The sequence below is a fragment of the Rattus rattus genome, chromosome 14 (assembly GCF_011064425.1).
Source record: "Rattus rattus isolate New Zealand chromosome 14, Rrattus_CSIRO_v1, whole genome shotgun sequence".
Taxonomy (NCBI): domain Eukaryota; kingdom Metazoa; phylum Chordata; class Mammalia; order Rodentia; family Muridae; genus Rattus; species Rattus rattus.
The window spans coordinates 74,091,919-74,162,128 of NC_046167.1; the positions used below are offsets into that span (position 1 = coordinate 74,091,919).

Genomic DNA, 70,210 nt, shown 5'->3' on the forward strand with positions numbered 1-70,210 from the left:
CCCCTTTCAGGTCTCCAAGGATTCCGGGGATAGAACTTCCAGGCTCACAAGGCAAGAGCCAGCCCACAGGCCTGTCTCTAAGATCTCTCTCTCTCTCTCTCTCTCTCTCTCTCTCTCTCTCTCTCTCTCTCTCTCTCCTTCCCTCCCTCCCTCCCTCTCCCTTTCCCTTCCTTCCTTCCTTCCTTTCAAGATTTATTTATTTATTTATTATATGAGTACACTGTAGCTGTCCTCAGACACACCAGAAGAGGGCATCGGATCCCATTACAGATGGTTGTGAGCCACCATGTGGTTGCTGGGAATTGAACTCAGGACCTCTGGAAGAGCAGTCGGTGCTCTTAACCCCTGAGCCACCGCTCCAGCTTGTTGGCTTTTATTCACTGCCCCTTCCTTAGTCAACCTGGGTTGTTAGGGAGTTTGTTCTGTTTCCAGCTTTGTTGGATGGAACGATTTTAGAAAGCCTACACTTTTTTTTTATTCAAAGATTTTTTTATTTTTATTATTATTTTATTTATTCACTTTACATCCTGCTCACTGTCCCCTTCTCTGTCACACCCCCTCCAACTCTTCCCCTACTCCCATCCCCTTCTCTGGGCGGGTAGGGGTCCCTCTGGGCGTCTCCTCACCCTGGCACAGAGAGTCTCCGCAGGACTAGGTGTATCCTCTCCCACTGAGGACAGACGAAGCAGCTCAGCTAGAAGAACAGGCAATAACTTTTGGGACAGCCCCTGCCTCAGTTGTTCAGCACCCACATGAAGACCAAGCTGCACATCTGCTACATATGTGTGGCAGCCCCCGTGTATGTGCTTTGGTTGGCGGTTCAGTGTCTGAGAGCCCCAAGGGTCTGGGTTCGTTGGCTCTGTTGGCCTTCCTGTGGAGTTCCTAGCCTCCTAGGGGCCACAATCCTTCCTCCTACTCTTCTATAAGAATCCCCAAGCTCCATCCACCGTTTGGCTGTGGGTCTCTGCATCTGTCTGAGTCAGCTGCTGGGCGGAGCCTCTCAGAGGGCAGCCATGCTAGACTCCTATCTGCAAGCACAATAGAGTATCATTAACAGTGTCAGGACTGGTGCTTGCCCGTGGGATGGGTCTCAAGTCGGGCTGGTTATCGGTTGGCTGTTCCCTTAGTCTCTGCTCCATCCCTCATCCCTGCGCTTCTTGTAGACAGGTAGAAATTTTGGATCAAAAGTTATGTGGATGTTGGTGTCTCTATTGTTCCACTGGCATTCCTGTCTGGCTACAGGAGGTGGCCTCTTCAGGTTCCACATCCCCAGTGCAGTGAGTCACAGCTAAGGTCACCCCCTTTGATTCCTGGTGGCCTCCCTTGTCCCAGGTCTCTGTCTCATCCTGGAGATTCCTGCCTCCCACCTCCCATCTCCATCAGTTGCAGATCTCGACTCATTCTCATGGCCATCTGGCCATCTCTCCTGTCCTCCCCACACCTGATCCTGACCCCTCCCATTGCCCTCCCCATCCCTCTCCCACCCACTCTCCCTCCCTCCATCTGCCTCTTAGGTCTGTTTTATTTCCCCTTCTAAGTGAGATTCAAGCTTCTTTGGGTCTGTGGAGTGGAGTGTGGGTGGCTCATATCCATTTATCAGTGAGAACACACCATGCATGTCCTCTCGGGACTGGGTTACCTCACTCAGGATGATAGTCTCAAGTTCCATCCATTTGCCTGCAGAACTCATGATGTCTTTGTGTTAAATAACCGAATAGTATTCCATTGTGTAGATGTACCACATTTTCTTGTGACTGGTTCTACCTCAGTTCTACCAGCTATTCTACTCCCGGGCACATACCCAAAAGATGCTCCACACAGACATACGCTCAACTATGTTCACAGCAGCCTTGTTTGAAATAGCCAGAAACTGGAAGCAACCTAGCTGTCCCTCAACTGAGGAACCGATAAGGAAAATGTGGCCTACACTCTTAATACCCCAAGGTCATTAGATCCCCGCTGGAGCCTTGCTAAAGCTAGGGTGAGAGAACTCTTGAAAGAGGACGGTCGCCTGTGCTTGCCGCTAACTAACATGGCCGTTTGGTTCCTTCAGCATCCTCCGCATAACCACAGCCCTCCACCCTCCTCTCCTGCTCTCCTCTCAGCCAGACTCCTGCAGGTAGAGCTTATGACTTGGGTGTGATTGTCGTGGGCGTTCTAAGTGTGTAAGCTCTGAACTATATGATCTGCTGTGTGGAAGGAGGCGGATGGGGTTTCTTTTTTGCCCTCTGAGCCAATTGTGGGATCATTAGACTTTGTGATGTTTTCTCTACTAAATTAAATTTCTATCATCTTCATCTTAGTCGTCATCACCATTTGTGTGTGTGTGTGTGTGTGTGTGTGTGTGTGTGTGTGTGTGTGTGCACGCGCCATGGTCCACATGGAGGTCAAAGGACAACTTTTGGGAGTTGGTTCTTCATTCTAGTGTAGGTAGGTTCTGAGGGGTCGAGCTCAAGTAGTCCAGCTTATGTGGCAAGTGCTTTTACCTGCCAAGCCATCTCACTGCCCTGTGATGTCATCTGTCTGTTTGTCTGTCTAATCCTCCCCGAGGCAGGGTCTCATTCTATAGTTCTGTCTGGCCTGGAACTCTTTGTGTAGATGAAACTGGCCTCAAACTCATAGAAATCTGCAGACCTTTGCCTCCTGTAATACTTTCTCAAATCTGAATCTTGAGGGACAGCAAGGTGACTCAGTGGGTAGAGGTCACACCAAGCCTGGTGCCCTGAGTTCAGTGTGGCTCTGTACAACCACTGCGGTCGTTAGCTCACGTAGTTACCTGCCCCAGGAGAACTGCTGATCCGTATAGATTTTGGCGGAGGAAATCTCTGTCTTTAGCCGTGTCCCTACTGCTGAGCCTGTAGACTCTAATGGTAGTTCCAAACGCATGCTCACACAGATGGCCCCGGCTAATCTCGGTGGGTCACAGAACAAAGGGAGGAGCCATGAACGTGTGGGAGACAGACCCGTGGAGGGCTGGGGAGAGGCAGTAGGCTGGTGGGGGTCAGAATGGTCAGTATTATGTATATATGTGAGAATGTCTGAGAATGAATTAAATTAAAAAAAAAAAAGGTTGGATGGACACCTGGATGGCCAGTGATTTAGAGTATGCGGTGCCCTGCATAGGACCAGAGTTTGGTTCCCCGTGTGGGTAGCATGCGACCACCTTTGACCCAGCTCTTGGGTGTACATACCTACATGCAAGCACACACACACATATATACATCATTTAAAAATAAAATCTTAAAAAATAACAGAGGGGGGGAGCTGAGCTTCGAACTGTTTATGGAAGCACACATCTACACATCTAGACTGAACAGTAAGTTTGAGATCAGCCCGTGCTACATGGGAGAGAAAGAAAAAGAAAAGGAAAATGGAGTCTAGGATCACATGACCATGATGTCATAGTATCAGAATTTGAATCCAGAGTTCCCAGGTTCAAAAGGCCAGGAGGCCCTTTAACCACATCACTGTCTGTCACCGCTGGCCCCTTTCAGATGTCCTCTACTTCTGCCCATGCTGAATAAAATCCCACCCCTCTAGACGGAAGTTCTGTGTCTGAATACCTGAAGCAGACATCCCTACGCTACTCATAGCTTCCGTGGGCTCCAGGGGATCAGATTTGGAATGAAAAGGGGCAGGAGAGTAAACGTGGTTTGCTCTGGGGTAAGTCCCTTTGTAGCTAAATGGATTTTCCCCTCCCCTTCCTTTTAAAATGTATTACCCATGACTGACAGTTCACAGGACCAATCATGCGTGTGCCCAGTGCAGGTAATCAGCATGGTGATCACAGGGCATGTGCTGAGTCCAGACGGCAGTCAGAAACTTCGTCCTGTCTTCAGCTTCTTACGGACTTTGTGGTCCCCTTCCACAGAGGTCCCTGAGACTTAGAGGGGGGCTGTGTGAAGTAGGATTATTATTTGAAGTCACCTTCATAAAAGTGTGAAGAAAAGCAAAAAAGAAGCCACGGCCTTCTACGTGGCATCTCTGTTTGCCCTGTGGTGTGAGCCCGGCTGTCCGTGTTGTTGGGCGGGGTCCTTGTCTTGTTTCCACGCTTGTCTTCCGCTGAGGCACACTGTCACCTCAGCTTGGTGGGGCTGTAGCTGTGTAGGAAGGTGGTGAAGGGTGGGCTGGGACGCGTCCGCCTCTCTTTACAGCTGATGGCCGAAGTACCCCATTCACTAAAAACAGAAGGAACAGCTAAGGAGCAAATTGCCTCCCCCGGTTGGGGCAGGTAGACCCAGGGCGCTGGGTTGAAGGGAAATTATTCTAGTGCCGTCGTCGTCGGGAGTCCTAGGACAATTAGGCCGTCCAGACAGGTCACTAGGTGATACTCATTTCCTGGTTTGTTTATTTGAGCCAGATTGTTTCCCCACCTAGCAGTCTGCTGCCCCGGTGCCCTGGCTTGCCCAGAGCAGCCCTTCCCCTGTGATTTCTCAGGCTTCCCCAGCAGGGCAGCCAGCCTTTATCTGGTTGGGCGGCTCTGGGGTCTCCCAGCGACAGAGCGCAGGGCGGGGCAGGTAACTAACCACTCGGGCCGTGCTGTTTTGCAGGCGTTTGGCTTTATGTCCAGGGTTGCCCTGCAAGCAGAGAAGATGAATCACCACCCGGAATGGTTCAACGTGTACAACAAGGTAAGTGAGCCTCTTCAGTTTTGGATCACTTTAACTTTGGAACTGAAGAAACTTATGAATCCACAGAAAGATTCTCTAAGGAACCCTGTGTGTCCTTGTTAATTAGTAACACGGTCAGGGCGCTCCTGGGAGAAGAGCTTGTCTTTCAGAAGTTCAGGCTCGATTAGGCTCCTGAGTTGATCTTGGATATCAGCCATGAAGATACAATTTGACGTATATTTTTGTGGAGGGGGATTTCTTTGGAGGAATGTATTATTTAAGTCAGTCTCCCTGTGTAGCCCTGGCTGGCCTGGAACTCACTATAAATACCAGGCGTGAGGGAGATCCTCCTGCCTCTGCTTCACGCTTTGTGAGCTTACAAGCATACACCTCCATGCCCAGCTCAGTTACCTGAGACCTCAGAGTTTTGATTTGGAAATAACTTATTAAAAGGAATGGTAGCAAACCAGATAGCGTGGCCTTACATGTCTCTCAGAAATCTCAGAAGACATTTCTCTGTAGTAAATGTTTATTAAAGTTTTGACCTCCAGAGGGCAGACTGGAATGTTTTAAGGGGTGCAGCGAGAACAGCCCCCCACCAAGAGGGCCCTGCCCTTAGGGTCTCAGCACGGTCTACCCAGATTTCTCTGAAGGGTTGTAAGTCGTCTTTGAGAAATGAGAATCCCGGGGTTGGGATTTAGCTCAGTGGTAGGCGCTTGCCTGGGAAGCGCAAGGCCCGGGGTTCGGCCCCCACCCCCAAAAAAAAAAAAAAAAAAAAAAAAAAAAAAAAAAAAAAAAAAAGAAATGAGAATCCCACTTTGAAATTTTTTTTTAAAAGGAAGCAAGTCCTAACTGCCCAGTTCCAGGCTGAACTCCACCCCTCCCCCGCCCCCATGCTTCTGTTTGCTTTTCAATCTTGTGGCTGAGACATGCCCGTCTCCTCAGTTGGCAGCCTGCCCGCTTTTGTAGCTCACTCAGTGACTGCCTGATAGGTCTGTGTGCCTGCTCTTTCCTGGTGGCCTGAACAGAGCTGGTGTAAGTAAAGTCCTGGAGTTAAAACGGAGCATCTGTCTCCTTTCCTCCAGGAAGGCAGGCTCTCCATGCTGGCAGCTGACGCCCCTCAGCCTCTGGGAGCCTTTACTCTTAGGCGGCTGCTGCGAAGCTCGATGGTTTGGGAGACTGTGTTTATCCATTAGGTGTGCTCTCCGTCAGCTAACCCCCAGTTCTCAGATGGGAATGTTGGGAAGTCGACTGATATCGACATCCGGGGGGACGCCCCGCACGGGTCCCTGCTCAGGTCTCAAAGTCTGCTTGTCCCTTCATAGGTCCAGATTACCCTCACCTCGCATGACTGTGGAGGCCTGAGCAAGCGAGACGTGAAGCTGGCCCAGTTCATTGACAAAGCTGCTGCTTCTCGGTGATCGCCTTCGAAACGCACGTAAAGGCCTAATGCCTGCCTCGTTTGCAGTTTTCTGAAAGCCATTTGTGTTAATAAATTACGTCACAAATTAGTTCATATTCGCCTGAATACATTGTTTTGTATGATTGATACAGAATGATTTGAAGCCAAGACTCGGTTACTTGTCATTACACCTGGTCAAAGACGATGATAAACCAACCTGAATTATTTAAAAATTAAAAATGTGTGTGTGTGTGTGTGTGTGTGTGTGTGAATCTTTGCATGTAAATGCAGCCGTTTATGGAGGAGCAGTTGTGAGCGGTCTGACATGGATTCTGGGAACTGAACTCACAGCCTCTGAGAGAGCAGTATGACCTCTTAACTGCCAAGCCATCGCTCTGCCCCCGACCTGGGCTGCTCTATGAATAATAGTTTCAAAGAAATACAACCTTAAGAAATTCTTTTTCTAGATAGGTTCTCATGGTGTAGCTAGGGTGGCTTTGTATTGTCTATATAGTCCAGACTGGCCCAGAAAAAACCGGAGTTCTGTTTTTAGATTTATTTTATGTGTATGATGTTTCACTTGCATCTATGTCTGTGTACCGTGCGTGTGCCTATCGAGGTCAGAAGAGGGCATCCCGGCCCCTGGCACTGGAGTTAGGGATATTCGGGAGCTGCTGTGTGGGAGCCGGACTTGAACCTGGGTCTTCTGCGAGAACAGAGTGTGCTAACTGCTGAGCCATCTCTCCAGCCCTCAAACGGCCAGGATGGGGAGAGGAGAATAGTCACCTTTTGTCACCTAGGCACTGCAGGGCGGGACTCTGTTGCCCAGTGTTGGAGAACCGTAGGAAGGGATTCCTCATTCTGAAGACGAGTTTACAGAACACTTCTCACGAAGCTCAAGTTGTTTTGGGTTAGGCAGTTTTACTGCCACTCCTGCGGACAACCTGTGTGCTCATGTGATAAGGGGCCCAGATCCCAAAGCCAGTTCCTGGCTGGTTCAGTTAGCCAGGGCCTTTGTCACTGTCTCACTGTGAGCAGATGTCTGAGAGAAAGCAGCTGGGGGAGGGATGTGTGCACGGGTGGGGGGAGTGGGGGGGCGGGGGGGGGGGGAGGGGCGCTTGTTCCGGCTCAGAGGGGTCGGGGTTGGGACATTTGTTCCGGCTCAGGCTTCAAGGATGTGGGCCATCATGGCACAGAGGAGAGACCGCAGGTGGTGAACTGGTCTGTGGTCAGGAAGCCTACGGGATGGTGCTGCCTACACATAGGGCGGGCCTCCTCAGCTAAAACCTCTGTAAAAACCCCATGGACCCATCCAGAGGTGTCTCCTAAGTGATTCTAAATCTAACCAACCTGATACCACCCCTCCCGTTTTATTTATTTATTTAATTTTTTAAAGATTTATTTATTTATCATTTATTTATTTACCTTCTGCCTGCATGTATGCCTTGCAGGCCATAAGATCTCATTATAGATGGTCGTGAGCCACCATGTGGTTGCTGGGATTTGAACTCAGGACCTCTGGAAGAGCAGTCAGTGCTCTTAACCACTGAGCCATCTCTCCAGTCCCCCCCTCCCGTTTTAAGTTATTAGCATGCAGTGTGGTGTTTATTGTTTGCTGGGTTTTGTTTGTATTTTTAAGGCAGGATCTCCTGTATCTCAGGTTCACCTCCTTCTCTCTCTCTCTCTTTTTTAAAATTATTATATATACAATATGCCACATGCATGCAGGCACCCAAGGAGGCAGGAGGATGTAGGATCCTCTGAAGCTGGAGTTACGGGTGGTTGTGAGCCACCAAACATGGATTCTGGGAGCCCTACCTGGGTCCTCCGCAAGAACGGTAAGTACCCTAATCACTGAGCCATCTCTCCAGCCCCCAAGGAGTGGATCTCTGTCAGGCCTGTCTCCGCACTCCTGTACTTGGTGGCAATGTGGAATTTTGCGCAACCTAAGTCTGTGTTCCTGGGTCGTGGTCACACAGAATGGCACCAGATAAACTACCTCTTATTTGAGCTCTGTGTGTGTTTGTTTTTGCATTGACAGTGTTTATAATTAAGGAGTAAAAAGACGGGGATCGGGGAAGGGCCAGAGAAGGGAGGAGGAGCAGGAGGAGGAGCCTACGCTGGGCAGTGGTGGCACAGGACTTCAAGTCCTGGCTGGAGGCGCAGTAGTTGGATCTGTGAGTTGGAGGCCAGCCTGGTCTACAGAGGGAGTTCTAGGACAGGCAGGGCTACACAGAGAAACCCTGAAAGCAAACTGGAGGGAAAAGAAATCAGCACAAGCCTAAAACCTAACCCGGCAATGCACAGAGACCGTTGTGAGACGTATAGGCAAAACCAGAAATAGAATATTCGGAACCGAGAGGAAGCATACGAGGAGGGCTGATTGTTGGCACAGCTGGGCCGAGACAGAAGCTGCAGTTCTCAGATCCTTTTGGCTCTGGTCCAGCAGTTCTCCCCTTTCCCGACACTTCGACCCTTTAATACAGCTCCTCGTGTTATGGTGACCCTGGCTATAAAATTATTTTCGTTGCTACTTCGTAATTGTAATTTTGCTACTGTTCTGTACCGTAATGTAAATCTGTGTTTACCGAGGGTCCTAGGTGACCCCTGTGAAAGGATTGGTTGACCCTCAAAGGGGCCGAGACCCCCAGGTTGAGAACCTCTGCTCTAGCTGCTTCCACATAGTGCTCTGTGGGTGAGCGGGGTGTGTGCGTTAGTGTTCCTGGGTTTGTGGTATCCAGTGCGGGAGGTCATAAGTCCTTTCCTGGGAGTTCCCTTGACCCCTGCACTCCATCTTGACATCTTCTGGTCCTGCAGAGGTCTGTCATGTGAGGACCATTGCTTCACTTGAAGTTACCAAATGCTTTTTTAAAGCTCTGTTGTTGTTTTTAATCCACAGATAACTGGATGGAGCCAGGCATGGTGGTACACACCTGTAGTCCCAGCCCACGGCACCGAGGAGGAGGAGGGGTAGAGGAGAGGAGGAGGAAGGGGTGGGGTGAAGGAGAGGGGGAAGGGAGGGAAGTGGAGGAAGAGGGGGAGGGGAGGGAAGGGAAGGGGGAAGGAGGGAGGGGGAAGAAGGGGGAAGGAGGGAGGGGGAAGGAGGGAGGGGGAGGGAAGGGGAGGAGGCTGCAGCAGGATAGGAGTTCAAGGTCAATCTCTACTACACAGGAAGCTTGAGACCAGCCTGAGCAATCACAGACTCCGTCAGAAAACCAATTTTAAAAATTGTATAACTTTAGAAGATCTAGGACACTATTGCCTTCTGGTTATCACCTGTGACCAGATGGCTTGAAGTCCCCTCTCCTGTTTTTACTCTATGTCATAGTAGTATTGATTATAATTGCCAAGAACCTATTTCTCCACTGGGCAGGGTGTAAATGTGATTCTTCAATATGCTGTCCTAGCTGCTTACACGATTTTCCAGCAGTGGAGATGGACACATGGGTTAGAATACCAAAAGACTGGCTGGGGCAGAGTTCTTGACTAACACATGACGTATGGGTTCCACCCTTAACACTGCAAAAAAAAAAAAAAAAAAAAAAAAAAAAGGAAAAAAAAAAAAAATAGAAAAGAAAGATTAGGGACGGCACAAGCTCATGAACTTGTGTTTCCAGGAAATTGACTAAGCCAGTGACTTAATATCACACAGCAATCTAGATCTCTGGATTTTGCCTTGGTTTGAAAGAATCTAGCCAGAAGGGGGTCGGGGGACAATACTACTTTTGAAGGTTGAACAGAACTAAATTTCTATAGCTCTTGTGCTTAAAAACATGTCTAGAGCTTGGGCTCTTTCCTCGCACTCTGGTTTCAACGTCGTTCGTGACTAGCCTCTGACCTCTGAGCCAAGCATCTTTGGGAGTCCAGCTGTGTTGGCTTGCAAGACCAGCCCAGCTGGCTTTATTGACTGTTGACATCCCCCACCCCCATAGAAGGAAGGATGAGGAGGGGGGCACAGGACCTTACCTGAGTATCTAGCCATTTCATACCACATGTTGTGTGCAGTTCTGCCCCAAACTGCTGTGCAGAACAGGGCTAGAATATATGGGTGGTGAGGGTGAGGAGAGGTCTCCATTATGCAACTATGGAAAGGAATGACTCCTGTTGGGTAAACACTTTCCAGTGGGAGCTTTGGGAGCACCCACACTCCTGCCCGTAACCCCCTCTCGGTGCTCTGTAAGTAAGACCAACAGACTTGTCAATTCCCTGGGGTGAACTTTGGTGCCATCTTTCCTGGATGTCTTCTAGGGACCTTAGACATTGTTTATATTTTCCTCAGGAGAGGAATTTTGGTAGCCATAGTCCAAGCCTCCTAACAGCAAGATCTGCCATGCCCCTCTGCCTTCTGTGGGTTTCGTGTCCATTGCCTAACCCACTGCACACTTCCTTTCCTTCTGGATATCTCTGGTGCGAGCTCTGGGTGTGTTCTGTCCCTCAGAAAATCAGACGACTTAATTTTCCTCCTCCATGACTCTCAGTTTCATTTTACCATCTTATAAAAGGCTTTGGTTTGCCAAAGCGGGCACATCACGAAGGAAGCCCCCCAACCCCCACCCCAGCTACTCACCCTCTCTGGGGCACTCCCTACCTCAGGAAGAGGTGGGCCTTAACCAGACTTCCCTCTCTAGCTCTACTAGCAACAGCTAGAATGCCCAGGAGCAACCTCACAAAGCAGAGAATCTTTCCAGGGTTCCTCTCTGCCTCCTCTTGGAATTTAGATCTCAAGTGCCTTAGGCAGAGGTATTTAGCTGTGAGATAAAAGTGAGGAATTAAGACAGAAAATTTGGAAAATGTCTCAATATTTTCGCCACAACCCCGTAAGAGTCAAGTCCAGTTCACTGTTTGGTACAGCGTCGGTCGCACTGCATGCAAAGCTCAGCCAATATAGGTAAGTACCCTTTACCTCCGGTTAGGACATGAGCGAAGGGTAGCCTTGGTTCAGGACACCCAAACTCTTCCGGGCTCTTCCACAGGTGCCTGTCTGCACCCCAAGATAGAAGGGCTTGTCTCAGACACACCGGTCTCTCTGGAGGCTGAGGTCAGCACATTTGCTGTTCACCTGGGGTGCAACTTCTCTATCAAAATATCAGATAACTTGAAGGCTTTTTGCTTTCTTTTGCTACAGGACCCATTTCAAATCCCATAGTGAAGCATGTTGTTATAGATCACAGACTGTATGTGATTGGTGGGGTTTGTTATTGTTTTTAACGAGGTGTGTGTTAGCGTGTGCCCTGCCTGCATCTGTGTTGCCACGGAGGCCAGAAGGTGCCTCAGCTCCTCGTGTGTTGTGTCTTCAGACGAAGGCCTCACTAGGTCACAGGTTCAAGCAAGTGATCTTCCATCCTCAACTTCCGGAGTAGGTTTAGGACTGCGGATGCAGGCTGCCATTCGCAGTTAAACTGTGTGTGCGTGTGCACATAGATGTAAGAGAATGCATTAATTTGTTGCACATAGGGAATATATATTACTCTTTAAGAAGACTTTCAAGGCATAGATACATGTAGATAAACAGGAAAAGGAAGGCCCGTGGCCCCGCCCTCATCGCAGGCACTATCAACACGCTACAGTTGCTCTGGCTGGGCTTTCCCCACTTGTTTGTACACAGATGAAATCTTAGCTTGAGGTGAGAATGTTACGTCTTCGTGCTTCGTCCTTCACCAGATCATAATCAATTCTCTAAGCCATGGGGAAATGCGTGGACATGATATTGCATAGCTCACTTAACTAGGATTTTAAAATTGAAAAAAAAATTGTGTTTTTTATGTAGGGGCGTGGGTGTGTCTTGACACCTATGTGGAGGTCAGAGAACAACTTTTGGGATCTACTATGTGGGTAACTGGTACTCTCTGTTAGATTTCAAAAGTGTTTTCAAGTTCTCATCATTGTAAATACTCGTGGGATATGATGTGGAGCCAAAGCGCTCCCGTTCATTTCAGCTGGTAGTCTTCCGACTGGAGTCCAGACGAGAGGGCGGAGTCCAGACGAGAGGGCGGAGTCCAGACGAGAGGGCGGAGTCCAGACGAGAGGGCGGAGTCCAGACGAGAGGGCATGGGCTGTTCTGGTCTTCTGTTTTAGTTTTGTTATCAATCAAAACTGACCAGTGTAGGTTTCCCTGTTCCTTCAGAAGAAGGAACTTACTACATTCACTTGCGAGCATGAACTGTCATCCCGTGGGACTTGTAACTGATTTTATAAGCAGAAAACAAAGTTGCTACTTTGTATCTCCCTCGTACCATCCAAACTGCCATGCATGTGTGTTCCTCTTCTCTTAGGGTGTTTGGAGGTTTTAATCAAGGCTTGTGAGCATATATATTTGTGCATATGTATGTATACATATATATACATATATACATATACATATGATTGTAAATCAGTGATATATGTCATTTGATGTGTGCGTGTTTATTCATTAATATGCTTTTCCTACGTGTTTAAGGAAACATTATCAGAGAAGTAGTGACCACTCTTTTTCAGGAGTCCAGGGGGAGGCCTGGTGGGGACAGGTCACTCTTATCACCGTGCCTCAGGGGTCACTGTGCCTCAGTCCTAAGAGGGGCGCAGTTGAATGAGAATGGAGCTGTTCTCTGTAACCGCGCCTCCCGTTCCTCCTTTCGACAGGAGAAGGGATAAGCATTGCCAGGCTTTCTTCAGGAAGGTTACGAAGAGCACTTTGTTCCAGATCCTGATGATCACCACGGTCACCGCCAACTCCTTCCTATTGGTCTTGGGGACGAACTATAACATCCACTTCCGGATGTTTAGAGTCTTTGAGGTGAGCAAGAAGCAGCTTTTACCCCACTGCTTTGCCTGTATTAATTTCTGAAAATGTTAAAATATTTCAAAGGCATTTTCGTTGCAAGACATTTTCTATAGAAACACCTTTAAAGACCTTGGACCCCTGCGGTAGCATCAGCTACTGGCAGAAGCAGTAGCGATGACGTGGCTGGTAAATCTCCCAGAACTCTCTCTTAACTCATAAACAGACACTGGACAGCACGGGCAGCGTTTCCAACGAAGTTAGGGCCACTCTCTGCAGGGAGGAAGCAGAGGGGCACCAGGGGGTGCTGGGCTGATGTGGGGCCAGCTATTAACAGCAAGAATTGCAATGTCCACACCAGTAGTGAGTAGTGAGTAGTGAGTAGTGAGTAGTGAGTAGTGAGTAGTGAGTAGTGAGTAGTGAGTACAGAATGTTCTCCGTCATCTCTGAAGGGGCTGGAGCTCGCAGAACTGGCCAGGTAGCGCTACCTCTAAAGGGCTTTACACTTAGAGGAATCAGAGGAAGATTTAGCAGGTTGGGAGCACACACACACACAAAAAGTATTTAAAGCAAAAGGAAACAGAACTACACAGGTCCCCAAACAGCCCCCAAATGAAGCTGCTGCTTTTATTTGTTTGCTTGCTTGAGACAGGGCTTCTTTGTGTCGCCCCGGCTGCCTTTGAACCCACTGTGTAGCCAGACTGTCCTTGAACAGAGATCTGCCTGCTTCTGTGCCACCCCTGCTTGGCAAAGCTGCTTCATCTTCATCAAGCGCTTGGTGGGGTTGGACGCAGACTTTCTCAGGCTAGGAAAAGGAACTTAGAATGAAGGACACAGTAAAGGGGACGGAGGCAAAATCCCACACATGGCAACAGCACAGAGCAGGCTGGAATCTGCTCCATACCTGTAACACATCCCTACCTCAAAGAGAGGACTGCAGAATCTGATAAACGCCGTACCATCCGGCTCTAGAGCACAGGCGACGTTCGTGGAGACGGTCCTAGGTTAAGAAGGGACAGAAGCAAAGTGACAAAGCCCAGGAAACAGCTGGTCATCAAATATGACCATTTAAAAATGAAGGCTGGGCTGGAGAGATAGCTCAGGGGTTAAGAGCACCGACTGCTCTTCCAGAGGTCCTGAGTTCAATTCCCAGCAATCACATGGTGGCTCACAACCATCTGTAATGGGATCTGACACCCTCTTCTGTGTCTGAAGACAGCGGCTTTTTTTAAAAAAGTCTAAAAAATGAAGGCTACTGTAGAGTAAGCAGTTACATACAGAGATGGTGGCTTGAATTAAATGGAGGAATTAAAAAACCTCATTTAAGATATAATTGATAGCGCGGCCGCGCCGGCGCGTCGAGCCAGAAGCAGCCGCCGGGATGGACGTGTTTCTCATGATCCGGCGCCAAAAGACCACCATCTTCACGGACGCCAAGGAGTCAAGCACGGTGTTCGAACTGAAGCGCATCGTCGAGGGCATCCTCAAGCGGCCGCCAGAGGAGCAGCGGCTGTACAAGGACGACCAGCTCCTCTATGATGGAAAAACTCTGGGCAATGTGGCTTCACCAGTCAGACAGCAAGGCCACAGGCCCCAGCCACAGTGGGCCTGGCCTTTCGAGCAGATGACACCGTTGAAGCGCTGCGTATTGAACCCTTCTCCAGTCCTCGGAGCTTCCAGATGTGATGAAGCCACAGGATTCTGGAGGCAGTGCCAATGAACAAGCTGTGCAGTGAGGGCCCCAGGCCTACCCCTAGAAACCCATTCCCCCAATAAAAAAAGATTTGGCTGTCTTAAAAAAAAAAGATATAATTGATAAAAACAAAAACAAAAAACAAAAAAAAAACAAAAACAAAAACAAAAACAAAAAAAACACTGAGAAAATACGGAGTGCTGGTGACGAGGAATAGACCCTGGATACGGATGAGAGGAACTCTTGGGTTTCAAATAGCCACGGACCAGAATGCTGAAAATCTAAACCCAAGAAAAACCACCCCCAAGTGTGTACATTGCGAGAGTACACACTGTATACCCAAGAATATGAACTTAACCCACGGAGCGAAGCGGTTTGGCTTCAGAGCGTTTGGGAAACACGCGACTTCTCTGTGGCACTTTGCCCAAAGACAGTGCAGTGACAGGCTCTGGGGAAGGAAGTGTGAGCCATGAATGTCGGGCGAACAGAAGGGACTCCGCTGTAGAGAGGGCACAGTCTCCCGATGTTCGGAAACTGGTGTGCAGCAGCCCGAGTGGCTGGGGACGTCTCACATCGGTGCTTTTGGTGATGAGCTCAGGAGTGTATAACGGTCTGTAGAATTAGTTCTGGTTGCCAATCCCCTGGAAAACATACTCAGCACACAATGGATGTGTTAGCATCTTTGACCCTAAGACAGAAAGTCAAGGAAAACTGGGAGAACCAGATACTACAATTTCAAAACACTTTTTTTAATTTTAAAATTGTCTTTATTTTTTTCTGAGAACTCCATATATATATATATATAATTATATACCCATATATAATTATATATACATTAGAATAAGATCACATATATCTTCCTTTTCCCCCCTCTAATTCCCTCCATATCCCTCCTGCAATGCATGCACTAGAATTGCATTATCTTTAAACTTTTTTTGATGACCCAGCTGGCCAGCAGGGAGAGTGGTTCCTGGCTGGCCTCAGGCGATTTCTCTATGTCCCATGTCTTCTCTGTGGTCAGCTTTCTGCTGAAAGAAAGCGTGTGCTGTCACCAGCAGCAGGGTCTGGTCTTACCGCGTGATCTTACCGTTTGACAGTCACCTTAGGAGTGTCGTTCTGAGTCACTGTGGAGTCTGTGAGGAAGCAATGGATAGTAATGAAGATTTTTCTCTTCCATTTATTTTTTTCAGCGGGAGGGTAGGCTCATATACACTAGGCAAGCACTCGACCACCGACTTGCATCCTCCGCTCAAGATAGCTCACTTCTCCCCTTCCATCTTCCATGTTTGCTTGTGGTATTTGTCTGTTTGTTTATCATAGATCTGAGTTTATGATCTTTTTGCATCAGCTTCCCAAATTCTGGGAAATTCTTGAAAGTGAGGATGTCGTGGAGGGAGGAGATAGGAGATGTGGAGATGACGTTAATTTAAAAGTCGGAGTTTGCATTGTTTATGCCTTTGTTCCCAGCACTCGGGAGGCAGGCTGAGGCAGGCAGATCTCTATGAGCTAGAGGCTAGCCTGGGCTACAGAGAAGGTCTGTGTTTGGATTGGCAATGTCAGCACGAACTGCTCTGTGTTCTCTGAGGAGAGCTGGAACATTGGCCAGCTCGGTGGTTCTGCTTTCTTTGCGCCTATGATGTCAACACTGCAACTGGAGCTGCTTAGAGGAATAGCAGAGTCAGGATCTGTGCCGAAGGCAAGACTATCTTGTCGTGTGCCCTGTGAGGAAGCTGGCAGGGTTTATGGTACTCATGGATGCAGGAGATAATTGGAGACACTTCTGCTGCCTGGAGATGAGCCAATGTGAAGCCCAGGGATGGTAAACACTGTGGTCAGAAATCCTCAAAGATTGAGGTGAGTAAGGCCTGAAATGTAAGCTGCAGGGAAGAGTCAAGCTTTCCTGGTTCTTCCGCTGTGAACCCTGACTGTGATGACTCACGCCGTGTGGCCGATCACTACCGTGCCTAACATTTTGGCTGGTTTATCTTTGCTTGTTCATGCTCTGCAGCCCAGGTTGGCTCCAAACTCACGATCCTTCTGCCTCAGTCTCCCAAGTCTTTGGATTCATACCATGCATTTATTTCTATAAAGTGTTCCCGTTGACATGTTAGGAAGAAAGGACAACTCTGGTGAAGCAATGGATCTGGGCCCTGAGTATCAAGAAGAAATCAGCAATGCCTTGTGTCCTCTGTGGAAGGATAGCATCTGTCGCCTTGCTTGGTGTAAACTTGAATCGTTCCATCTTTTGGAACCAGCTGCCTATCGCCAAGAAACATGGAGGAGAGGAGGGATGTTCGTCAGGCACACTACTTGGGTTTAAAGAAAAAAGATTTGGTTATTTATTTATGTGTCTATCTCCATGTGTGTTTGTGCACACATGTGGTGATGCCCATGAAGGCCAGAAGAGGGCGTCAGATCCCCTGGAGCTGGAGGGACAGGCAGTTCTGAGCCACCTGAAGTGGCTGCTGGGAAATGAATGAACTTGGGTCCTCAGCAAATGCTCTTGACCGCTGCTCCGTCTCACAGTGCTTAGAGTCCTTACCACAAAGAATTTTTACGGGGTTGGGGATTTAGCTCAGTGGTAGAGCTCTTGCCTAGCAAGCAGAAGGCCCTGGGTTCAGTCCTCAGCTCTAAGGGGGTGGGGTGGGGGGGAAGAAAGCCAAACAAAGAATTAAAAAAAAAATGTGTGGAGGATTTAAATAGTGAATGGTAAATACCAAAGTACCCTGGAGATACAGGCATAGGTTTCTGCTATTGAGGACAAAGTCTTATTAAACATAGGAAGGCTGGAATGACCCCTATATCTCATCTCAGCACAATGGGAGCAAAGCTGCAAAGCATGAGAGAGAGAAAGCCACAGTGACAAACAGCCCGCTCTTGAATAGCCAATGGGCCCCTACAATCTAGTGAAAATGGAAACGCACCACAGCGAACCTATAAAATAAATGAAAGAAGTCCTAAGAGGGAAAGTCTTGGCTGTAAGTGCCTGCATTACACACTTAGATGGGCCAGCATGATGGCCCCCAGGTACAGGTGCTTGTCCCGTGAGCTTGGAGACCTGGCTTCAACCCCTGGAAACACAGGAAGGTGGAAGGGGAGGAACGGCTGCATAGAGAGCTGCCTTGACTCCACAGGCTTCCGTGTCTGTGACCTCCCTCGCCCCCAACACACGTGCAAATCCTTCTGAAATAAAAAGAGAAACTCGGCAAGTGGAAGAAACAGTTTTGATCAGGATGGAAACTAGTGAGAGAAAAATGCATGGGATAAGCTAAGGTATCTGACAGAGGGAGACATGGTTGAAAAGGCTGGAGGTTTAAACCAGACGAAGATGGCCCAGCATGAGAGGGGAAAGGGAGTTGGGACAGTAGACACTGACGAACTACAGAATGTTTTTAAAATTTAATTAATTAATTATATGAGTACACCATCACTTTCTCAGACACACCAGAAGAGGGCATCAGATCCCATCACAGATGGTTGTGAGCTACCATGTGGTTGCTGGGAAATGAACTCAGGACCTCTGGAAGAGCAGTCAGTGCTCTTAACCACCGAGCCATCTCTCTAGCCCACTAAAGAACAGGTCAGGATAGATCTTTAAAATCTTATAGTCCACTAGATTGGAAAATCTAAAAGAAATAAACTTTTAGATCCTACCAAGGTTAAATGAAAACAAACCTTTGTGGCAATGAAAATTATCTTTCACTGGCGTTCATAAGTAAGTACAGATAGCTGACAGATGACAGGCTGAAGGCAGAGGAACGCAATGAATGGCTCCTTCTGACTTGACTGACTGTGCCTGTTATCACTCAAAGAAATGAACACAGATAGTGTCGTTTCTAGTTTTGAGACTAAACTGTCGATTCGTTAGTGTCCCTGTCACAAGCCAGCTTACAAATGCATGCCTGCAGACCGTCTCGTTAGATTTGTCAATTCTTGGAGAAATCGAGAAAGGAAATAAAAAACCTTTATTTAAATTACAGAGTATGTTTTTACGTGAGGAGATGGATGTGCAAGTAGTTAAGAGACATCTTTAAAACTCTTTAAAGATAGTTTAAGAATTAAGATATAGTTGCAACATCTCCTTTTGATAAAGAGTTTTAGTGGATCTACAACAAACGACGAGATTGAAACTGTGGTAAGAATATCCTGAGTGAAAACACTCAGGTTCAAAGGATTCACCGATGAATTCTATCAGTCCTTTAACGGAGACTTAGCCTCTCTGGCCTCCGCACACTGGGGGAGGAGAGGGCACTGAAGGCTCTTTATGGAGCTAGGATCACCCAGGTGCACGCACAAGAAACTGACGACAAGCAGAACATAAATGCGGAACGATTCCCTCTGCTCTCTGCAAACAAGATCCAAGAACGCTCCAGGAAGATGGTTGACTATGTTACAGCTGGCTTTGTGTTACACGGTGGGGCGGGGGGCTTGGGGTTCAGCGTGTGCAGATGGACCCAAGGACAGAAATTATGTGACCTCTTAACGAAGGCAGAAAAGAAAAGGGTTTTGATAAAATCCAAAATCCCTTTGTGATAAAAGCCCCGAGAATAGCGAAAGAAGAAACATGTCGATGTATCCAAGTGTATGGGACAAACCTTCAGCCGGCAGTGTACTAAATTGGGGAAAAACTGGAGGGATTCCCACTAAAACCACATTCTCTCCTCTTACCACATGCGTTGTTGGGCGTCTCAGCTAGAGCAGTAAGACAGGGGAAGCAAATAAAGGAGATACCAACAGAGAAGGAAGGTCGACGTCCCTAACTGCAGACGATGATTCTACAAGTAAGAGATCCCAAAACTCGGCCAGAAAACTCTTAATGGCAGCACAAAGTCAGCATATAAATCAGAAGCTTTCCTAGCCACCAACAACAAGTACCCTGAGGAAGACAGCAGGGGACAATCCCATTCATAGTCACATCGAAACAAAACGAATTACCCTGCTCTCACCAAAACCTTGTAGGTCCTGTGGATGAGCCTTCTGCTGCCATACCTGATGACCCAATTCAGCCTTCCAACGTGGGAGGAGAGAACGGACTGCCACAGATTGTCCTCTGTACACACTCATGAGCATGCACACACAGAGGCATACACATATGCACCCACATGTGCATGTACACACTCATACACATGCGCACACCCACACCCACATTCATGCACACGTACAGGCATCCACACACACATGCATAATGCACGCACACACAGTTGTGCGCATACATGCATATGTACCCCCACTAGCGCACACATACTCACATCATAGGAAGTGTGATAAGAATATCGTGGAAATTTTGAAACACTGAAGAAAGACATTGAAGATTTTGGACAGATCCTGTGCTCAGGCAACTGGAAAAGGCCATCATGTGAAAATGGCTGCCATGTAAATCTAGTGTAATGTCCATTACAATGTCACTCTTCACAAAAATAGGGAAAGCCCCACCCCTATAACTCACAGGAAGGCACAAATCACCAATAACCAAAGCAATTTTGAGCACGAACAATAATGTTGGATTGGTTTTGTGTTGCACTGCAGAGCCAGAGTAACAAAAACGATGCAGTCTGTCACAAAGACAGTCACATAGGTCAACAGAACAGAAGAGCAGACGCAGACACCAGCACACACGGCTATAACCACCCGATTTCTTACAAAGACAGCGAAACACAAACGAAGGGCTGGAAAGAGAGCCCAGTGGGTAAAACACAGGTAAGTGTGTGGTTTGCATCCCCAGCTTCCACATGAATGCTGGGCAGGTGCAGTGGCCTTGTTCTCCACACAAATACATACACATGTGCATGGACATCTGTATGTATGCATGCATATATACACATATGAACACACATACATGCACATATAAGCATATGAACATGATACATGCATAGATACATGAACATGCATGCATATACACATATGAACACATGCATACATAGATATACATTGAACACAATTGCATGCACATATAAACACATGAACATGATACATGCATACACACATATGAACATACCTGCATATACACATATGAACACACATGCATGCACACATAAACATATGAACGGGATGCATGCATAGATACATATGAACACAGTGCATGCACATATAAACACATGAACATGATACATGCATACACACATGAACATACATGCATATACACATATGAACACACATACATGTATAGATACATATGCACACACACACACAAACCCCTCGGCATAAGACCTGGAACTGTGAATTGCTATATGGAGAGCTATATAATTTTCAATAGATAAGTGTAGGTTGGGACTCTTGCATAGGAACCCAGGTGCTCAGGAGATAACACCAACAGATAAATGGGACGGTGCCACATTAAACAACTTCTGTATGGTAAAGGGAACTGAGTGGAGCGATGAGACGCTGACACAACAGGGGAAGCCTTCATTACATATGTATCTATGTGACAGAATTCATACCTCAGTCAAAGAATTCAAGAAACTTAGCAACAACAAGGCAGCCCAGTTGTAAATGGGCTAGTGATATGAACGGACAGTTCACAGGAGAGGGAACATACATGACTGATAAGCATGTTCGCCACCATCAGCCATTAGAGACATGAAGATCAAAGCCACCTTGAGGAGCCAGAGAAGGTGCTTTAGCAGCTAACAGTCCTTTCCTGCTCCTCCAGAAGACCTGGTTCAGTTCCCGGCACTCACACTGGGAGGCTCCCAAAGTCTGTGACACCAGCCCCCCGAGATCCAACGCCTGCTCTGGCCTCCACGAGCACCCGTACATACACGGTGCACACTCACAGACACAAAACCAATCTTTAAAAAAGCTACCTCGTTGAGATTCCATCTTCCTCCTGTAACAATGGCAGTAAGTAACTAAGAAAAGAAACAAGGCGACCTCTCGTCAGTGAAGAGCACTTGCTGTGTAATCGCCACGATCAGAGTTTGATCCTAGCAACCGTATAACGATCCAAGGGTCCCACCAATGCCGGTAACCAGCTCTGAGGGATCCAACATCCTCCTTTGCCCTTTATGTACAAACACTAAATGCTGGTATGGATGTGGGCAACAGAGAGCTCTCAGACAGTGCTGGTGGGAATGTAAACTTAGTCCAATCTCCGCGGAGATCAGTATGGAGTTCTCAAAAACCAGAAACAGATCTACCGTAGGACTCAGCTGAATCACTCCTTGGTAGTTACACAAAGGAAACAACCATTTTATCAAGGAGATACACACACAACGGTGTTTATTGTGGTACTGTTAGTAATGACCGAATTATAGAACCGGCCTCAGCATCTGACAACGGAGGGAAGAATAGGGAAAGGTACACACGCACGGTGACATGCACTCTGTACAAAGAATGAAATTATATTCTACGCAGGGAAACGGATGTCATCAGAGACAACAGCCTTGGGTGAACTTAGCTAGTCTTAGAAAGAAATGCGTGTGTTTCCTGGATTTCATGTATTTGCCGAGAAAAAACCATACGTGAATAGATTAATGTAGAACTGAGGTTCCTAGAGGAATAAAGAGGGTTAATGAAAGAAGAGTTGGGGAATGAGGCAGAGGGGCCATCACATCTAATATACAATGTATCCATAGGAAGATTTAAAAAGGGGAAACTAGAAATGTTTCAAATATGTATAAATGAACACATTTTAAACCAGTGGGTCAAAGAAAAATACACAAGGAAATGAGAACAGATTCTGGGTGAGTGAAAAAAAAAGAAAAAAAAAAAGTCCACGCAACACGGAAGCCTCAGATGGGACGCAGTAAAAGCAGTGCCCTGAGGGAGCTCATGGCCGTAAGCCCTCACATCAGAAAAGAGCCCAAATGGCTTGAGGTGAGGTGAGGTGAGAGCTTCACTTCAAGTAAATAGAGAAGACCAAACCCAAATGAGCAAAGGGATTTTTTTTAAAGAAAGTTAGAGGAAAATAGAATTAAAAGTTCGTGCTTTGAGAGGCGAGCAAGCTTGATAAAAGCTTAGCTGTTTTGAACAAAGATTTCAAATTGCTTTCAGAAGTGAAAATGGAGTCATTACTATCGACCTTACTGAGGGGAGAGAGACTAGAGAGGAATATGACAGATAATTGCACGCGGGCAGATTGGATGGAGGAATTGGACAACAGGCAGACCGACAAACTGGCTTAAGAAGGAATGAGGGAACAGGCTTTCTCCACAGTCCTGTGAAAAGAGGCAGTCATCAGAGAACAACAAAAGCCCACACATGGATGCAGGCTTTCTGGAACTGCCCAAGCAGCAACACACGGGGTGACGTCGCTGAGCTCGTGTGTGGGGCCAGCGCTGCCCGGTGCCTAAGGCAGACTCAGGTACACAGAAAATAGAACTACGGACAGATATCACGTATGGCCAATGAGGCAGAGGTCCTCACTGATGTGAACAGATTAGACCCACAGCATACTTGAAATAACTATACACCATGACCCACTAGGGCAAACCCAAAGCTGAGGATGTGGCCCAAGGGTAGAATATGTGATTAACACAGATTTTAATATCTAGTAACACAACTAATTGGTGTAATTGACCAATAGATAAGGAATGATCCACACAACCATTTCCATGGATACAGAGGCACTTGATGAAATCCACATTTTAGAACAAAACCAAGCCAACTAAAACCATTTAACAAGTTAGGTACTCAAGGAAAGTTCCTTACTGATCGAAGGCCTTATGGGGTGGTGGAGAGGTGGCCCAGCGATTAGGAGCACTTTTTACTTTTCCAGAGGATTGGGGTTCAGTTCCCAGCACCTACTTGGTTCACAACCACCTGTAACTCCAGCTCCAGGGGATCTGATGCCCTCCTCTGACGTCTAAGATCACCAAACACATATGGCATCCACAGACATACAAGCTAAAAAAACATCCTACACCTTAAATAATCCCAAATAATTTTAAAGTTAAGAACATTAAGAAAAAACCCACAACTAACATCATAATTAATATTAAAAGGTCAGGAATCAGACAAAACTAACAGCTTTTTACTCTATTCAACACTCTACTTGAAGTTCTTGCCAGAGTAATTACATCAGAAAAAGAAAAAAAAGGTAGCCATGGGAATGATAGTATATGACAGTACTACTCTAAACATTACTAATTATCAATCTGAAAAGGCAATCAAGAGAACTCTGTTTACATGCACTTAGAATCCTGGGTTCTATCTTAGCAGTATTTAAAAATGGACATGGGGTCTATTCCTGTAAGCCCAGCATGGGTGGTGTGTGCCTCTAAGCTCAGCATAAGTGGTGTGTGCCTGTAAGCCCAGCATGGGTGGTGTGTGCCTGTAAGCCCAGAATGGGTGGTGTGTGCCTGTAAGCCCAGCATGGGTGATGTGTGCCTGTAAGCCCAGCATGGGTGATGTGTGCCTGTAAGCCCAGCATGGGTGGTGTGTGTCTGTAAGCCCAGCATTCAGAAAAAAAAGGTGAGAGTAGAAGAAGCTTAAGGTCATCAAGGATGCCATTGGCTGCATAGAGAATTTGAGGCCAGCCTTCAATGAGACTGTCTTTAAAAACAAAACAAAACACAGCCCCCAAACCCAAAAAAGACAAAACCCTCCCAAACCAAAGCAAACCGAAGCAAACCAGGCAACCAACCAAGAAACAAACAAACAAACAAACAACCCAACCCAAACCATCAACAACAAAACAGAAGTAAAAGCAGAAAACAAAACCAACTTCCAAAAGAATAAAATACCTAAGAATAAACTCAACTCTATCTATCTATCTATCTATCTATCTATCTATCTATCTATCTATCTATCCATCTATCTATCTATCTATCTATCTATCTATCTATCTATCTATCTATCTATCTATCTATCGTCCATAGTTTAACAACATAGCATTAAAGATGTGTGAAGGACTTGAGCAGTAGAATAGCCGAGGAGCTGTTTCTCAAAGAAGACAGGACACATGGCCGGTAAGGACAAGATTGTCACCATCACCAGCTACTAAGGAAACACCAATCAAAACCACATGAACCTGCGACGTCACACCCATTAGGATGACTACTATAAAACCAAGAAAAACAAGAGACAAGTGTTTGTGACTGTGCAGAGCCTCGTGAGACCATGAACTGTGGTCACTGAGGAAGGCAGGAGGAGACTGGAGGGATTCTGCCAAAGCCCTTAGGCTGGCCTAGAATTTGCAAGACAGAAGAAACAAGGCAGACTTAGCCTCAGTGTAGAGGAAAAGAACCAGGTTCTTGAAAGTTGTCCTGTGATGTCCACATGTGGGCTGTGGCAAGCACATGCCTACACATGCACACACACATACACAGGCTCACACACTTCAGGCACACACACATGCCTGTGCACATACGTACACACAGACGCCATGTACACACACTCTAACAATATTGACCTAATGGGGCACTGGCACTGTATCTCAGGAGTAGAGGCCATCTCTAGTGTGCACGAGCCCTGGGTTTGATTCTCAACATCCAGAAAGAAGAAGAGGAGGGGGCTGGAGGGGCTGGGAAGAGGAAGGGAAGAAAAGGTAATGAGCTGCAATGGCCGAGGAAGAGTGATGGAACAAAACGAAACCAAAACCAGGAGGAAACGGGAAAACTGAAAGCAGAAATTAGTGAAATAGAAAACAGACTCAACTATAAGAACCAGGAAAGAACAACAAAGCCCAGAGCTGGACTATTAAACATAGTTAAAATGACTTTTCTTTGTGAGACACAAAACAAAACAAAACAAAACAAACCCAAAAAACCAAGGGAGAGCATAGGTATTTCAAAATCTGATAATTTGGCAGGCAGGATGGCTCAGTGGCTACAGGCACCAGCTGCTAAGTCTTACGACCTGAGGTTGATCCCGGGAAACCCGCATGGTGGAAGGAGAGAGCTGACCCTTGCAAGTTGTTCTCTGACCTCCTCACGTAACACCGCGGCACCTGTCAGTGGCCTTGTACACACGTGCGCATAGGCTAAATCAGTAAAAACGGGATAAGAAGGAATTGTAAAAGGGAAAAACTTAAAAGGCGGAATCTGATGACTCAGTGCCAGTACATTTGAAAACAATTCTTTAGGGAAGAATTTACACAACAGACGCTCGGTAACAAAGTAAAAAAAAAACAAAAAAAACCAAAAAAACAAAAAAAACCAAAAACAAAAAACAAAAAAACAAAACTTGGAACATCCATTGCCCAACCTTGCCGACCAGAAAGTATGACATTAGAAGCTTGAATTAGATGCCCCCAACCGCTGAAAACTAGGCTAATCTGGACGGAAAGTTTTACATACCTTTGTCTAATGCTGGACACATAAAGCTCTTGGTTACGAGATACATGGGCATCTGGCCCCACCCACAGTGCAGCTAGTTCATCCTTTAAGCTCAAAGGATGAGCCCCAAGCAGGGAAACTGAATACAGCTGGGGTCGTGAACTTGGGCGCGAACTCTCAGACCATTAAGAGACAACGCAAACAGCTGGAGAGGATAATAACTATTGCCGACTCGCGCTTTCCCAAAAATGCGCTCTTTTGCTGCGTTTACCTAGTTGCTGTGTTTGAAGCCCCCGGCTCCTTGGCTCACTCTCTCCTCCTGTCAATGGCAAACCCACCCTCCATGCAGAAGACTTTTCACACCCCTTGCCTGGTTGACTGTCACCTCCCCGACTCCCTCTTCGTAAGTCTCCGTACTGTGCAGGGATGGAGACCCTATGGCTCCTCTGCTCAAAATTCCCCAACAGTGGGGATCCACTCTACTCACTTTCCTTTCCCTACCTAAAACCCGGCTTGCTTGGCACATGGTTGTCTGGGCTTTTCAGTTCTGAGCGAGTGAGTTTTAGAGGACTGTAACGATGACCGGATGAATTTTGATGTAGAGAAAAGTTTTTAGATGCTTCTAAAAAGACCTGCCAGCAAGGAGAAAGCCATCGGAGCTGTGGGCGAGGGAGAAGCATTCGAAGGAGATCGGTTCAAACAGTATAAAAGTTTTTGTTTGTTTGTTTGTTTGTTTGTTGTTTTCTTGTTTTTTTTTTTAAGCAGAAAATGGGTGACTAGTTCAAAAGCAGCTGACTTGACTTGACTGATCTTTGTTTCTGACATAGGCAATGGATAAAATGTAACTAGATATTTGTATATTTCACCCTAAAAGTGATATTTATGTATTTCACCCCATTCAGGATGGCCAGAAAGGTCTTGAGACTCTCTTTCAGGGAATATTTATGTTAGGTGGCCTGTTAGGTTGAATAGTGACCAGGACCTGTATATATAGCTATTTACAGTCAGATGGCCAGCTACAAGGCCTTGCACGTAGGGGAAACCTAGTTCTGGGCTTAGAGCCATGGGCAAGGAAGACTCAGAAAGGGAAAAGAACCAGGTTCCTTAGGAGAACCGGGGGTTCCGGGTTTCTGTACATCTGATTGGGTGGTCTCCTTAGGTGAGCCAGGGTTCCGGGATTCTCCACATCTGATTGGGTGGTCTCGGCAAGGAGAGGGCTGGATATGGGGCTCTGCGTTTGTTTTGATCTCTAGCCCCTGTGACCCCTGTGACCCCTGCAGATCTCAGAGCTTTTCTTTGTCTCCATCTATGCCTGTGAGTTCCTCATGAAGGTCTACGTGGACCCCATTACATATTGGAAGGATGGCTATAACATACTGGATGTGGTCATTCTGGTTATCATTACAATACCGTACTTTCTGCGCAAAATCAAGGGAAATCATTTTGAATACCTCCACTTTGCTGACGGCATCCAGTCTCTACGGGTCCTGAAGCTTATCTCCTACAGCAGGGGCATCAGGGTGAGTACGACTAGATGCCAAGGCTGGGGTCTAGAGATGGCGCAGCAGTTAAGAGCGCAGACGCTTCTCCAGGGGACCCAAGTTCAGTTCCCAGAACTCACAGGGCATCTCGCAACCTTCTGGAACTCCAGTTCTAGGGCTCTCTTTTGATCTCCACGGACACCAGACAAATTCCTAGTGCACACACATTATATACAGGCAAAAACCAAATTACCCCCCCCCCCGCCAAAAAAAAAAAAAACCACCTCAAACCCTCCAAAACTCTGATAAAACGCCAGGGCTGGGATCTGAATGCTGTATGAGCCTATCTGAGCCTTTCCTTCCATCCATGGACGCAGAAGCTGTCTTTCTTATGGTGCTGACTGCTGTGAGCTGTGGTCCGGGATTTGCCAGTGTTTGCGTGGCTTTGATCAATGGCTGCCATTTATTTTTTAAACGGGCAAAGTCGGAAGGTGCCATTCCCACCACCTTCCTGATGGACGATCATGGCACATTCTTCAGAACATTTCAGAGAAGGCAGGGTGTGCTTGGGTCCTAAATGTGAACTCTCTCCGGCGTACACCTGCAGACACCCATTCCTTACATCCGTGTAATCACATGCCTCTGTATGTATGTGTGTGTGTGTGCCCAGGCCTCACTCCTGCCCAGTTCCAGGCCAGTATCTGTATTTCCTGTCCCTATTTCCTTGTTTCTCCCCATGGCTTGCTTTTGTCCCCTTCTCTCAAATGACTAGCCTCTCCGAGGTTGCTGGCTGTCTCTCCTTACCCACTTGTGGTGATTTGCCTCAGTTTCTTTCTCCTTTTCTTTCTTTGGCTTTCCTTCTAATATGTCTAGGGTTTAGGTCTCACATTTGTGTCTTTTAAAAATTTTTTTACATTTCAAATGTTATCCCCTTTCCCGGTTTCCCATCCATAACCCCCCTATCCCATCCCCCCTGCCTCTTCTATAAGGGTGCTCCCCCACCCATCCACCTACCTCTTCCCACCTCCCCACCCTGACTTTCCCCTACACTGGGGCACTGAGCCTTGTCAGGACCAAAGGCTTCTCCTCCCATTGGTGCCCAACAAGGCCATCCTCTGCTACATATGCAGCTGGAGGCATGGGTCTGTCCATGTGTACTCTTTGGGTAGTGGTTTAGCCCTGGGAGCTCTGGTTGGTTGGTATTGTTGTTCTTAGGGGGTTACGACCTCCTTCAGCTCCTTCAGTTCTTTCTCTAACTCCTCCAATGGGGACCTCGTTCTCAGTTCAATGGTTGGCTGCGAGAGTCCGCCTCTGTATTTGTCATGCACTGGCAGAGCCTCTCAGGAGACAGCTCTATCGGGCTCCTGTCAGCATGCACTTCTTGGCATCCCCAATAGTGGCTGGATTTGCTGGCTGTATGTATATGGACTGGATCCCCAGGTGGGGCAGGCTCTGAATGGCCATTCCTCCAAACCTTGCATTTTTATCTCCTCCTATGAATATTTTTGTCCCCCCTTCTAAGAAGGAGTGGAGCATCTGCACATTGGTCGTCCTTCTTCTTGAGCGTCATGTGGTCTGTGGATTGCATCTTGGGTAATCCGAGCTTTTGGGCCGATCTCCACTTACCAGTGAGTGCGTACCATGTGTGTTGTATTGTGATCATTGCCTCAGTTTCTACCGGCTGCTGCCTTCTCAATGTGGATTTTCTCGGCCAGGCCATTGCTTGGTTTTGTTGGGATTGCATTTGCTGTTCTTGCTGTCTCCTCTCTGGGCGATCTTTTGGCTTGCACTTACATCTCCAGACCCCAGTTCTCTCTCCAGCCTTTTGTTTGCCGGTTGAGGTGTGCATCCCCCCAATCCCATTCAGTTGCCAAGTCAACTCGAGTGTCATCTTTGGCCCTCCCCTCTTAAAGCTTGTTGCATGATAAGTAGCTATGGACTTGTCTATGGCTCTCTATTCCCGCTACTTCCAGCCTTTGACTGGGTTCTTACGATGGGGGTCCCACCCAGCTGAGAAAGCAGATCAGAAATCCTCAGGACCGGAGGAAATTCTCCAAAGGCACATCAAGTCTCAGCGAGCTTTCCCTTCAAACACCTTGTTCGTAGGCTTGAGCCAGGTGCTCCAGTGCCTCCCGGAAGGAAGGGATAGGGGTTTGTGAGATCTTAGGATCCAGCCACTTCGAAAAAGACAGCTGGCCAGTTATCAAGGCAAGGCCATGAGCCCATGGGAGGTAGCTCATAATAGTCTAAAAATCCTGTCTCTGCCTAGCAAGCAGACAGGTAATTATGAAACCCCCAGTTCTGAAAGAACAACTCCAAAAGCATTAGTCTTATTCCCCAGGGGGAGTTTAGAGCAGCCTATTTCTCTGAGTTGATCTTTCTACTGCCTCGAATACCCCCATGGTCCAACCCTCACCCTTCTGTGTTCAGCTCCAAGATGCCTTCCTAGTGCTAAGCTGGTCTTAAGGGTCACTGTGCTCAGGGACACTGGTGGTTGGAGGTGGTGGCAAGAGTGTATCCATCACTCCTCACTCTGTCATTATATTGTACCGTGACCAGAACAAACTGGTTCTCTAAGCCTGTGACCCTCCCTACTGATACTAGCCTACTGCTTGAAATTCTGTCTCAGCCATTGTTCTATTGATGTGAAGAGACACCATGACCAAACGATACTTCTAAAAGAAAGTATTTAATTGGTGGGTGACTTACAGTTTCAGCGGGTCAGTCCATGATCAAGGCAGGAGCATGGCGACAGGTATAGCAGGTATGGCCCTAGAGAAGTAGCTCAGAGGTACCTTCAGACTATAGGCAAAAAGAGGGAGTTCCTGACATGGGCTTTACACTCTCCAACAAAGCCACACCTCCTAATCCTTCTAATCCTTTCAAAGAGTTTTTCTCCCTGGTGACTAAGCGTATGAACTTATGGGGTCCTTTCTTAGTCCAACCGCTGCATTTCACTTCCTGGTTCCCATAGGCTTATTAGCTGTAGTATAATGCAAAAATGAACTCGGTCCAACTTCAAAAGTCCTGATAGTCTATCTCAGACTCAACATTGTTTAAAAGTCCGAAGTTCAAGGTCTCTTCCGAGACCCCTGGCAAACTCTAGACTCTCAGTAAAATCAAAATGAAAGGGTGGATCGCGTGCTTCCAACATACGAGGACACAGCATATAATCACCATTCCGAAGGGGAGGGAAGGGAGCGGGGTGAGGAAGCACTGGGCTAAAGCAAGTCTCAAAACCAGCTGGGCAAACTCAAAACTCTGCATCTCCATGTGTGATGTCAAAGGGCTCTTTTTTTTTTTTTTTAAAAAAAGATTTATTTATTTAGTATATGAGTACACTGTAGCTGCCTTCAGACACACCAGAAGAGGGCATTGGATCCCATCACAGATGGTTGTGAGCCACCATGTGGTTGCTGGGAATTGAACTCAGGACCTCTGGAAGAGCAGTCTGTGCTCTTAACCACTGAGCCACCTCTCCAGCCCTGTCAAAGGGCTCTTAAGGTCACCAACTGCATTCAGCTTTGTTGACTGCAACACTGCTTTCTCTCTTGGGCTGGTTCTAGACCCTGTTGGTGGGTATCCCATGGCTCTGGCATCACCAACATCTTGGGGTCTCCAAGGCAATCCAGGCTTCATCTTCAATGAGATCTTTCTTCATTCCTCTCTGGGCCTCCATGCAGACACACGCCTGGCCTCAGCGGCTTTCCTCAGCTGAGGAGGAAGATTCCAAGACTCCTTTCTTGTAGCCTCGGCTCCAAAAGACAGAACCATGTGGCCGAAGCTGCCAACTTCTGCTGCCCGCTGTGGCTGGAACATGGTCTCCTTCAATGTTCAAATACATTTCATCAGCTTCCTGTTTTATTTTCCTTCTTTTTTTTTTTTTTTTTTTTTTTTTTTTTTTTTTTCGGAGCTGGGGACCCAACCCAGGGCCTTGCGCTTCCTAGGTAAACGCTCTACCACTGAGCTAAATCCCCAGCCCCTATTTTCCTTCTTTTTAAAGAAATTTATATGAGCACACTGTAGCTGTCTTCAGACACACCAGAAAAGGGCACCAGATCCCATTGCAGATGGTTGTGAGCCACCATGTGGTTGCTGGGATTTGAACTCAGGACCTCTTGAAGAGCAGTCAATGCTCTTAACCACTGAGCCATCTCTCCAGCCCCCAGCTTCCTGTTTTCAATGGTTTCCTTCACTGCTGAAGCGTTTCCTTTCACAGGTTAGAGGCTTAGGTAGCCAAGATCTTGCCCTTAGGTCACCACTCCCTTTACGCCATTTAACACCAACCTTTTCTTTAAATTTTCTATCTCCCCAAGTGCTAGACTCCACAACACTTCTTGGTGCTCCTTATTTGTTTCTTCAAACTGTGCGTTTGGTATCCCCCTCCCTCACCTGCTGCTTCTCATTATGGATCCTCATGAGGGTGGTTACTAGCAGCCATGTGACACACTCAATAGTAGGCCATCTTGAAATCTCTGGCCAATGCCGTTCATCCAACCATACTTTTTTTTTTTTTTTTTTTTTCTGGAGCTGGGAACCAACCCAGGGCCTTGCGCTTGCCATAGGCAAGCGCTCTACCACTGAGCTAAATCTCCAACCCCCACCCTCCACTTCTTTACCCTCCCTTTTTAATTTAGCCTCAATTGGAATATTAGGACAAAGGCAAAAAGAAGCCACATTCTTTGCCGAAATATCCGAAGGGTGGGCCGTAGACCACTAGTTAAGATTCTTTCCCTCTGGAATTTCTTGAGCTGGGTCTCCATAGTTCGAATTGCTCTCAGCACTGTCTTCCACGATCCTAATAGGATTGCCCATTAAGCCCCATTTAAAGTGTCCAGCCATTTTTCCAGTCCAGCGCCCCAAAGTTTCCATATTGCCCCATAAGCCAGTATGATATGGTCAGGCCTGTCACAACAGTACCCCAGTCCCCGGTATCAACTTTTGTCTCTCTTTTTTTTTTTTCCTGAGACAAGATTTCTATGTGTAACCCTGGCTGTCCCAGAATTTGCTGTGTAGACCAGGTTAGCCTCAAACTCAGACAGCCACCTGCCTTTGTCTTCTGAGTGCTGGGGTTAAAGGAGAGCACCAACACTTCTGTCTTAGTGTTCTGTTGTTATGATGAGGCACCATGACCAAGGCAACTCTTATGAAAAAGAAAACATTGAACTGGGGGTTTTGCTTACAGTTTCAGAGGGTTAGTCTGTTGTCCTCATGGTGGAGATCATGGCAACAGCACGGAACACATGGTGCTGGAGAAGTGATTGAGAGCTACATCCTGATCTGTAGGCAGAAAGAGAGACTGTGCCTGGTTTGAACGTTTGAAACCTCAAAGCCCACCCCCAGTGAGATACTTCTCCGGCAAGGCCACACCTCCTAATCCTTCTAATCCTTTCAAAGAGTTCCTCTCCCTGGTGACTTCCTCCCTCCCCTGAGACAGGGTTTTTTTTTTTTTTTTTTTTTTTTTTTTTTTTCCGGAGCTGGGGACCAACCAGGGCCTTTTGCGCCTAGGCAAGCGCCTACCACTGAGCTAAATTCCCAACCCCGAGACAGGGTTTCTGAGGCTGGCCTTGAACTCTCAGAGATCCACCTGCCTCTGCCTCCAGAGTGCTGGCATTAAAGCCATGCACCACAATGCCTGACTAGGCCATTCTAATTTAAACCACCGCAGTCTATGAAAGCATTCTTAGTAGCTCAATGTTCATAAAGCACTTACTCAGCGAACATCTCAAGACATGGTAACTGAACAATAAATGCATATGGCCCTCCAGGGACGGACAAGAGAAGGGAGGACCAGGTAGTTACCTGTTTTACAGGAGAGAGAGATACAAGTCATAAGATTGGGAGCTGCCTATGAGGTGAGGCCCAGAAAAAGTGGGGAGCCATTTCCTCTTGGATCTCCCTACCCTCAGGTACATGATGGTATCCCTATTCCTCTTAGACTTGGGGGGAATGAACGTTTAAGATGAACTCTTAGCTGAGGTACACAAATGCAATATCCAGGGGTGACCACAGAGTCAGACTGGATTCAAGCAGAGAGGTCAGTGGGGCTGAGGGAGAGGTGACCCAGACCTGGCACAGTCTGCCCGTGACACAAGATGGATGCCACTGTGAGACTGGGACAGTCCTTAGTCTGGGACCGATTCTGATAATTCACGCATTCATTCATTCATTCATTCATCTGATACTTACCTTACATCTACTGTGTGCTCAAGGTCTTGTGGATAGGTGTGAGCTGGGGAGGATATGTGTGTTCTTGAGTGGGTTAACAGGGAGCTGTCACCCAGCCACGGTCTCCCTGCCCTGCAGACGCTCATCATTGCTGTGGGGGAGACCGTCTACACTGTGGCCTCTGTGCTGACGCTGCTCTTCCTCCTCATGTTTGTGTTTGCGATCCTGGGATTCTGCCTGTTTGGCAATGCGGATAGAGGCGACCTGACTAACTGGGGGAACCTGGCTGCAGCGTTCTTCACTCTCTTCAGTTTGGCCACGGTACTGTGCTTGGGAAGCCTGGTAGGGGTGGAATCTGAAGAAGGGACTGTCGGGGAAGGGCGAGTGTGTGTACGGGACGGGCCTCTCTGGAACCTTCTCCACACTCAGGTGCTTGTTCCTTGGGTACAGGAGAGCTGGGTCTTGGCATGCTAGGACCAGTCAGAAGCCAGTGGGTTCTATTTCTGTCTATAATTCCGTGATTTTATAAGTCATTCCATGTGTTGCACAGGGTAATAAAACTTGAAAACCTTCTCAAATGATACTTAATTTGGATTAACCTTAAGTTATAAATAAAGTCCACAGCACACAGCTTTTTAAAAACCAAAAAAAAAAAAAAAAAAAAAAAAAAAACTAAGCTGTCACAAATCCACCCAGAATAAGCAAAGCCCAAGTCACAAGGTCCAGACTTTTGAATTACTATAAAGAGAGGCACACACACACACACACACACACACACACACACACACACATATATATATATATATATATATATATATATATATATATGTATTTTTTTCCAAAATGACCTGGAAATAGGCCGTGCCTTTTAGGAGAAAATGGAGAAGAGACTCCCATAGGGACACTGGCTCCCACCGAATGGCACCTACATTTCTGAGCCTCTGTGTAGAGAGGCTAGCCAGTGGGTGAGGAGGAGTTGAAGGACTGCAGTGGAGGCTAAGTTGGCCTCAGTGGAGTCAGTGCTATCCTGGCATAGGTGATGTGAAAACCCACTGTGCCGGGCCTTGGTGCTCAGTGTCTTCTGTCCTGCCTGACCAGGTTGATGGCTGGACAAACCTACAGGAGGAACTGGATAAGCGGAAGTTTACTGTGAGCCGGGCGTTTACCATCCTCTTCATCCTGCTTGCCTCCTTCATCTTCCTCAACATGTTTGTTGGTGTGATGATCATGCACACGGAGGTGAGGGGATGCAGCGTGTGCTGGCGTGTGTGTACGTGCGCATGTGCGTGGTGCAGCGTGTGCTGGCGTGTGTGTACGTGCGCATGTGCGTGGTGCAGCGTGTGCTGGCGTGTGTGTACGTGCGCATGTGCATACCCTCAGGTTAGGTGTGTCAGGTACAGGTAGGGGCCAGATTTCTTGGACAAGCTGGAATTGGGTCTTGTGAAGTGGTGTAGAGGTAACCAAATGGCCCCTCTCACTTGTACCCAACTCTACAAGTTCATCACCTCATGATGGAGGGCCATCAGGTCAGTGGAGCTTAAGAAACCATTGTAGGGTGGCAGCTTGAGTTGGGGGCTGGCCCTGGGGGGGGGTGGGCCTTTCTGCTGAGGCCTGAGCATCAGGGCAAGCTAGGAAAGGAGAAGGGCTTGAAGTGGAAGGGGTCTGGGGGGACACCATCTTGACTGGTATATTCTGCTGTATTAGGACTCCATCAAAAAGTTCGAGCGGGACATGACATTGGAGAGGAACTTGGCACTTATGGAGGAGAAGCAAATGATTCTGAGACGCCAGCAAGAAGAGGTCAACAGGCTGATGAACACACAGGCAGGTGACCCCCCTGGAAGGGTGACACACTAGACAGACAGAGGGAAGTTAGGGCTAATGCGATGGCCAGGAGGAAGGGCTTTGAACTCAAATAGAGTTCAGGTAGGCTCAGGCGTGCCTGGCTTTAGGTAAGGCAGGCCTTTCCCGGTAACCTCTAGAGCCAAGCTTCCCTTTCTGCAGCTGTAGTTCTCTGAATAATTTGCATGTGAGCACCAAGTTTCTAAAGGTCTGTACTTAGTGGCTGGTTCTCCACTGTGGGATCCTTTGGGAGGGACCACCTGTGCTGCAGCTTCTCACTGAGGGCTCGTCTGGTACCAGGCAGCTCAACTCCAGGCTGCTGTATGGATGAGGATTCTCCGTCAGGGAATCATTCGTTCATATATCACCACACTCCTAAAATCAGGACAAGAATACACTCAGTGGGCCGGAAGTCCCACCATGTGGGCAGCAATCTCCCTTCCTGTCTCATGGTCTTGTCTCTTGTCTGTCAGAGCATCTCCCCTTGGAATCAGAGATGGCCTTCCAGTCTAGCTATGCCCAAGGTTTGTTCAGAGTTGGAGGGGGTCGGAGGTCACCCAGAGTCACCCATAGACATTCTCTTGTTCCTTTGGTCTCACAGCAGGGATAGGGGCCCATGAGATACTATCATCCTTGCCCGGTCCGGACTCAGTGGTCAGGATGAACTTGTGACCCTTGGGAATCCCTGATGGTTCTCAGGTCTCCGTGTCCCTTGGTTGCCCTTGCCCACTGGTGTCTTCTCATTTCCACCTCTAGAAAGTAGGTAGCAAGAGCTTTGTTGAGATGGTAGACGGTTTCAAGAGGACCCTGCGGCACACAGACCCCATGGTTCTGGATGAATTCTGCACTAGCCTCTCCTTCATCGATATCTACTTGGATACCCTGGACAACCAGGACATTATTGTCAACAAGTGAGTTACTGGTCCTCGTGGCTTCTTCAAGGTCAGAGCACGTGATAGACCCCAGGAAGTTGAAGGGTTGATGACCAAGGTGCAGGAAAGATGGGTATACTAAGGCTTTTCCTGAGAATCCAGGATCCCATGTGTGCTGGGCTGCTGTGCGTGCGCATGCGCATGCGCATGGGTCTGCGGTAGAAGGGACTCTGCTCTCCTGACCCTCCTGGCCCGCATTCATTTGTGCCCAGTTGTAAGCATTGCTTTATCCCTTCAGGCCTCTGCTTGCTAACCCCTTTCCAGGGAGCAGGGGGTGTATATATGGTGGTGACAGGGAGCGGGGATGGGGTAGTGAGTCAAATGCAGGTGCTGCTGGCTTAGCTCTGTTACTGTCTTCCCATGTGACTTTGAATGAGTATCTGCCCCTTTCCTACCTGTTACCCAAGGCACCACTGGGCCAGTTAAATGACAGAGATATCTGATCCGGGGCTTAGTCTCAGAGTCAGTCAGTTGGGGTTTTGACTGGCGACAGAAGACCTGTGGACAGGTAGGGAGCTACTGTAGATGTCTGAGCAGGAACAGACATCGTAAGTCTGACTTCTGGATGAAATCCACCTGGAAGCCTCAGAGACTGGGGTAACCGAAAAGGAGGAGGCCGGGGAATGTCCATGTTGGGTCCAAGAAGAGTTGATGTTTTAACATGCCAGGGGCCCTCAGCGGAGTGACAGATGTGGGATTCCAATCTATCTGAAGTCTGTTCTCTTCCGTCCCACGTGCACCTGTGGGCAGGGTGACTTCATCGTGCTGGTGTGGAGGGGCGGTACGGAGCCGGCTTTATCCTCAGGTTTCCCTCTCCTGCTCTGCTCTCTAGGCTTCAGGAACTCTACTATGAGATTGCAAACGTGCTGAATCTGATGCTTGAAGACATGCCCCCCCGAGAGAAGTCATCCAGTACCCTGGAAAGCTAGAGGTAGCTGGGAACGAGTAGCCTCAAAGGCTGTGCCCGTCCCATTAAACGCAAGCCCCCAGGGGTGGTTTCTCAAACTTGCTATGATGTTAATGTTGGGATGTCCCTACCTTTGGGGGCCTGGATGAATGCTCATGAAAGTTGGTTTCCCAGGACCCACAATACTCCAGACGGTGCTTTGTACAAAAATTGTCATGGGACGAGTAAGGTTTAAGACTTGTCCTGGCTAAGGCCTGTATCTTGCAGCCTTCCCTTCCCTTCCCAGGGAAGCTGCTTGGGGGCCACAGAGCATCCCAAGCCAGCAGCTGTCTGTCACAGTCCTGCTGATGAGGGCTGAAGGCTGACGTGTGCAGGTGTCACACTGACCCATGACGGCTGACCTGGGCAGGTGCCCCGGCCTGGCAGAGACCTGCTGCCGGAGAGTCCCTTCTTTGGAAGTCCATGTTGATTTCCCTAAGGTTTACGCCAAGGCATGTGATACGATCAGAAAGATTATATGAGGGGAGTTCTGCCTAGGGCAGACTCCAACTGACCATGTTAGGACATCTCCTTTTGGAGTCTAGAGGAACAGCAGTAACTCTCTTCAGACTTCCCCCATCCCGTGCTTAGTTAAGGTTCTTTATTAACATGGTGGCGTTTTCTCTGTCACTACTGGCCAAAATGTCTCTTGGAGGTGAAAGTGCATAATCAGGAGAGTGCCGTCTGAAGAGCCTCTGTGCTCCACACCTGAGTCCTGTCACTTAGGCTGTGTCATCTTAGACAGAGAGAGGAGTAGGTTCTGAGAAAAGCTGTGGAGGGAGATCAGCCGCCACAGCCAGGTTCAGAAGCCCCCGACCATGCGCTGAGGCCAGGACCGACAAGAAAAAGAGGAGAGAGGACATCAGGACAGAGGGCCCCGTGTTTGGCCAATGGGCTCTGGTGCCCTGAGGCCAAGGGACAAGGACAGGAGAAGGAACATTTCCTCCTGGGCTTCATTTACATATGGACCAGTGCTCAGTGAGCTGTGCCCTGCACTGCAGCTTCTGTGATGCACGTTCAGAGTCCACTCTTGCAGTTCCCCCACGGCAGTCGGCGATCTATACAGTCTCTTGTTTGGATGCAGAAAGTGCCTTCTTTTAAGAACCTTGAGTCACTTCCAGGTGCAGACATCCACCTCCCAAGGAAACTGAGAGCAAAGGTGAGGAGAAATGGCTACCAAGGGTGACCATGTCCTACGGTGGAGGGCCCATTGGGGGTGGTGAATGTCATCCATCTATCTTCTGGGTTGAAGGACTTTGTGCTGATACACAGGCAGAGTTGTGGGCCTGAGGGAAGCTGGGTGTCTGTGTCTCTTGCTGTGGGGGAGGAGTTTGAGATTTGTGTGCCACGAGGAACTTGAAACAGCTGTTGTGAGAGCAGCCCCTTAAGCAGGGCAGCTAGGCCCCAGGTAGCGGCTCCAGGCAACTCCTAATTGTCAGCCCTAAATGTGCCCCTAGCACAAGGAACCAGGTAAACACACCCAGCCGCTCCAGTCAGGAACCTTGGGAATTTCCCCAGGTATTTTGAAGGGTACAAAAACTAAACCGGAAAACCTTGTCCCAGGAAGACCTGCTGGAGAATGTACAGCTTTGGGGACAGGGTGTCTGTGCCTCTGAGGCCACAGGTCCAGCCTGTGACAGCAGAATAGAACTGCCTAGTTATAAAGCCCAAATTGAACACATGCAAGAGGGCAAGGTGTTGCCAACCCGGGATTTGGTATTTCCTGGGGCTTGGTCGTCTCCGCCCCGCCCCCAGTTTGTTAGGGTGTAAGGTGGACAGGAGGAAGGAGGCTGAGCTACACGGGGCCTGTGTGAATGGTCTCCAGATAGAACCAGTATAGAATGTGAAAACAGAAGCTCAAATCTGGAGATCAAGGTCTCAGGTACTCGGGTCATCGGATGTAGGGTTTGAAAGTCATCAAATGGGGGTACGTGGGTCATCAAACGGGGTGCATTGGTAAGCCACCTTTAAGGACAACGAGAAGGCTTTGGGAAGCAGAGAGCTGGGTTTGAGCACAGTGCTCAGAGCTGGCCCAGCCCTATTGGCAGAATAAACCAATGGCTGTTTGGCGGGGAGTCCAGGGCAGCCTTTCTGTTTGGCTCTCTCAGTCTACAGAGCAAACACTGGCAGTTTGCAAGTCCTACTTGGGTTCTCACCAACTCAAACAGGCTTGGCCAAAACTTCGGCTGATTTGCTTGGGACAGAAGAAGTTCTGCTTGCCTGGACCTGGTTGTGGAAAGTAGAATGCTCTTCCCTGCCCCAACCCCTAGGATCGTGCAGGGCTCTCCTGCGTGGGACTTCCGCTCATGCAGGGACCCTCACCCTGGCTCTTGCGGGAAAGATGTGGACCCTAGGCGGGAGGTGGGCTTTTGTTTTTGTTTCTATTTTTATCCCCCACACCCACCCCGGACGGGTGTTGAGTCCACCAGCAGTCCAGTAGTGTGGAGACCATCTTTATTTTCCCTCAGAAGCTCGGTAATTAGACACTGGGAACAGCGCACCACGCCGCCATCTTGGGGCCTTGTAAACCAAACGAGCCTTTGACAGGCGAGGGTCTCAGTGGCGCAGGATCACCGCCTGCTTCTCACTCTGTCCTGCAGCCCACCTGGGTCTACTCTGTTGTTCGGCAAGCACTTGAGGAGGCCAAGGGGACTGAATTCCTTCTCAGAAAGGAGATGTGGACAGAAAAGAGGGGATTCGGTGTGACTGACACACTATCTCTAGACCGTTCCTCCCCAGAGAGAATTTCTTTGCACTCGGTCAGCTGTGCCACCTTTTCCTGTGTGCCGTTTAAGTTTCATCAGAGGCTTTGTGCGTCGCACCCTGTAAGAACCATGCTGTGCACGGCTGGGTGCATGTTCCTGGGTCTTGGCTAGCTCTTGGTTCTCCTGGGTGATGGAGAGCAGGGTAGTGCGAATCAGAGGGTACTGAGTAGACAGTAAGCTTGGTGCATCTGCCGGACAGCAGTTAGGGAAGGGGAGAGGGAGAGGGGACCTGAGGTGTCTTTCTGGGCTGAGAATTGGATCCCTGCTGTTCTCCAGGAAGGGCAAGAGTCAGCATTGGGATTTCTTTTTTTTTTTTCTTTTCTTTTTCTTCTCTTTTTCTTTTTTTTTTTTCTCTGTCTTTGAGACGGGGTTTCTCTGTGTAGCCTTGGCTGTCCTAGAACTCCTTCTGAAGACCAGGCTGGTCCTGAACTCACAGAGATCCGCCTGCCTCTGCCTCCTGAGTGCTGGATTAAAGGCGTGCGCCACCACTGCCAGGTTTAGTTGCTGCATTGAGCTTTTTAATGGAGCCCAGTGAGTAAATATATTAGACCATGTGGAGCCTGGCTTTTATTTAGATATTAAAGATCCTCTGGGGCATAGGTGTCAATCTCAGCGGTGGGGAGCTTGTCTAGTGTGCCTGGGTTCCAACATGGAGATAGAGAGAAATAGAGAGATAAAGATATAGAGATATAGGTGGGTGGGTAGATAGATAGAGATAGATAAATAGAGACAGACAGACAGACGGACAGACAGACAGAAAGAGCGGATTCTCTTTAAACAGGGAACTGTTAGAAGGTTTGGCATGGTGGTGCATATCTTTAATCCCAGCAGTCAGGAGGCAGAGGCAAGTGGATCTCGGAGTTTGAGGCTAGCCTAGTCTACATAGTGAGTTCTAGGACAGTCAGGGATACATAGAGAGGCCCTGCCCCTCAAAAGGCAAAGCAAAAGCAAAACAACAAACACTAGGACTTTACAGAATGTCTTTTTTTTTTTTTTTAAAGATTTGTTTTATACATGCACTCACCATTGCTGTCCTCAGACACACCAGAAGAAGGCATTGGATCCCATTACAGATGGTTGTGAGCCACCATGTGGCTGTTGGGAATTGAACTCACGACCTCTAGAAGAGCAGTCCGTGCTCTTAATCACTGAGCCATTTCTCCAGCCCCCAACAATAGGACTTTATTAAATATGGGTTAAGCATCTAGCTGACACCGGAAGCCATATCTAGTCTCCCGGAGGGTAGTGGCACCAAACATGGCTGGCTCTTGCAAAATGAAACTGTCGGCTCAAAGATGGCGAGTGGAAGAGGCCACGGGAGAATGAAAACTTTGCTTTCCAGCTCCAAAGAACAGGACTGACTGAAGCCAGTGCATATGGGCCTTGGGAGAGGGAGGGGCTCAGGGCAGAATCCCCCACTGACCCCTGACCCTCCCCAGGTTGAGGTGTGGCTTGGGACTGGGGCCTGAGGTTGGAAAAAAAAAACAAAACAAAAAACAAAAAACAACAAAACTCTTCCAAACTTGATTTTGAGCCAGAAGAGGAGGAGCCCAGGCAGAACTCAGGCCAAGACCACAGGTAGAGCTTTCTGTCTTTATTGGCTGAAGAAACCCTGCCTTCTGCTTAGTGGCCCTTCTGTTTACCAGCCACCTAAACGTGGACAAATTCAAGCATAGCACACGGGCACAGGTATCCTCACAGTTCCCGTGAAGCAGGTGGCAAAACTGAGGTTCGAAGAGGTGGTGTAATCTACGCAAGGTTGTGCAAGCGAGGAGTCGGTCCTACCCAGCACGCATGGCTCTTCAGCCCCTCTGCCTGCAGCAGCCTCTGGAGGGATCCTCAGCCCTGTTTTATAGGTGGGCAGGCTGGCACTCAGTGAAGCCCACGTAGCCAAGATCAGCACTCAGGCGTTCAGTATCTGAACACAGGCCACACACGTACCCCTTTGTTCTGGTGGAGCACAGTGACCTTTTTCTTTCTCGTTAAAACTGTTTCTCGAACGTTAAAATTTAAGCTGTGAGTCCTTCTGACTGCAGCTTGCCTGGTCGGGAGGGAGGGGGTGGGGCTCACCCAGGCCTGGCTTGCCTAGTTCCCTGGCCCATTCCCAGTGCTTAGTGGAGCCCTCTGAAGTCTAGTCCTGGAGCCTCAGGAACCCTAGAGAGAGAGGACCACAGGAAGCAATCAGTGTGTGAGGAGAGGGTGGTGACTGTGGTGCCTAATCAGGAAATTACAGCCCAGGCAGAGAGAGGGTTTGGCCTAGGTGGTGCCTTTCCCTGGGCTTCCGTACAGCAGAACCACACGGAGGCTTGGCTGGGGACAAGTGGGTGTGTTGAGCAGGCGTAAGTGGCTGAGCAGGCAGGGTTAGGGCAACCTCTTTGGAGGGGTAACTGACGATACCCGTCGAGGAGCTGAGGCACCTGGAGGAGGAACCTCGAAGAACTGCTGACCTTTGGTTGGACTGGTATTTATTTATTTATTTATTTATTTATTTATTTATTTATTTATTTATTTATTTATGAAAAAAAAACTATTGCCAGGAAAGGAGGAAAAGAATTGTTCATTGTGAAAAATCTACTTGTGGAAAACTGCACATACACCGAGTTAAACCACACACACAGACACTCAGACACAGACACACACAGACACACAGACACACACACACATACACACGGACACACACACACAGACACAAATACACATACACAGACACACACACAGACACACAGACACAGACACATAAGACACAGACACACAAGACACACACACATAGACACACACAGACATAGACACACAGACACAAATACACACACACAGACACACACACAGACAAACACACAAGACACACAGAGACACAAATACATACACACAGACACACATACATAGACACACAGACACAGATACACACACACAAGACACACAGAGACACAAATACATACACACAGACACACATACATGCACACATACACAGATACACACACATGCATGACACACAGACACAGATACACATACACACAGACACACACATAGACACACAGACACAGATACACACACACACACACACACACACACACAACCTAATGCTGGCCTGGGTTTGGAGATCGGGTTGCCTTTGTCTGCATTGGGCAACACAGAGAGGGGTGGCCTCATCCTGAGGCAATGGATTTGCTTTTGCCCTTGCCCAGTGGCAAAGGCAGGGGATGCTGAATGAGGCTGCTCATGGTGACTGTGGTAGAAACAGGAGGACGACTCACTTCATACTCAAGGTGAGAAGTGGGCAGAGTTCCTGTGAATCCGAACCAGTGGTCGTTAGGAGAAAGAGTTTGCTGATAAAGGTCATCTTGGTATTCAACTGGGTGAAAAACGTGGTTTGTAGAGCCACTGGCGATACCACTGGTGTCCTTCCGTGTTGAGGAGCACAATGGTGGAAATCACAGTTTGGGAGCAAAGTGTTTCCTCACTCATTCTAGAACTTTATGGGTGCTAAGAACCAGTAGTGTTTTATGATGAGGGAAAAGTATGCATTTTTCTTTATTCTGAAAAGTGTGTTAAGGGACACACGTGTGCGTGCTTGTACATGCACTTGCTGCTGCCTGTGCACCCGGGTGTGCACACCTATGAAAGGTGAAGGGTACTCCAGGCAGAACGGAAAGTGGGCTTGAGTGGACAGAGGCTGGGGGAGGGCTGAGGGGTTTGTTGGTGAGGTCACAAGTAGCTTAGAGTGGGAGGGGTCCTATAGGGGACCATAGAGGGGGAGTGGATTGCATCAGGACCCTGAGGGCCTTGAGTGTCTGAAAAGGGGTGGTGCCCTGGAGGTGACTGGATTCAAGGTTGGCTCCTGGCATCTGAAGCCCCTAGTTCTGCTCTGTCTCTTCCACGGATTCCCCTTGCCTGGCTCAGATCTACCTCAGCTGCACACTTGTTCTCACCCCTGCCTATCCCTTCAAGGCTCAACCTCATGCCCTCTCTTACGAGAAGTCTTCCCAGATTACTCCAGTTCTCCTAGTATTTCTTTTTCCTTGCCTGTTTACCCTTGCCTTTTCCTGTTTTTTTTTTTTCCCTTATTCTCTCTCTGTGTAGACATTTCTTCCAGAATTAGCTGGGGGCAGGAGTAGACCGAGAGGTTGGGCTTTAAGAGCTGGCTGCCCGAGATATGCTGGCTTCAGGATCTTGACAAGGGAGAGCTATGGCAGCACATAGACTGAGTACTTATTTCAAGCCTACAGCTTTATAGACATGATGACAAACACCTCATGTTACAGACATGGACCCGGGTACTCCACAGGTCACACGGCAGTGAATATCAAGACCACAATGCTGTGGGTTATACTAAGGGTCTGCATGACTCCAGAGTGTGTGCTTTTAGTGTGTGGTTGTCCTGTCTTCGGTGGTCATTCTGGTGCTGCCTAAAGGGGGCAGTATGGTGCGGCCTTCTCCCACTCTCATTTGCTTAGGACTCAAGTGAGCTCAGGGAAGGGAGGGGATTCCACCCCTCAGGGGAGTCCAGGATTTCTCATTCAGAAATCCTGCAGGGGTAGGAGATGGTGAAGAGGATGAATTTTGTACATTTGATTCCACAGCCCGTACCCCCGCACTCCCCTGCCCAGCCAGGCATACTGGAAACCCCAGTAAGCAGCAGGCAGGTCCAGGGCCTGCTCTACCGTGGGAAACTCAAGGGCTTCGAGAAAAGCAAGGGTTTAATGTTCCAGTGACCTGACAGACAGAACATGGCAAGACCTCCAAGAAATGGCGGTTGGCGAGTGACCGGAATCTGGGCCTCTGACCCTACTCACAGGCTTTCCAGGTTCCTCCTCCATCCTGACTGAGTGGGTAGCCCTGCCTTGAGGGGCTAGGGAAATCTCGGGAACATGATGAGCTGCAGGGGTGGGGGAGCCAGGAAGCTCAGAAGCAGGTCTGCTGCTTACCATAGATTGTGTGGCTGTCCCCACAGCAGCCTTAGTGGCTCAAGAGGAATGCTAGCTTGGGTTGGGTGGGGACCCTTGGCCATACTTTCAAGGGGTTGGGGACTTCCACATGAAACACCCTTTATTGTGTGCATGCGTGCATCTGCGAGCGTGTGTGTGTGTGTGTGTGTGTGTGTGTGTGTGTGTGTGTAAGGCTGCAGTGGGGTGAACGTTTCTACTGTGCCCTGGAAAGTTCCCAGAGAGACCACAGGCAGGAATGGTCTGAGGAAAACCTGACAGGCCTGTCAGAACCTGGCAGGCAGAGAGGTGCCCAGACGCTCTGAGGCTGCCGTGGCCCGTTTGCCAGGCGCTTTCCATGAGGCCGCTGGGATGTTAAAGGCCTGGTTCAACTCAATGGGTTAATAAGCTCTGTCTGATGGGGCTGGCTAATAACATTATAATGTGATAACAGCAATAAGGGTGCTATTAGCTGCACTGTCCCAGGCACAGGGGGGGAAGTACAGCGCACGCCCATTTTCCACTCATAAAACCCCACTTTTCAAAGTTGTTCCAGTCTAACTCCCTATAATTTGTCCTGAAAATTACCAACACTTTAAAGAAAAAAAAATTGGTCCATTTTGCACGGGTGCCAAGTTCAAGTGACTGTGACTTCCTCCCTGTGTCTGAGATGTAAAAGGGGGGTAGGGACAGGGGGACAGAGGAGACCTAGAATGGTGGAGAGGAGAAGAGGGCGATGGGGAAACCAGAGAACAGGGCATGATGGGAGAGGAGGGGAGCAAAGTTCCTCCATTCAGTAAAAAAAAATGTATTTCTGGAGTATTTCAATTCAGTTTACTTGGGCAGAAAAATTAGGAATCGTGGACTTATTAAGCTAAGGAAGAGTGGCTATTTTTAGTAGTGTTGTAAAACTCTGGTAATTTGGACCTGTTTCATAAAGACTCCGTGATTGTGCTGACAGGCGTGCATGTGTATGTGCGTGGGTGCATGTGTGCGTGCGTGCGTGTGTGTGTGTGTATGTATGTGTGTACATGTGTGTGTGTGTTGTGTGCATGCTTGTGTCTGTGTGTGTGCATGCTCCTGTCTCTGTATGTGTCTGCATGTCAGGTGTGTGTGAGTTTGCATCTGTGTGTGTGCGCGCGCGCGCGTGTGTGTGTATGTATGTGTGTGTTTATGTATGTGTATGCATGCTCATGTCTGTGTGTGTCTGTGAACTGTATATGTGTGTGAGTGTGTGCATGCATGCATGTGTGTATGTGTGTGTATGTGTATGTGTACGTGTCTGTGGGTTGTGTGTGTGTGTGCACGCACACGTGCATCTGTGTGTGTACGTGCATATGTGTGTGTGTGTACATGCTCTTGTCTGTGTGCATGCTCGTATCTGTGTGTGTGTGTGTGTGTGTGTTTGTGTCTCTCTCTCTCTGTGTGCATGCTTGTGCCTGTGTGCTCTCCTGTCTGTGTGTGTGTCTGTGTTCGTGGGTGTAGCCAGGTAGGGCTACCTAGGAGGCTGAGTTGGGAGGATAGAGTTGACTCTGAGGAACGGAGAGGAGAGATCAACTCCATCTCAGCATCTGGGCCATTCCGTATGATTCTCAACACTCTTCCTGGCATGTATTGGCATCTGTTTATTCCACACCTATCACACCACACCGCTCACCCAAAATGAGAGAGAATTCCACGTTACTCGGTACATTGCATTTCATTATGTTTTGAGTCAAAGTCTTACTATGTAGCTTTGGCTGGCCTGGAACTCTGTGTAGACCAGGCTGGCCTTGAACTCAGAGATGCACCTGCCTTTGCCGCCTGAGTTCTGGGATTCAGTGTGTGAGCCATCATGCCTGGCAGCTTGGTGCAGTCTGGGGAGGTGCCTTTGGCTGAGGACCCGGGCTGGGCAGCAGTCTTTTAGCTTTATCCTGCGGATTATAGGTTTTTCCATTTTAAAAATAATATTTGTTGCTTTATCTCACTGTTTTAAAAGCATTACATGTGAAAAAAAAAACTTAGAAAGGACAAACGAGAAAAAAAAAATACAACCTCTTATTTCTCAGCTTCCAAAAGTCACAGGCCTTAGCGATTTCCTGGAACTCCTCTGAATACAGATGGCGGCATCGATGCTCGCTCCCGGATCGTGCATGGTGTAGCCACCTTGCTTCTCTTGGTTTACTTGCTTGAGTGAGGAGGTGCATTCTACTCCTCATCTTTTCCTTGATCGTAGTCGACAGACACTCCAGGAAATGCTATGGGTGCCCAGCGCCACACCTCAGCAGCAGATGGAGAATTGGGGTGAAGACCATGTGTGGAGCAGCCTTTTGCTGGGACCTCAGGGTCGCCAGCTGAAAAGGCCTGCCTAACCAGCAGAGGGCTGGCTATGGAAGTGGACTTTGCCCTGCTCCAAGAATCTGGATACCTCTCTGGAAAAGGCAGGGATATAAACACAGATATGTTTTTCTGCGTGTGAAATTTGAATAACATATCAGGTTAACTATTTTGATGGTTTTAGTGGGTTCCGGTCAGTGGCAGTGAGTGCACTCACATTGCTGGGCAATCAAGCGTTACCTCTACCTGTGTCCTGAACCACTCATCTGAAAGGCTGCGCTTTGGAGATTGTAAACTCCGCCATTCCCCTCTCTCCAGCCTCTGGAAGGCATCGTCCTATGGACTTGTCTATTCTGGGTACCTCAACCAGGTGGAATCATACTCATTCCCTCGTATCTGGATAATTTTACTCACCATGTGTTAGAATTCCCTTCCTTTTAGAGGCCGGACAGTATTCTATTGTATGGCACGCTGTTTTGTTTAGCCATTCACTGTCAACGGGCATAGGCTGTTTCCTCCTTCCTGCTTTGGCTATGATGAACACGGTTTTGCTACTGCCGTGAGCATGACTGAACAGACGGTTCTTTGACTCCCTGATTTCAAACCTTGCAAGTCCATACCCAGAAGGAGAGTTGTTGGATCACGTTAATTCTATGCGTGCGTGAGTGCATGCGTGCCTGCGTGCATGCGTGTGTGTGTGTGTGTGTGTGTGTGTGTGTGTGTATAGGTGCATATGTGTGTCATAAGTGGAGGTCAGAGGTCAACCCCAGGTGTTCTTCAGGAGGTATCTATTGCTTTTCTGAGACAGGAGCTCCCATTGTCCTGGTGCTCACAGGCAGGCTAGGCTGCCGGCTACGGAGCATGAGGGACTCTTCCTGTCTGGCCATGTCTGCCACGGGATACACAGATACACCCCCATGCCATGCTTTTCCCTTGGGTTCTGGAGATTGAATCCAGATACTGCCCTCCCCCCATTTGCTGACTGAGCCATCTCCCCAGTTCTCGAAGTTTTTTTGAGGAAGCTTCTGTACCATTCCCCACCCCCGGCAGTACATGGTTTCACAGTCTCCCAGCAGTGCACATGAATTCCAGCTTCTCCCCGGACTCATGACACTTGATGTGTATTTTGGTTTTGGTACAAGCCATCCTTGCGCACGTGAGGTGATGAGATCTTAGGGTGGTTTGAAGGTGCATGTCTCTGACTAGCGATCTGGACACTTTTTCTTTCCCCGCATCGGCCATTTGTGTCGGACTCTGTAGAGAAGTTGGAGCCTCTTGCCTATGTTTTTAAATGGGTTTCTTTTCTTTTAGAGATGCACGTATAGTTAATATATACATAAAGCCAAGGGAAGGAGAGTCCCAAATTCAATAGGAATATGTATACAGCTCGCACAGTGGGCTGAGGGCTCCCTGCCCAGGCCCAGGGCCAGGAGCACTGAACAGCAGCCCCAGGAACCCAGCAGTGCAAGCCCAGAGCTAGTGGAGCGAAGGGGTGCCAGTCTGAAGGACCGAGACCAGAAGGACAGGGATCTAGGAGGAGGCCTTGAGGTGGTTGCAGGCAGAGTGGGAGCTTGGCTGCAGCTTGTCTACCATGGTGCAGGCCTAGCATAGGCCGCTAGCCAGTTCCTTGCAGCATCCATATTCCTCCAGAAGACTCAGGCGGTATGTTCGGAAGTCCCTCTTACGGGTTCTTCTTTTATTGTTCAGATAAAGCTGCCTGTGCTGCTGCACATGCTTGTGTGTGTGTGTGCATGTGTGCATGCGTGCATGTATGAGTGTGCATGTGTGTGTGCGCGTGTGTGCCTGTATATGTTTGTGTGTGCATGTTTGCATGGTGTGTATGCATATGTGCATGTGTGCATGCGTGCGTGTATGCATGTGCATGTGTGTGTTTGCGTGTGCACATGTATGTGTGTGTATATGCATCTGTGCATTTTGCATGGTGTGTGTGCATATGGTGCATATGTGCATGCATGTGTGCATGTGCATGTGTGCATGTTGTGCATGTGTGTGCACGTGTGTGTGTGTGTGTGTGAATGGATGGATGGAGGGAGAGAGAAGGAGGCAATAGAGAGGCAGAGACAGAGCAGGAGAAGGAAGAAATGTTGAGACATGTTGCCAAGTGTGGGGGGAAAGGGAAGACAGCCCCTTAATTTTTTTCCACATTATTGACTGATTCCTTATGTATGAAGGACACTTCTCCATGTCACCTTTGTGCCTGGGTGACTCAGGTCCCTGTGTTGTTTTCTGGGACTGTGGTGGCTTGCCAGTACTATCCTGCAGGACTTACTGATAGTCAGCCAGTTGAATATCTGAGTCCTACTGTAATGTGTGCATCCAGAGAGATGGCTTTCTGAACCTCCCTGTGTCTGTCATGTGCACATGCATGAATGTGTGCGCGGACACACACACACACACACACACACACACACACACACGGGAAGGGGAGAGAGAGAGAGAGAGAGAGAGAGAGAGAGAGAGAGAGAAAGAGAGAGAGAGAGGGAGGAGAGAGAGAGAGGGAGGAGAGAGAGAGAGAGAGAGAGTTAAGTGTACACTGGTGGGGGATAGCATAGGACCATGCCTGAGTCAGCAGAGCCTCTTGTCCTCTACCCCAACGCAGAACTGTAGTCCCCCCAGAGGCCTAAGGGTCTTCAAGGTGCTTTGCAGCCATTCTGCAGCTGGAAACCTGTTAATGGTCCCAGTTAGACAAGATCTAGATCTGGCAAGACTGCACAGAATTGGAAAGATGGTGGGTGATGGGGACCAGGACAGCTCTGCAGGGATGTTGGGGCACGAAAGAGCTTTTCTGGAAGAGACTGTAGATCCCCGTGTAAGAAGAAAGAAGTCGCAACACCAACAGGATGGGGATGCTCGGTTTTCAGGGCTGGTATCCCAGAGTCCTTTGTTTATCCCTGGTCACCACTGCTTATATTACCTGCTGCTTTCACGTAGCCCTGGGCTTGGGAGAGCAAATCCGAGGGCTCAGGACCCTCTCTGCCTGTCCTAGGGCCCAGCTGAGTTAGTGTTTTAGTTTCTTTTCCCACCCACAAGTCACCTCGTGCCAGTACAGAGCACAGTACACACGGGCAGAACCTAACTAGGAGCCGTAAGTTCAAGTCCGACTCGTGCCATATTTGTTGGCTTATCTTGGGGAAGTTACTGATCCCCAACTCTTCCTGTGAAAGACAGGGCAGTCGGGTGCTGAGGTTCTTAGGAAGTGTTTGTAATGAGGCCTGGTGTTCAGTGAGGGCCCAGCGTGAGTGAGTGACACGAACTAGCAGCAGAAAGTATTCAGGTAGCGTCACCCCAGGCCACCAGGAGCCCCTTTCTGGGGCTCAAGTCTCCCTGGCAGGCTAGTGGATGGCAGGGATCGGATCTGGTTCCTCAGGGTATCTCAAAACCAGGACGGGGGCCGTGGAAGATTATAGGAAGCTGGACAACCCCCCTACCCCCAGGTTGGATCTCTAGGGTCTAAGTCTAGGAGGGTTTCTGGGGTAGAGGGGGAGGGGGAATGTGATTGGTAGGATTATCAGTCACTACTCTCAGGACATCCAGTGACCCTGGGGGACCCTATAAAGAAGCTAACACAGGCTGGGGATATGGCTCAGTTGGTAGAATGCTTGTCTAGAATGCATGAAGCCCTGGGTTTGGTCCCTGGCACTTCATAGACCAGGCGTGGTGACACAGACTTGTAATTCCCAGTACTCCAGAGGCCAAAGGATCAGAAGTTCAGCATCATCCTCGGCACGATGTTTAAGGCCGACCCGGGCTATGTGGGACAAATAAAACAGCATCCTTCCAAAAAACAAAAACAAAAACCCAGCCGAACAAAAACCTCACACCCCTAACAGAAAGGAACTCCAGCAGAAAAGCCCTATCTCATGCCAAGTGGGGAGAAGGGGTGCAAGGCATCCTGCTTCTGAGCCTTTCACTGGTGTCCCTGATGTCACCGATAGCAGTACTAGCTAATCATATTAATGTTTATTGATTGAATGCGCTGTGCACACCAGCGCCACCATTGAAGCCTGATGTGTATGACCTCGTAGAATTCGGTCCCCAGGGGAGAGTGAATGTTTCTTTTCCAGAAGAGGCAAGAGAGACTTAGAGATGTTAATGTCTTGCCCAAGACTCCTCAGAAGCGGGGGCTAGAACCCAAACTCTTACTTTCAAAGACAAAAAGTACAAGTGCCTGTGGTTAGATAGATAACTAGCCTCCAAGGGCAGAGGGCTAAGGTCGGCAACCCCGCCCCCTGTCGCCCCCCTGTGGTGAATTAGCTTATCTCACCCGGGATGCAGAGGAGCCCGGCAACTCCTGCAGGATGCCCAGTCTGGCAGATCTTTTAACCGTGGCTGCTCTATACCTTCAGACAACTCTGGTCACCAGGCTCGAAAGCCTGTGGCCCCAAGGGTCAGGGCGGTCCAACGGGCATCATAAAGCTGGGAGGAGGCATGGCTCCCGGGTTGTACAGAGTGATGATCATGGATCGGACCTAGCTTTCCTTCTTTGGCCTCCACTCCTATCCCCTGATTTCTGATCTTCCAAGGCTGTGCTGCCTTTTGCTGTTCACTCTGTGAGGACCAGGAAAGCACAAAGCCACTCAACGGTTGCAGAAGGGTCGTTCTCTGTTACCCCGCGTTGCCCTTCACTGGATGGCAAGGGCCAGCCCAGGGTAGGGGGTAAAAAGTGGGCAGCGGCTTTGAGTTGACTCTACCAAGCGCCATGTGAAGCAGTCCTTTTAGGCTTTAGAGACTCACCCGGGAAAGGAGATAAGGACCCTTCCCTAGGGCTCTCTGTGCAGGCGAAGGCATTCAAAAATCAGATGTGTACATAGCATAGGACCCATGCAGGTTCGATGAGTGTTTGTCCTCGCTACTAAGGTAGCAGTAGGGTCCCCCATCCCTCTCCCCCGAACAGCCTTGCCTGACCACTCTGCTGAAGGCAGGACTCCCAGTTTTTCCTGTTAACAGCATCGGTGTTCTCTGAGCACTTTGTAATTACACTGTACATGTGTTTACTTGTTTGGGAGAACGGGGCCAGGGCTTCTCCACTGCCCACTCCCTCGCACCAAGAGCAAGAGCAGAGTCAATGCTGAATGTCCCCTCCACATGTCCCTCAGATTGTGACTTTCAGAGTCCACAGTCTTCCCTAGCCCCTCAGGAGTTCATGGCTTTGTGTCAGCAGCTGTGGGGCCGGTGTGGGCCTTGCACCCCAGTCAGCTCTGTAGCCAGGGCTCAGAAGGGGTCAGGATAGGACAACTTCTACCCTCCACCACCTGCTGCTGTCTGGCCTCGGTCCCACAGATTCTCCACCCCGCATGGCTCCCCCTCACCTGTGCTTGGCTTTCAGGTTTCTCTCCGTTTCCCACTTTCTTACAGCCCCACCTCCTAAGTCTCCCTTGCCTCCTGGCCTCGAGTGAGACCAGAACCCACAGGCCATGGCAGATGTGTGGGGCTGGGGGAGGCGCTCTGTGAATCCAGATGTGATTTTGTTTATGTTTCCAGAGAGAGGGAGCTGGGGACAGTTGCTGCTGGGGGAGGGGTGGCCAGGCTGCAGCCCCCTCCCCCAGACTCCCCTCCCCCTTCCACCTCCCTCAGCTTGTGCACCCGGCCCTGGCTATCTCCGAGGCCTATACTGCAAGTTCCATAGCTTCAGGCTGACCTGTCCTCCTAGGAGGGTCTCTCCACGGTTCATCTGAAGGTAGAAAGATGTCTGTCTGGCTTTGGAATCTCAAGGCCTAATTGCTTAGCGTGACCTTGGCCTGGTTAGAGACTCCCAGAGCCTGGGTTCCATCTGCAAAACAGAGCCAGGTTGGTGATGACCTGGTTTGAGATTGCTCTTCCTTCATGACTAATCCTGTGGCTGTGCCCATCCCAGCCAGGGCTTGCCTGAGTCCAGCTCCAGGGCAGTGCCAATCTCCACCACAAGGTGAAGCAGAGCGGGAGCCCCTCCTTCCTCCCCCGCAGCAGCTGCAAACATTTTGTTTTGCCATTAGAAGTGACTTACTTAAGGGAAGCAGAATTTTACAGGCAGTTTACAGGCTGGTCTTGTTCAGTAGTTTCCAAAAGCCGGGGGTGGGGGGCAGAGGCGGCCAGCAGCCTCCAGAAGTTGAGATCGAGAAGTGAGAAGTGAGCCCTGGGTGGACACACTTTCTCTCAGAGTCGCATGCCCCTGGCTGGAAGCTAGGGAGTAATTGGGGCGCTAGGAGAACAGGCAGAGGCTAGTCCAGCTAGACTGTGGAACATCCGGTGCCCGGAGCTCGGCTCTAAGGAGGATGAGGGGATGAGGCCATGGGAGAACAGGGAGCTCCAGCCCTAAACGGTGCTCAGAGAGTGCACCCCTACGGTCTAGGTCATAGGTGTTCTGAGGATCATAGGTGTTCTGAGGATCATAGGTGTTCATAGGAATCTGAGGATCAAGCAGGCACAGCTCAGAGGGTTTGGTTCCTAAGGAGGAGAGGCATCTCCACCAGATCGCCTGTCACTGCAAGAAGGGGCAGGTCAAGAATAGTGCTGGGGAGCCCCTGCCACGGGTCTTCCCTCTACCACCCCCAGGGTCAGGGAGACTCCGTTCTCAGTGCCTCGCGCTGGCCTCCCTCTTCAGTTGAATGAAGCAGCCAGGGCTCAGTGGTGCTTAGCACGCTCCGACTATGGTTTTAATAGACGTACATGGACAAGTCGATATAGACAGATTTATAATTCTATACAGTCAGTCCGACATACACAGGGACGCTGTAAACGGGCGCGGGCCAGAGAGCGGGTGTGCAAAGTGGGCGCGGGCCCTGGGGCTGTGGCCCCGCGCTCTCCTGGCTCGACTCTTGCACGGGTGAGCAGTGAGGAAGGGGCTGTTCACTGGGCCACCTCCTGGACCCAGAGTGGAGCAGAGGGCCGGGCTGGCGGCTAAGCTTGGGGCTGGGGAACTCAGAGCTGAGCCCTTCCCCTCCTGCTGCCGACTGGCCACGGCCAGCTGCGGCTCAGTGGCCTGAAGTGTGCGGCTCCAGAGCTCAGGGCTGCTGGGCTCTTCTGGCATCCCGGGGCCTTAGGCTAATCCGGCGCAAACACCGGATCCCCATCAACGCTGTCATCCCCAGCCAGGCTCAAGCTCCAACAGTGATCCGCGCTGCGTGCACTCGGACGGGCCAGGCTAGGAGAGGGCGCCTCGGTTTTTGATCGGGTGAACGATCCCAGGGCCTCCCGGCTCCCTACATTCAGTTCACGGGTTGAGGCGCTCCGGCAGGGACGAACGGCGTTTTCTCCGAGCCACTTTGGCGCTGGCTTCCCCCACGCCACATCCCCTTGGTGTAGTGGACAGTTGGGGGTCGAGGGTTCGAACGCACCACCTGCGCCATCGCCAGGGACATTGCAACTCACCCCCACCCCCAGCATTTTTCTCCGATGTCCTTTTTTTTTTTAATTTTTTTTTTTTTTTTGCTTTCTCTCCCCCACCCCCTCCCTTGGCTTGATTTTTTTCCTTTTTTTATTCATTGGGGGCAGAGCGGGGTCCGGAAAAGCAAACACAAAACCAACCTGGAGGCAGGGTGGGGAGGAAGGGGCTGCGCAGAGGTGAGGTCCCAGGTGCTGCGAGCGCCCTGTGTGCTCCGCGCGCTCCCGCTGCGCCTTGCCGGCCGGCGGCCCCGGGGACCCGGCGGGGCGGTCAGCTGTTATACTGGCAGGCGTTGAGGCCCGACGCCGGACCCTGCAGACCGCCGTAGCCAAACGACGAGTGCTGCTTGGACTTGAGCCGCAGGCTGGCGAGGCTCGAGTTGCACGTGTCCCGGTAGACGCTGTAGGGCGAGGCGGGGGTGCCGTAGGGGCAGGCGCCCGGCGACATGGCGGAGTTGAGCGAGGAGCCCGTGAGGTTGTTGATGTTGTTGAGGCCCGAGTTGGGCATGCCGGGCACGGAGCCCGGGCCCATGCTGGATGGCATGGTCATGGAAGAGATGGAGCTGGGGGCCGAGAACATGGACTGAGAGGATAGCGGGCTCATGGAGTTGAAGAAGGTAAAGCTCTTGGTGGACAGCGGCGCCGGTGCCAAGCTCTTGGCGGCCCAGTTGTTGTAGGAGTAGCCGGCGGCGGCGTACACGTCCTCGTAGGGCTGCACCAAGCCGCTGAACTGCGGCACGTAGCCGCCCTTGCACAGGTCCAACTGCTGGTTCCGCTCCCTCTTGCGCCACTTGGCTCGCCGGTTCTTGAACCAGACCTGGGGAAGCCAGCGGGAGAAACGTCAGGGCCGCGGTGGCCGGGAAGGACCCTCATCCCCGACCTGAGACTCTGTAGCCCCCTCTCCTAACATCCCGTCTTTTCTTCAGCCTCTGCCGAGTTTTTCCGTAATGGTTCCCTTCCCGTCTCCAGAAAATAGGAGCCCTCTCCCTTTTCCCCAGCTTTTTAAAAATTCTCTTCCCCGAGTTAAATTTATTTTCTTTTCTGACTCGGATTCTCTTTTGTTTGAACAAATATTCGTTTTCTTCCCCTCCCTCAACCTGTCTTCTTTCTGCATCTCCTTCCAAATGGGGCACCACTACCCTCTTCTTAATAGTTCAATCCGATTTTTTCTCTCTCAAACACAAAAAGTATTTTTCTTCCCCGAAACTGACCGTCTCCGACTTTTCAGACGAGTTTCGTTGTTCAAATATTTTATTTTCATCCGTATTTATAATATTTAATAGTTTTCCTCCTGCCCAAAATGTAAAATTTTGTTCACTTCTTGACTATCTAAACTCGTTTGTTTTTCCTTTATTTCTTGTCCCCGTTTTATTCTTTTCTAAATATTTAATTTATCCCTTCTTTCCAGATCTCTGACCCCCACTGTTTCCCTTAAATAGTTGATCCTTTCTTTTTCTAAACGCTCAACCTCTTTGCTTCCCTTAAATATTTAATTTCTTTCCTGCTGCTTAAATATATTCCAAATACGTTTCTCTGCAAATATTTAATTTCCGTAAGTTTACTAGTTTCTCTCTAGCCTGCACCTCTGTTTTCTCCTACAAAATTTGTTAAGGGCCACTTTTCTCTCCCGACCACGTCCTCCCCAGCTTCCCCGATCTTCCCACCGTTGGCCCCCTGACCTCCTAGCTCGATCTTCAGCCCAGAACCCCTAGACCCCAGCCTTTCCCAGGCCCTGATTCTGTCTACTCAACCCCACACCATCCCTACTCCCATAAACCTCGGCAGGATTAGTGAGCTCAGAATTACAGGGTGAGGGTCTGCGCCCAGGGTCCCACTGGGTCAGACCAACCTCACCGGGGAGGGCTGAAGGTTGGGCTTGTGGCAGGGGCTCTGTGCATCAGGTGGGACTTTGGTCTGGCCCGAGGAGTGCTCCCAGTGTCTGATTAAATATTTGCCCACCCAGGGAAGAAACGATTTCCTTCCTACGCCTGTAGGAACGTGTAGCATTTGCTGGAAACTGGGGGAGGTGCCAGAATACAGTACGGCCTTGGGTCTGGGACCTTATGTCTGAAAAGTGTAGTGGGAGGGCCACTCGCTACCAGCGTCCCTGCTCCACATGACCCCCCAGACCTACAGTGGGAAGGGGCATTGGGCAAAGGTCCAGCTAGTACCTGGCTGACTGTCCAGGAAAGATGGAGAGTATTCCAAAAACAGATTGGAGAAGGTAAACTCAGAATGAGATCACAGCTCCAAGAAGTTTGAGATACCCCACTCAAACACCTTTTCGGGCCTCTCTGGGGCACTCAGGCACGAACTGCCTTTCCCTTTCGTTTTCCAGGGGATGAAGGCTTAGAGCTCCCGAGGTCCTTAGCGGCAGAGAATCCTCTGCCCAATCTCTGGCTCTGAGTAACTCCCGTATCTGACAGAGTTCCGGGGGCAGGGATGGGGTCTTCCGACAGGGGCTTGCAGTAGCTCCTGCGGGTCAGGTAAAAGGGCTCAGAAAGTAGCAGCCCAGTGACCTGGCTGACGCGGGTGGCTGGTTGGGGCCTAAAGTGGGGTCTCTTATGAAAAGAGGGGAGGTTCGCGAGGTCAGAGTTAAGTCTAAGCTACCGAGTGCCAGCCGGCAGCCCTCTGCACGCGCTCCACGCTCACCCGCACTCGCGGCTCAGTGAGGTTGGTCCACACCGCGATCTCCTCTCTCATGCTCATGTCCGGGTAGCGGTTCCTTTGGAACGTGGCCTCCAGCTCTTGCAACTGCTGGCTTGTGAAGTGAGTGCGTTGACGCCGCTGTTTCTTCTTCTTGGCTGGGTCTTCCGCGCTGCCGCAGCCAGCGCTGCCCGCGCCGCCATCCTCAGGCACCTTGGCCTCTCCACCGCGCTCCTTGTCTGCAGCAGGTAGGAACGGGCGCGAGTCACCTCGGGCTAACACTATTGCACCCGGTCCCGGTTCCACCGAAGCGCCTGCCGTTAGCGGTGGCTGCCCTCCCTTCATCCAGGGGCCCTGGGAACTGTTCCCCACTGGAAAGGGAGGGCCGAGTGCCGGTCCTCAGTAAGTAAGTAACCCTAGGTCTGGCGTGCCACGGAAAAGAGCCTGGGCGCCTCAGCCGGGCCTGGGCTCCCGGCTAGGCAGGGCCTGCTCATGCAGCCTGCGCTGGCTGCGGCCCTGCTGAGACTCTTACAAGTCTAAATCTGAGCAGAGACCCCAGCTTTTCTGAACTAGTATCTGAACTTTCCAGTTGAAACCAGCAGATCTGTGGGGTAAGAGCCTGTGGTAGCCTGAAACGTAGTTCTTGCCAGAGCTGGGTCAGAGCCGCAACTTAGCTGGGTTTCCAGTCTTAATGGCCTCAGGTTCCGAGGTCTAGAAAACCCACCGTTTACACCCTAGACAGACATATTCTGTCTAAGTGACCCGGGCCTCTCTCTCTCTCTTTAAAGCTACACCAAGATGCACGCAGTAACAAACAAACATGAAGCAAAGAAACTGCAAAACAAAACGGAAACCTAGAAAGGCTCGGAGTTCTCTACCTAAAACCAGAACGGGTGCACAAACCCTCAGTGAGGCGGACAGAACCAGAACAAATGTAAATCAAGAAGTCAAAAGCGTTCGGTGTGAGCGCACCCCTAACTAAATACACAACTGAATGTGTGCAAGCCTCAGTCAGATGGACATTTCTCTGGGAAAAAGAACCTACACATTGTTGCAGATAAATTTTAGACTCCCTCACACAGACACTTGTAGAGGTACCTTTCAAACCCCAGAGAAATACATTACAGCTAGACGAATTAAATTCACAAAATAAAACCGCTACAAATGGATTTTGAGGGGAAAAAAAAACTCAGAGAAATGCGCCATTTTGAATTGACTTTTAAAAAATCCAACTATCTTGCGGCATGTAAGTTTTTTTCTCTTCTAATTTCAGAGAAATGTTCCTAGTGTATTATTTCAAAGGGAAGCACAGTTAGAATTGTTAATTTATCCCTGTAGACGTGATTTGAAAATCAATCTATAACTATAGTCTTTTTTTTAAAAAAACAAACACCACGCTTAGAACTTTTAAAAACAAAACCACAGTCAAAGCTTTGTTTTCTAACACCCGCTCGGGGAAAGTCACTTAGAGATGCAAAACAGAAACAAATACAGTTTAAATAAATGTGGAAGAGACACCCAAGGCCCAGCCGGCCGGCAGCCAGGACCCCGCACGGCTGCAGCTCCAAGACAGGACAGGCCTGTTAAACAGCTATGGCCGAAGCCGCCCAATCTCGGGCCCAGCTCATGATATTGGGGTTTTCGTTTCGTTTCGTTTCGTCTTTTTAAAGGCAGCTGGTGTTGGGGGGTTTGTGGAGTCTGAGTCCAGAGCCCGCCCTGGCTGGACCCCTGGTGGCTCGGAGCTAGGGCGTCCACGTGGGCTGGGATCTCTCCTGCAGCAGGGTTCTGCCCGCTCTGCCGGAGTCAGGCCGGGCGCGCCTCCTAGCCCGCTGGCTCTCCTGTCCCCCGAGCTCTCGGCTTTACGGACCCCTCTCTTCTAGCCTGCTCTGTGCCCCCACCTCTCCTTTAGGATCCTCTCCTCCATCTGTCAAGGTGTCTGTCTCACTCGGTCTCTTTGGCCACCCTTCTATTCCCTATGCATTGGCCTCTCTCCCTGAGCCCCAGCGGCTCCTCGGCGACCAGCTAGGGAAAACACAACTTTTTCCTCCTGCCTGCTATCCGCTCCTGCTCCAGAGGGGCTATCAATCCCACTCAGGGCTTGGCGTGTGGGGACTGTTTGGAGTTGGCTTCGCGTGTGCGTTGCAAACGCGTGTGTAAATTTCCGCGTTCACCGTCAGGTCGAGACCAAGGGAAAAAAGAAAGCTGCTCGCTGCCGAGACGCAGAGGGGACCCGGCTGCGTGCCAAGCTGCCCGGTGCGTGCGGAGGCTGGATGCACTCCGAGGGTGGGGAGTCGGGGCGGGGGGCGCTCTTACCTGGCAGATCAGCGTCGGATGACTCGCTGGCTGAGTTCTCCAGCGGCTCCCGGGGGTCGGCGGTGCGGGCCAGGTGGAAGCTGGGCCCCATGTCGTGCGGCGGCGGTGGCGGTGGCCGCAGCCCCTCCGGTAGCCTCTCCAGGCTCATGCCTCCCTTGAAGGCGTCCATGGAGGTGGGGACCGCAAAGGGCGCTCCAGGAGCCGGAGCTGGGAGCGCCCGGCCACCCGGGCTGCGACCTGTTGGGGACAAGAGAGCGGCGCCTAAGCGGCTGCCCCCCAGGGCTGCCCGCGCCCACAGCGACGGCGCCCGCGCTCCATCGATCTCTCGGGGCTGCAGGACGGGGCTCAGGGCTCGAGGCTGCGCCACGCGCTCCCGCCGCTCCGGCCTCAGCTGCCCGGCAGGCCCGGGTCCCAGTCCCGATTCGAGGCCGGTTTCTAAGGCTCGGGTCGGAGCCCGCAGAGTCTGTCTGAAAACGACAGTGCGCGCCGCCAGGTTCCAGCAGTCCCTGCGCCAGGGGTGGTGGGTGGGGTGGGCCTCGGTGGGAGGGGGCTGGGAGAGAAGGAGGGAGGGCGCGAGCGAGTGAGCGAGCGAGCGAGGGAGCGGGCGCGGGCGGAATCCAGCCCCGAGCCGCCCGCGCCGCGCCCTCTCCGCCGTTCTCCCTCCCTCTCTCCCTCCCTCCCGGCCTCGCCCGCGCCCTCCCCCTCCGCAGCCACCTTCCCGCCGCTTCACCCCCCCTTCTCCCGCGGCCTCACCGCGCCTCTCCCTCCTTCCCCGGTGACACACCGACGTCTCCCTCAGCTGCACAAAAGAAACGCATCTGGCCAGCAAGCCCCGGGCGGCTGCTGCCCACCTTGGGGCCCCAAGTGACTTGTTTCACTGAGAGTCAACTCCTGTCTGGGCTGCCTCGAAGTCCCCGGCCGCTGGCGAGAACAACTTAAGATGAGTGAAGGTTCGCCGGGCAGGATCACTCTGAGCCGGCGCCTCAGAGCCAGCGTCAGGGCAGTGGCAGAGCCGGGGCCAGTTCCCCGTTGCCGCAGCTCCCAGCAGTGTCCTCGAGGGGCAGCCTGCCGGCCCCTCCTTCCCCAATCGCTTCTCCCAGGAACTCCGGGCCGGCTGAGTGACAGCAGCCTGCGAGCTCTAATGGGCCCCGGATGCTGTCTTCTAATTAGTTTGGACACTCTCCCCTAAGGCTGCTCTCAGGCCTTCCTCTCTGCACCGCAGTCAATTTTCCGGGATTCGGATAGAGATGATGACTTCTAATCAGACGAAACGTTTCTGTTGGCTCTAGGCCGTGGCCAGTCGGGCTGGAGACCCCAAGAACCCAGCCAGGCCCGTGGTTGCCTTTCTATCTCCCCTTTTGTTTTGCACCTCCAATGATCAGGTCTTTGGCAGCCGCCAGGTTAGGCCTTGCCAGCCTCTGCCCTCCTTTAGGGTAACTTTGCTCCAGCAGGGGCCTGCTCTCTTAATTCTCACGGTTTCAGCATAGGCCTGGTAGACCAGGTGACTGATGTCTCTCTCACAACCCTGGGCTAGGAGCCCAGGAAGCCTTTGCTTTCTAAAGTCTCCAACGCACTGCTAGGAAACCAGCAGCACCAGAGGCGCCCCCCCTCCCCGCCCCCCAAGCAAAGACTTTACCCTCTAGGCTCACAAGAGTGGTCCCCTCCTTAGGTCCTCACGCTGCAATGAAGTTTGTCCAAGGATTTTATCCAACAATTGTTAACTGGCCCAGGGACCTCAGCGCCTTGAATAAACAGGTCACAACTGAGGTGGCCCTGACCTGCCTCTGTAGCCACGGGAGGACCCCTACGCTGTCCCTGGGTCTCACCTGCAGATCTCTCCCCTGAACCAGCCACTGATAGGGTGGGAGCCCTGGGACTGAAGCCTAGGGAAGAAGCAACTCCCTGTTCTCCAGGCTCAGTGCCCAGAGCCCAAGACATCTTCTCCTGTAGTCATTTCTTGGATTGGCTATACGGGTGTGTTGCTGGTGGGGACATCCAAGGTGGTCCTCCCAGCTTCACCACTTCCAAAGGGAAGTAGCTGGACCCTGAGCTGGGTTCCTTGGTGAGAATTGTGGGGGCAGGGACAGACATGCAGGGTGGGGCCAGGACTGTGTCTCCTACTGCCTTGGCCTTGCTTCAAGGTGCCCAGCTACTTAGGGCCTGGCCCATCACAGGAGGCAGACTCGGGGCAAAGGTGGAGGAAGGATGCTTCCCAGTGACTTGACTTAGGCCTGGGGAACTCTTGATTTCTCCTTGCAAGTGGAGATCACTAGGTTGAAATTAGCTTGACCATGGGAGCGGTGCACTGGGAGTACAGCAGTTCCCTCAGCCCTGCTTTCAATGCGCCAAAGCAGCAAGTGCCTCCTTTCAAGGAGATACCTAGGTGCTGCGGTTGGCCCATGCTACCTCAGTCAGAGAGCAGCCCCGACCACACAAGGACGGCATTGTGAACATGTACATCTGGACCCAAGAAGCTGTATACGGGTAGACACACACATGTGCTGTTTGGTGTCCAATGGGATAGCATGGGATAGGAGGTATGTTCTAAGTCCATCAGGTCAGATCAAGGTGGGAGAGCATGTAGTACACCTCAGATGGGGACACAGGAATGGGGAAGTTAGGTCCTACAAGGACTATGTGGCACCGCTTGCTCCTTGGTCAGGAAAACATCCATAGTTCGCGTTGTCATTGTATTAATACATCATCAGTGTATTAATGTAGTCATTAAGCCACCGCTGCGTGCCCCTCTGGGCCCAAGCCTCTTGTACTGCTCCTGGTGGACACAGCAGTCCTTTTATTTGGAGATCTCAAGACTTGCTGTGTGGAATAGAGTGGTCTTCAGATCCTTTCAGATACTCTTTCTGCTGTCCTCACAGACTTTGAGTCCCTCAAAGAAGCCCGAAGTCCCCACCATGGGGACTGTCAGAGCACCGTGTTTTTCAATAGTACAAATGATCACAGGGGTTGGGGGCGGGGGCGGGAGGACCAGCAAGAGGCTGTGCCCTGACCCTGGGCACGTTGAAGAATGAGATTGTATAAGCTCTGGGCTCTTCCGCAGCCCCCCTCCCCCCTCACCCACTGTCTTAGTCTAAGCAGGGGCTTCCGGTATGTGCATGCGCTTGCACACGGGTAGAAAAGCTACAATCTTTCTGGGGCCGAGACTCATGCGCAGTCCCCTTCATTTTTGATGCGTGGCTTGGACGGGCTTTGACCTCCAACTGAATCCAGTTCTCCTGTTCAACGTGGGAGTCAGCCTCCTCCAGACCACTTTGAGACAGGGCAGGAGGGGTGGAGGGAAGGGGGCTTACTGAAGCAGGTCAGTCACGAATTCTATCCCACTGCCCTCCCCACCTGCGCAGAGTACGCATGCACGAGCTATTTCTCTGGCCTTCAAGAAACCCCCAGAGACTGTGATCTGGAGGAGCCTGCATTGTTGTGGGAGTTGGAGGAGACAGCCCAAGGACCCGGGCTGATCTGGGCTTACTCAAAACAGAATCTGGCAAAAAGAATGGTTTAGTAATTTAATTCCTGAGAAGGCCGAGAGGAGGGCTTTCATGGGGGCCATCCTATGTCCCTATCTGGGTATGCTGCCCTAAAATCGGTACTCCTAGAATCAAGGGATTTTAGGGAAAAGGAAGGAATGTGCTATGACTTGCCCCCAGGGCTATCTGTGACTCTCTGGGACATTCCAACCCTAAGCCTCTTAGGCTGTGGAGAAGTTCAAACTAGAAAACCCAGTTTTTGGAGTGTATCAGGGACCACCTACCTCTTTCTACCCCATCTAATACCCCCTCCCCAATAAAAGCTCTCTCTCTTTTTTCTATACAAGCAATTACAGACATCTAATGCCCAGGTGGAAATAGGATCAAACTTGGAGGATTCTGTCAGTTTCCCAGAAGGTTGCAGCCAATCGAAGTTTCTCTGAGGGGCAGGGATGTATGGCAATCCTGACTGCCAGGTAGGACAGCAGTGGCCATGGGGTACAATGGAAGCATAGGGCTTGTCTCTCTCCATGGCTGATATGGTCTGTGACTCTCCAGGCCACTTTTCACCAAGTCTGCCACCATGTTTTCTGACTCCAGAGAGCCGCTGAGCTAAGGAAATATAGGACGGCTAAGATAGGGTAGCGTTTATCACTTCGCTGTAGAGTGGAGGACCCGCTTTTCTTTTCCACTCTTCCTAGGGCTGCTTTCTCCGGAGAAGGGTGTCTCAGAAAGTTATCAATTGCCCCTGTGGAAGGAGCGGCCTCAGATCCCACTTTTTCTCTCTGCTGGAGTCACCAAGGCCCAAAGCCACAAGGGAATGGGCAGGGGCGGGGAGCGTTCTCCCAGGATACCCTGCTGCGGGCAGTTTGTGTCTTTATCCTAGACCCGGCCGGTCCTAGTCCTCCCATCACTCACACGTGGACAACCTGGGGATTTCTCAGCTTGCGGAGATACTAGGACAACACCTAAACCTTCGTTTCTCATAAATTTGTGTTCAATATATGTATTTTAGATTTTGGTGAACTTCTATATCGGAAACTCTTGGGACCCAGGATTTCAGCCTGAGATTCCCGCTACAGCGATCAGAGGTGAGCCTCGCGGGAGGGCCCCCCACCGGGCTTTGCCTCGGCTCAATCCCGGACCTCAGTGTTGGAGACTGGACAATTTCAGAATTTGAAGACCCGGTTCTAGAGAAACGGTTGTGTGCTCAGAGGTTCTGTGTCAACAACCAAACCCAGGAGATAGCCTTGGGAAAGACTTTATTGGACTTTATGAAAAGTGTTTGGGTTTTCTCTTAGGGGAAGCAAAAGCCGGAACTGTGTTACTGGGAACAGGCTGCCGTGGGCTGGGACATCACTGACGGCAGGACGTGGTCCAGGGTGAAGAAGTGGGGACTTTGGCTGCTGTCTACTGTTTTTTGGCGGCATTGCTGCCTAACGAACTAACGAACGAACGAAGCAGTTTCGTTTGGGGAAAATACCCTTGTGACGCGAAGCTATGCCCCAAGTCCTTAGCCATTCCCAGGGGCCAGCGTTTCCATTTGCGGTGGGGCCCCATTCCTGGACGCGGTGGCTGCCAGCCGGCTCACGGGCCACTGTGTCCCGTAGGCCCTCATGTCCTGCACTGCCAGAGGCTTCCAGGGTTGCGCCTTTGCTGTGCCCGAGACCGTGCACCGGACACAATTGTCCTCTGGGGGGTGTGGGGCGGAGGCACAGAGTGGGCCCACCCGTAGGTGAGTTAGCATTCGGTGATGGCGTGATCCACCCGGGCTGCAGGAACCAGTTGCTCGCGCTGCCTCGATGGCGCGCGCCGAAGCCAACAAGCACTGGACTTGGCTTCCTCCCTGCCTACGCCTGCGAGACCCCTCGCCCCAGCCCGGCGTCTCTTACCGTACCAGGGCAGCTCTGTGTCTGAGGCTGGTCGGCTCCGGGCTCGCCCGCCGCGGACTCCGGCTCAGGTGGCCGCCGGCTCTGCTCTGCGCGCAGTGTGGGTCTCCGCCGGTTCGTTACATCCCAACGCGCAAGGTCGGGGCTGCCTCGGTTCAACCCGCTCCTCCCGCCGCCGCCGCCCGTCGCCCGTCGCCCGCGGGGAAGGCGGGGACACCGGCTGGGGAGGCGGGAATGGGGGGGTGGGGAGTAGCGAAGCGCTCGCCTGGACCCAAGGGGAGGGGGCGGCGCGGAGTCCCACGGGCGTGGGACCGGGGCCTTTCTCCCCGCGCAGGAGACGTCGGTGCAGCTCACCGCCACAGTCGGGGCTGGAGAGGTTGCCCAGGACTGCATACATAGGGAGGGGCTCAACCGTGGGCTGCCTGAGATGCCTTGGGTCCCACTGGCCCAGCACACTTTCTCCAGGGGCTCAGTTTCCCACCCCACATTCGAGGGACTTATCTGATTTTGGTTTAGTGTGGGTCTGGCCAGAGTTTCCCCGGATCCTGTCAGGTGAAGGTCAAGCCGGCTCTACCATTTCCCACTTTTCTGCCCAGCTTGAGGAGTGTTTTCGTCACAGACTTGCTATCCACAGAAGATTGAGGACAAACTTCGGAGTTTCTGTGTGCAGGGCTTGGGTGTGCTAGGGGACAGCCTCTGTACCTGCCTTGCTTGAGGGATTCCTTCCTCCTCAAAGCGCTGGGCTTCTGAGACTTGGCTTGACCGACTACAGAGAGCAGACCCTCCTGCAGCCTTTTGTCCTGCTCCTTCACCTGAACCCCCTTCCGTGGTCATCCTGATGTGGGGTAGGAAGCAGAGAGGCAGGGAGCCCTGCGAATCTGTAGGCCTGGTCTTGACTAGCGGCCTTTGGGAGATGACCAGAATTTGGGCAAACTGGTAGTTAGCCCTTCACACACTCACAGCCCACTGGGTGCCCGAGTGGTGAGTGGTGCTCTGGGGCTAAACAACGCTAGAAGAAGAACCTTCTATTCGGAGGTAGGGGTGGGGGAGGGGGAACAATCAACTGAAACCCCTGCTTCCTCCGCTTCCAGACCTAGTTTGTCCCTTCGGCTGTCCAGCCTGTGAGATTAGAGGCGAATCAGGCTGTGCCTGAGACTCCTGGACTGAGAGCAATCCAGGCTGGCCTCCAACTTCCTGGAGCATCAGATCGAGGGCGGCGGATTCGTTGTAAGGTGCTGGGAGATGGCTGTGCATTAAAGTTTCATGAGGTGCCGTCAAAGGCGGCGCCTGCCTGCCTAGTTCTAGCCGACAGCTGCTGTGGTGGATGCCCGACTCTGTGTCTGCTCTGGTACTGATCGGTACCTTTAGGACCACCTTGCCTAGGAACTGAGGGACCCAAGACCCAGGCTAGCTGAGGTCTGGGAGGCTAGATACCCAGCTAGAATGATGAAGAGAAACTTCACAATCTCCATCTACTCGAAGAGTGGGTTTGAGGAGCTCTCACTGGCTTCAAAGGGTTAAGAACCCTGGTCACCAGTACTCACTTGCACTGCCTGGCAGAAAAGCTATTCCCTACCCTTGAGCCTCTGGTCCCCCTCTCCAATGTCTCTTGAGTCTTCCTCACTGGTTTATGGTAAAAATGGCCTTCTTACCTAATCACCAGCTGCCCAAGTGTACCGGCATCTTTTAGCATAGACTCGAAAGAGTGAATCCTTACTGAAGGACACGCAGGCTCCTGGTTGGGGTGGCATTCTCTCTGACTAGAGTAGGAAATCACAGTGTTCTATTCTCAGGCCCTGGTGATTTTCTCAGTTTTGTTACCAGCTGATGACTCCGCGCGGCATGGGAGATTCTCTGCATACCCTTGTTCACTGACTGCTTCCACCCCTCCCCAACCCCTCACCCGGACCCACAACTTCCTCTAGTTGCAGAAATTGGCCAGACTTGGAATCTTTACTCTAGCTGTGTGGCTTTAGGGAAGCTGTAGACCTCTTACCTTCAGTTTTCCCATCTGCGAAATGGGGAGATGAGAGTTCTTCATTTTAAGAAATTATCGGATAGAATACTGGTGAAGGGCTGGTCTTGAGATGTTTGAGCAGACAGCTGAATGTTCTTGGTAGCATCCATGGGACACTTTGTTCTCATTCCTTCTTTCCTCAAGGGGTCACTGTGTTTGATTAAGGTAGGGATGGACCCCTTTTCTGAAGTTAACCTGCTTCCTGGCCTTGGTTACTACTGGGAAGTTTCTCTATAGGACACCTGGGCAGACGAGTGGGATGGGGGTGACCAGAAATCCCAAAAGCCCTTGGTGAACCTGGATGGGTCAAAACATATCTTTTCCTAATGTTATTTTCTCATCTCCTAAAAAAGAGTGTTTCACATGCTCCCTTTGGGTCCTGGCATCACAGGCTGCCTATAGTTCTTGACCTCCAGGTGCATCATGGGAAAGGCCAGCCGGACTGTCGGACACATTGACTCTGGCATACTTTTTAATAGAAGCTTGTCTTATAGTACAAGACTCTGAGGGGGATTTATCACATGGACTCATAGCAAGGCAAAGACACGCCGTCTTTGGCCGCAGCCACACCGAGAAAACTGAGAAAGCCGTAGGGATCCCTTGAGCTGCGTTTCTTATCTCAACACCTAGTGAAAGCGAGGAGAATTTATTTTTCTTTCACAACTCTGACTGGCTGTGCTTTTTTGAAATTAATATTTGTGTAATGATTGAGTCAAACTTGGTGTAGCTCCCTTGCAGCAGAGCCCGAGTCTCTCCTGCTACCCATGGGGTGGTGGAGGGGATTGGCGGGGTACAGCTTGGATGCCCTCTTTTGAATCGACCACTTGGTGAAGAAAAGTGGCTCAGGACTGTGGTTGGTAGACTACCACAGGAAGGGTTTAGTGCTCACCTTCCTCCAAAAATCCATTCATAATAATTAGTGATGTCCATGATGGTGGTGATCACGACGTTAAATAAAAATGCTTTCTAAAGAAACTGTTGTCCTCGTGGGTTCTTAGGGGGGAGTCCCTCAAGGTGATCTGCAGGCACTGGCTCTGTTGAGAGAGCCAGAGTCTATCAGAATTGCTGTCGTATGGCTCTGTGGTGAGCAGAAGCTACAGTGGGGTGGGGGTGGGGTCTTATGTACCCCCTCCTTCCACATCTACAAGGAGGCGGGGGTTGGAGGCTATAAAACTGGGGATGACTCTTGTATCAGGTAAGGCATTAAGGTGCTTGACCCCCTGAGATTCCCAGGAAGCTGGAAACAGCCAGTAGGCATCCCGATATCCCATTTCACAGCAGTTCTGTGAATCTGCACGGAGTAGGAGGGTTTCTGACCTGGGATCCTTCTGGGCTGGCCTCTCTCTGGTCAAAAGCTTGAGAGAATTCCACTTTGTGCTTAGGTTCTCACAAAGAAAGACAGATGGTTTCTACACATTTGGGTTGAGCCAAGGAAACTCTCTCCTCTCCCCCTATATACACCATTAACTACAGCGCTGGAGAGCGAAGGATCATGAGTGACAGCCTGAGGAGTGACCTGGAACCATTTCCACCCCTGAGTATCTTTCCCAAGAGATGCAAAGGCTCTCGTGGTTCCTAAAGGAAACGGGAGACGGTCCTATACAGTCAGCACCGGGAAGGGAAGAAGGTCCTATATATAGTGGGTGCCTGGGAAGAGAAGAAGGTCCTATATAGTTAGCGCCTGGGAGAGAAATCATGGTGAATGTTAGAGAAAAAACAGAAACCAGATGACACACAACTCCCAAACTTGTGAGATGTTCTCCTGAAAGCAAAGAGAAACCGAGGAAGGGTTGGAATGAAGAACTATGTTTGGATTTATATTTTGAGACCAGGAATAGGGATGCTCAAGGTTAGAGCATGTGGCTAGCATGTGAGAGGTTTTGAGTTTGACCCCAAGCACCAAGAAAGCAAAGGGACAAGTCCACTCTACCTAGAATGAACCTCACCAGGCGAGATGAGGGGAGGTACAAAACCTCTCCATCCGTCTGTTTCTCCACCAGTCCTGTTTCTTCTTCCACTAAACTCTAGAGGCCACAGTGTGCCGTGCGGAACCATAAAGAGACGTCGTGGTCCCCGCCTTGCTAGAGTTGTGGAGCCTTGGTTTACCTCCCCGAGGCTGTCAGTCTCTCTGATGTCTCAGCTGCCTTCCACGTGTCTGCTGGCTGCGTGAGGGGACAGGGTGCTAGGGCACCAGCATGGTGAACAGTCATCGGAAGCTTTTAACATAATTACTCCTGCTCGAGCTGGCTGACTGACCTGACAGGCCTCCCGTTTCCCCGGGTTGGAAAATCTGAATTGTTTCATGACAATTGAAAGCGTGGTTGGAGACCTACCAGAGGGAGCTGCCCATGAAATATTTATGTTTCCTCAGTGTCGCAGGGGCTGTTCTCCCCCATCTTGGGAAGCCTGAGGTGTGCAGGGCTGGTGGCTTGTGGGTGATTACTATCATTTGGGGATGTGTTCCTGGCTGTTGTTTCACTCCCAGCTGTGCACATCAGCACAGCCAGATCCAAGTGGGCAGAACCTGAGGGCTGAGACCATTTGGGTATACAAATCCAGTGGTGCCCAGGGCACCTATGGAGTCAGTCTGGGTGTGAATCTTAGCTCTGCCTTCTTAGCACGGTGAGCAGTGAGCGTTGTTTTCTTAGCTGTTCACAGAGGGAGGAACAGCTCTTGCCTTGCAGGACTGTGAGGTGACCATATGTAAGGGGCCTGGTGCTGAGCCACAGCCCTTGGAGGACCCTAGGGTCACCCAAGGGACTGGCTCTGGGAGCCCCTACCAGATCCCTAGAGGCTTGTGGTCTCTTTCCTTCTGTAGAGTGCTTTGGAGGGAGTATTCTGTGATTTCCCCTTTCTTTTTAAATCCTAAATAAATACTCATGTTGGCAAGGTGTGTGCTGGCCTAGTGTCTTGGTGAGGAGCCCACATGCCTAGCCAGGGACTCAGCATTTAAGTAGGGCCTGGCCAGGGGCGAGGAACTTTTGGGAAGCCCCTCCTGGTTGCCTGAGTTGGCAGTCTGCTCAGGGCAGCGGGAGTCTCTGGTTCCCAGTCCTGTTTGAATTTCCTCTTAGCCACTTGTGATTCAAGCGAGCCTGTACCTGTTGACTGACTTACTGGCTGAACAGTACGGAGGGGCTAACAGGTTTCGAGGACCAGTTGTGCTAGGCCTGTGCTGGGTTCTTTCTCTTGGGCTATTTCCTCATCACAGCCAACTGTCAGCAAGTTTTCAGATGAGGAACTTACCCTGGGAGAGGCTCAGCTACTGGCCCGAGATTCCAACTAATGGTAATAGCACAGCCCCTGGATTAAGCACCCAGATGTGGGCCAGGCCTCTGCTAGCGTCTTACTGGGCACGCGTTCCTTTGGCTTTCACAGCACACAAGGACAACAGGCACTGCTTTGCACTCTCAGGGCTGAGATGTTGAGACACTGGAGT

The 70,210-nt window shown here is 50.3% G+C and overlaps 3 protein-coding genes and 1 pseudogene across 3 annotated transcripts in view; 3 read left to right on the forward strand and 1 right to left on the reverse strand.

Moving 5' to 3' along the window:
- Positions 1-6,166, forward strand: part of Pcbd2 (pterin-4 alpha-carbinolamine dehydratase 2) — a 53,519-nt gene extending 47,353 nt beyond the window's left edge. Inside the window, exons 4-5 of the mRNA XM_032884251.1 lie at positions 4,551-4,631; positions 5,936-6,166. Of these exons, the coding sequence (XP_032740142.1) occupies positions 4,551-4,631; positions 5,936-6,031 (177 nt within the window). The 3' untranslated portion in view covers positions 6,032-6,166. The remainder of the gene's footprint in view (positions 1-4,550; positions 4,632-5,935) is intronic.
- Positions 6,167-10,802: 4,636 nt separating this feature from the next.
- Positions 10,803-37,030, forward strand: Catsper3 (cation channel sperm associated 3). Its single transcript, XM_032884252.1, has 8 exons — positions 10,803-10,900; positions 12,631-12,784; positions 26,959-27,198; positions 33,466-33,648; positions 34,426-34,566; positions 35,032-35,151; positions 35,926-36,080; positions 36,934-37,030. Exons 1-8 carry the CDS (start codon positions 10,803-10,805, stop codon positions 37,028-37,030), a joined length of 1,188 nt encoding a protein of 395 aa, XP_032740143.1.
- LOC116883687 lies at positions 14,116-14,517 on the forward strand (annotated as a pseudogene).
- A 16,645-nt stretch (positions 37,031-53,675) lies between the features above and the next one.
- Positions 53,676-59,907, reverse strand: Pitx1 (paired like homeodomain 1). The gene is made up of 3 exons (XM_032884633.1): positions 59,387-59,907; positions 57,080-57,312; positions 53,676-55,244 (listed from the first exon to the last, which is right to left on the reverse strand). The coding sequence occupies exons 1-3, from the start codon at positions 59,553-59,555 to the stop codon at positions 54,699-54,701; spliced, it is 948 nt and encodes a 315-aa protein (XP_032740524.1). The 5' UTR covers positions 59,556-59,907; the 3' UTR covers positions 53,676-54,698.
- Positions 59,908-70,210: the final 10,303 nt, after the last annotated feature.

Excerpts from the sequence above, each read along its gene's own strand:
- Catsper3 (XM_032884252.1), top strand. The coding sequence starts at position 10,803 with ATGTCTCAATATTTTCGCCACAACCCCGTAAGAGTCAAGTCCAGTTCA. Across the intron at positions 27,199-33,465 it reads CCTACAGCAGGGGCATCAGG|ACGCTCATCATTGCTGTGGG; the intron begins GTGAGTACGACT and ends CCTGCCCTGCAG. Across the intron at positions 35,152-35,925 it reads ACAGGCTGATGAACACACAG|AAAGTAGGTAGCAAGAGCTT; the intron begins GCAGGTGACCCC and ends TTCCACCTCTAG.
- Pitx1 (XM_032884633.1), bottom strand. The coding sequence starts at position 59,555 with ATGGACGCCTTCAAGGGAGGCATGAGCCTGGAGAGGCTACCGGAGGGG. Across the intron at positions 57,313-59,386 it reads ATCCGACGCTGATCTGCCAG|ACAAGGAGCGCGGTGGAGAG; the intron begins GTAAGAGCGCCC and ends TACCTGCTGCAG. Across the intron at positions 55,245-57,079 it reads TCACTGAGCCGCGAGTGCGG|GTCTGGTTCAAGAACCGGCG; the intron begins GTGAGCGTGGAG and ends TGGCTTCCCCAG.